This window comes from Manacus candei, unplaced genomic scaffold (assembly GCF_025592945.1).
Source record: "Manacus candei isolate 608988 ecotype Guabito, Panama unplaced genomic scaffold, ASM2559294v1 h1tg000034l, whole genome shotgun sequence".
NCBI classification, from domain to species: Eukaryota; Metazoa; Chordata; class Aves; order Passeriformes; family Pipridae; genus Manacus; species Manacus candei.
Window position 1 is genome coordinate 3,876,388 of NW_026138082.1, and position 72,030 is coordinate 3,948,417.

The following is a 72,030-nucleotide window of genomic DNA, read 5'->3' on the forward strand; positions in this document are numbered from 1 at the left end:
TCTAACAGTGGGAATTATTTTTTTTACACATTTATCCAAGTCCTTTGGGCCAAAACAGCTTTTGATTATTGGCTTTTTCTCTTTTAAGTAGTCATGTGATTTTCACAACTGATAGACCTATTCCACCCAACTCCCAAAGCACTACCCATTTTTTGATGTCCTTTCAGTAATAGAATATTTGCACTTTTGCTGAAATATTTACAGCTCTGTAATTTTTGTGGACTCTGATATTAAGCTCCACATAACTTTTTCTTTTAGGTAGGGGTTTTTTTGTAATAATTTGGGTTCACCATCATGTATTTGATAACAAATACATGTTCATCTTTCAAAAGCTTTATTCTAGAATGGATGATTTTTTGGCAAATTGTCATCGTGAAGGATTCAGTGTGGATGTTGCGGGAATCTCCACACTTCCTATATTCAAGGAGCTACAGGTCAAGAAGCTACATGAAACCAACTGCTGAATCTGAGCAGATGTCATCAACTGTTCTCCCAGAGCTACAGCTCTACTTTCTTCCTCAAGGTGTTTTCTGATCTTCCCAAGTTTGAACTCTTCTCTACTCCATGTGAACAGCATATCAAAGTCCTGCTCTCCGAAACTTGAGATCTGCAGCTAATTTTGTTGACTTAATGAAAACAGTCTTTACCACCCAACCTATTAGCTGACTTTCCCCTGAAGTCATAAACATTCATTGTCATAATACCAATCCACCTCTCCCATTTCCCATTTGTATCAGGCTATTTTGGCTGCACTGTGTTCTGATCTTGCAGCATATGGGAGCAGGGACTCCAGAGTCATGCTTTTATTGTTTGTTTGTTTGTTTGTTTGTTTTGTTTTTTTTTAAGAAAGCTATGGACAACCAGGTTTATATTAAGTAAGCTCCAAGATTACATCCATTTCTGCAAGACATCCCAAGAACAATTGTTTTCCCCAGTGATTGCGGTTGATACAGAATCATACTGCATTTCATACTGCATTTCTGCTCTGCTGAAGCCAGCAGTGGAAGTTAGCAATGCGCATTTTACGTGAGTTTAGATCACTTGCATAAGAAAGTGCTAACATCTGTAGTGTAATTAGTTCTACTGGCATGTTTGATACAAAGGATATACAGAATTTATATGAAAAAATTCCTCAGTGATAGAAAGTCATAGCATAATGTTCTTTTGCAGCATTTTGATTCATTGCACCTCATTAATTCAGGCTTCTCCATGATCTCATCTCTAAAATTTGTACTGGGTTAGCTAATTACAAGAGTGGGAAGTACTTCATAAAAAGCCTAGGAAAGCCCATTATTTTTCATGTGGTTTACCTGGATTTCTACTGTCCTGGGGACATATTTCATTAGAAAATGTACACTGAGCAAGAGATCGTTAACCAGTTATCCCAGATCAGGCCAGAAGAGGGCCAGATATCACCAGCAAATGCAGTTGTGTTCACTATTTTTTCAAAGTAAAATGTATCCATACATGATTATCAAACTGCATTTCCATAAGCAATTTTTTTTGAACGGGAGAAGCAAGTGTACATCATTCCTTTCTCTGGTGTAAAAAGGCTAAGTGCAATTTTAGACCTAGTTACAGCACTGTAACAAAGAGCATTAATTTTTTATAGTGGGCTGTGCCATCTTCTGCAGCCAGAAGGCGCAAGATTTAAAAATTAATTCATCGTCCTTAAGAAGCACGCTTTTTGCCACATAGAAATTCTAAGCTCTGGCACAGATGCAGGATGGCAAACTTAAGGTATCCAGCACAGGGATTTGAAGAGACTTAAACAAATTCTCTGTCAAGGCGCAGAGAGACTGGTGCTGAAGTGCAGTTTTGCCAGGGTGCCCTAAACGCAGAGACTCCTACCAACTAGATTGGAAGTTAGCAAATGCGACACATGTCTACAAGAAGGGCTGGAAGGAGGATCCAGGGATCGACATGCCTGCCAGCCTGACCCTGGTGCCATGGAAGGTCATGGACCACATCATCTGAGTGATGATGGCACATACAGAATATCCAGAGGATCAGGTCCAGTTAGCATGGGTTTATGAAAGGCAGATCCTTCCTGACCAACTTGGCCTTTTATGACAAGGGGACCTGCCCAGTGGAGGAGGGAAATATTGTGGATGTATTCTACCTAAACTTTAGTAAAACTTTTGACATCATTTTCCACAGCATTCTCTTGGAGAAATTGGCTGCTCCTGGCTTGGGTGAAAAACTGGCTGGACAGCTGAGCCCAGAGAGTAGCAGTGAATGGAATTACACCCAGCTGGCAGCCAGTCATGAGTAGGGTTTCCCCGGGCTCGGTACTGGGACCAGTCCAGTTTAACATCTTCATTGGTGACTTGCATGAGGGGACTCAGAGTCAGTTCACAGATGACACCAGGCTGAGCAGGAGTGTTGATCTGCTGAGTGCAGGAAGGCTCTACAGAGGGATTTGGACAGGCTGGATTTGATAGGTCAAGGCCAATTGTATGAGGTTTAATAAAGTGAAGTGCTGGGTCCTGCACTTAGGTCACAACAACCCCATGTAATCCTCCAGTCTTAGGACAGAGTGGCTGGAAAGCTACCTGATGGAAAAGGACGTGGAGGTGCTGATCAACAGTGGCTGAACATGAGCCAGCAGTGCATCCAGGTGGCCAAGAAGGCCAAGGGCATCCTGGCCTGTATCAGCAGTAGTGTGGCCAGCAGGACTAGGGCAGTGATCGTTCCCCTGTACTCAGCACTGGTGAGGAGGTGTCTTGAATCCTGTGTCCAATTCTGGGCTCCTCACTACAAGACACGCACTGAGTTGCTGAAGTGTGTCCAGAGAAGGGCAATGAAGCTGGTGATGAGTATGAAGCACAAGTCTTATGATGAGCATGTGAAGGAGCTGGAGTTGTTTAGCCTGGAGAAAAGAAGGTTCAGAGGTGACCTTATTGCTCTCTACAACTACCTGAAAGGAGGTTGTAGCCAAGTGGGTGTTGGTCTCTTCTCCCAAGTAACAAGTGACAGGATGAGAGGAAAACAGCCTCAAACTGAATCGGGGGAAGTTTAGTTTGGATATTGGAAAAATTTCTTCACCGAAAGGGCTGTCAATCACCAGAACAGGCTGCCCAGGGAAGTGGTTGGATCACCATCCTTGGAGCTATTTAGAAGACATGGATGTGGCACTTAGTGACATGGTTTCATAGTGGACTTGGCAGTGTTGGGTTACTGGTCTTAGATCTTAGAGATCTTTTCCAACTTGAAAAATTCTATAATTCTATGACTTTCAGCCATGCATATGTGTCTTATGGACATGACCAAATGGCAATTCTGCTGTCTTCTGATCAGGGGGAGATCAGTGCAGAGGTTTGGGGTGACTCAAAATACTTCCATTCCCCTGTATTTGTTTTACTTCAGTAAACTAAAAATAGGAAGGACTAAACCTGCAATAACTGGCAACACGAATATAACACATGTTGTGGCTGAGGAGAAATACAATAATTTGCAATGGTATCCTCCAAAATCTGTTACCAGGCTTCCATAATTATTCCAAGTTTGTCCATGGTCTCCATAGCAGCCTTTCCTGAGGCTTGAGGCCGGTGTGATGACTCACAGTGGTTCACTGAAGGACTCAGCTTATTTCCAAAGGAGTCTGAGTCACAGGATGCCAAACCTGGATTGGTTTCCTGTAATATAGAGGTTCCCAAGCTATGGTAGACATACCACTCATGGTACACAAGCCACCTCAGCGTGGTGCTCCAAAACCTCCCAGACAGTGCCACAGGGTATACAAGAGTAAGTAGGAGATGTTGCTGCTGCTGGCAAACAAACAAAATTCTTTGGAAACTTCTGCTTTAGTAAGTTGCTGAACTCATACTGACTCTGTCCCTCTACTCCTCAGAAGGGTAAAAACAGTTTACCACAGCACAGTAGTAAAAGCACTGAATATAGACCTTGTTGTGAGCACTGGGCTGGTTTCCTGAACTCATTAGTGGTGCCACTGTGGGCACAGTGTTACAGCAGCTGCCCTGCAACCTGCAGCAGAAGTTTCTCACGGAGTTCTCACTCCTGAGCATCCACTCTGGAGTAGTACAATGGGCAACTCATCCTGGCACACACACCTCCTCAGCAACAGGCTTGAGCTTTGCAGCAGATTTTGGAAGAAGGGAAGTCAGAAATGCAATCTTTCCTCCTAGATGACCATCCTAACCACAGGCACAGATTTAGGCTTTCCTTTATATTCCTTTTTGTCTTCTGGTCCCCATGAATCTTATTTTCCTGGAAAAGTGGGTGTTCTCCCATGCAGCAGAGAGCTAGCTCCTCCCAGCTTGCCAAGTACAGTTTATAACCTTATATTTAAAGGGATAATTTTGTACTTTGAATCTCCTCAGACTAAGGAAAGGCAGGAGCCCAGGCCACCCACTCGCTGGATGACACAGGGCAGCCTCTGGAAGGTGCTCTTAGCAGATGCCTGTTGTGTACTAGGCTGGACACTGTGGTTTAGTGGATGCTGGCTGTGTCAAGAAGAGATGTACCAGAACAGGCCTATCTGAAACACAGGCAGTTAGATATTGCTTCATTTTATTAAAACACATTGGATCCTGAGGCAAATAAGAGTAAGAAACCCATAACATATTAGTAAAGCAAATTACCTCACAATTACTGATGGCAGCAACCAGTGATATAAATCTGTGCTACCTGAATACCGCCGAAGGCACAACTCCACATACATTTTTTTCAGCAGCAAAACCATCCCAAGGTGTCCTCCACTGCTCATTCCTACCTCACCATCCCAGAGCTATCAGCTTCTCAGGTACATTAAGGCTTGCTTGCCTGCATTTCATGACTTATTTCATTCCCTAACCATTCCACTCCACTGGTCAACTCATCCCATAGTTAGACAGCCCATACCTACAATGGATGTTCCTTATTGTAACTTCAAGCCATCTATCTTTTCTCCCTGAGCATAATGTCACAAGGACCAGATTAGCTCTGTCTACCCTGGAACAATCTTTAACATCTGTGAAGGCTCCTACCACCTGTCTCCTCAGACATCCTTTCCTTTTCCTAAGAAAACACCATTGCTTAGGAGATGGAGACAGACCAGCACCTTCCCTGCTATTGGTGGGCATCAGTTGCAGCCTACAGCAGCTCCTGGTGCCATCCCTGAGAAGGTCTGGTGACACATGACACTGCTAGGCACATCCAGACCCATGACCTGTGTTCTGCCCCTCCCTTGTCTTTTTTTACCTGAAAGAAGGCCAGGCTACACAACAAAGAAGCAGTTACATTGAATAACACTGACAGAATCAAGTCACAACACTGTTGCTATGACACCTTCCAGCTTCACCTACTGAGAAGGCTCTGATACAATATATCAGCTGAAACAGGAAACATTTTACATCCAAATGGACAAAGTTGTAGGCTTTTTTTCAGAACTGAGTTTGATGGTGGCTGCAGCATTGCTCCTTAAGGTCCCCTGGCCTTCCAGAACACAACCGAGTATCTGCCATCCTGGGGTATCACCAGCCACTGGATATCAGGATTAGCACTAGTATTTATTCATATGCTCTGATACCATCCTTATAAATGTTCTTAAAAATCAAAGATGAAGGAATTAAATGAGCAAAACTACTGACACTGAGATTAAATCAGGGTAACTCTCTCCCTTGTCAAGTTGACTTGTCAATTTCTGACAAAGCCATATCCCAAACCTCTCTTGATGACCATAGTGGCTTTCACAACTGCTTTTCCTTCCAAAATCCTCCCTGCGTCAAACTAGCAGTCATCTGCTTGAAGTCTATTCTCTTCCCTTTTTACCCAGGAGCTGGGCTAGCCCTGCCTTTTAATTGAAACTGGCATCACTTCACTTTCTCAAGATGTCAACATCTCTTCTATTTGCATTCAAGAGACAATATCAGTTCTAGAAAAAAAAAGAGATTAGTCTTTGATAATCTTTCTCCTACCTTCCCCTTCCAATAATGAATGTAACTAATATTGCAGCTGGAGAAGTTATCTAGAAATCACAGAGCAAGGATTGAAGCAACTCCCTTTCCATACCCAAAAAATAATGTGAAATAGTGCTCTGTATCTGCACCAGTAAATAGCATTTGGTACAGAAAGGGTCATGAACAGCATACTACTTCTGACGGTTTTATTGGTCACAGGCAATGTTACAAAGCAGTTACATTGAATAATGCTGTCACAGTCCTATCATAATGTGAGGTTGCTACAACACATTCGGATTTCACACAGTGAAACTACTTTAGGAAAAAGAAAATCATACTCATAACATAAGATCAAGAAAATATATTTGGTTAAAAGAAAAATGGTCCCAGAATTTCAGCCCACTCAAACTGAAGTTAATGGAAAAGCTTTCTCTGACTTCAGCAGGCTCTGAATCCAGCCTTCAACATGCCCTGACCAAGCTGTAAGGTAAAATGTCTCTCTGCTCAGTCACAGGCTCTTCCTTCTTCTGACATACTTGTGCGTGCTGTGTTTTCTTCTTTTTAAGTGAGAACAACATAAATGTGTAATTGACTATGCCAAATTTCATACATAACAGAGCCAATCTTGGGTCATTTAGAGAGTGGGAGAATTACAAAGGTAATAGCATGCGTACTGGAAAAGCAGGGAATTCCTACACTCCTGAGTGCCTGTAGCAGCTGTTTGTGTAGCCTGAAAGTTTCCAAGAAAGTTCATTACATGGTTCTTCAGAGTTTGCATCTCTGACATCGTCTCTGCATTCAAAAATGGGATTTCAAAACCACAGCTGACAAAATCATGTACCAAACTAAGAAACACAACTTTGCTTCAATAAAGTGAAATCTTTTAATCAAATTCAAGTTCAGTTTGAAATAAGATAATTATTTCTAGGAGCTCAGAAATATCCCTGAATCAATTTCTTTTCATTTACAGGTGACTTGATGCATCCTATACCGCTCGTTCAGAGGATGCATGTACAACATGCAAATTGTGCATCAATTCGCCGCTGGTTTTGGAGCCACCAGAGGGCACCGACACGCCAAGGCTTCCCAGCTCACGGAATTCCTGTAGCCAGGAGTCTTTTCCATGCCGTGGAAGTTTTAGTTAACCAAACTATAGCTTCTTGCACTATAATGCTGCATTATTTTGTGAGACCCAAAACTCAGAATGTAATTCAGGCTTCAAGGAAAACTGCAATGAGAAGTGCTGTTGTTCAGATTTCAACGGTCACAAAGAATGTAGTTCTTTACCAGAACTGTATTTGCTAATTATCTGTATTTTTAAAGTAGCACATTGATCATAACCCATGCTTTATGAATTTCTCCCTCTCCAGTGCATATCAAAGATAACATTTGTGTTCATGTCTCAGACTACGATGACCAAACGCTGTTAGCATAATAATGGATAAGGCTCTACCACATCCAAGTGGGAATGACAGGAGCTGCCATCCTATGTCACAAGCATAGTCCATCAGGAGTCCCTGAGATACAAATATGGCACCCACTCTCCTCCCTACTGGCATTTTGGTCAAGAGTTCTCGATAAATGTTCCAGCTTATTTAAAAAAAATGTTTTCATTAATTAAAAACAGTCTATTTACAAATAGTTGTGAAATGGATACTAACATTCCATAGGAAAAATCAGACTGACTCAAAAGTTGGTAAATATGTTTTTAACTGTAAAATCTCAGATACTGGCTGGTTTCTGTCTTGATAGAAGCTGAGTCCCGTAATTAATTCTATATCTCTGATCCGAGCTGTATGAAATTTCATTCTCTCTTCAACCCACATGGACTCAGACTTGCCATCCTATTGGGACAGAGGAGGAAAAAAAAAAAGGGTTGTAAAAATTTTTCCTGATATACATTTAAACTATTAACAAAGGAAATTTTGATGTTTTATAAAGACAGAAAGCAGTAACTGTTGGCAAACATCTAACAAACAGAGTGTGCAGGATTATAAAAATTTAGAAGCTTGTCTGAATTCAGTACTTGCTGTTACTTCCTCAAGTATACAAAACTTGTAGCTACACCAGATCTATCCATCATCTCTTTGATAAAACTATTTCTGAGAGCTGTGCCTGACTCGAGTAGTGACTTCTGTAACCCCTTGCTGCAGGATAGGTCTATACACTTTCCACACTTCTTTTCTCATGTATATGGAGGGGAGCTATGCGCATTCCAATCACAATACCAAGATACCTGAACTAGAAGCAACCAGTACTCTTCAGGAACATCTGTGTTTTCTTCCGGGAATGCATATGCCTTCGTATTGACCTTTCATTGTGGGTGACTCCCCCTAGAAGCTCTTTATCCTTCTCAGTTGTTGACTAGATAGTTGCATTACAGAAATCTATGTATATATCACATTGATGGTCTTGGTATACTCTGACTTCACTCTGCTAGCAAAGTTTTGCTCGTTGACCAGGGAACTTTTATTTTCACATCTGATCATACATAGAGACTTTAACATCATTCTGTCTACAAAAATGTTGTCTTCTCTCTCAAGATGATCATGATAGGCTGTACCATTCTTACAGGCTTTAAGTAGTTAATCACCATATCCAAGCAAAACAAGCTCAAGCTTGACTTCAGATGTTCATGGGGACTGAAGAAACTACTTACTGCACAGCTTTCACTGTTGTCTTCTCTGTGAGGTACAATGAAAGACAAGGCATCTAGAGACCCTTCACACTCTAGAGGAGTTTCAGAAGTATTTTTACAGCTAGTCAGTACAATGAAGAAGTGGGATGGAACTAGAACTTCTGAATTACCAGGGTATCTGAAATACAAAAGATCTTTCTGTAAATCCACCAAATCATACTTGCACAAAGAACAAATGACAGTAATCAGTTGTATTCTGGCATATCAATTTTAGCAATTCACCTATTTTTCCCAAAGAAAGATTAGATTTGGAAGGAAAACTCCATATTACCATTCTGCAAATCAAGTTTGTCTTGTAGGCTGATTTAAGTAACAAGTTTGATGAGGTATGACAAACTGATTTGTCATAAAAATGTGTAAAACTGAAGAGTTGATGAAGAGTTCAGCTCAAGCCCATCCGCCTGCTGGCTTGAACCAATTTTGCTAATTAGCATAACTCACAACTTGTAGTGGAACACTGCCAGCTCAGGAAGTGTCAATCATGCCACTAGGGATAAGTCCTTGCCTCATCCTCTCCTAGAGGCAATGTCCTAAGTTTTCAGGCTAGCAGACATTCTTGCACATGAAACAGCTTCTCTTACATTTCACCTTCAGGTTTTAAGATAACACATTTTGGAGGTGCATTTTCTTTTTGTATTTGTTGCTTCTTTCTTAACTTTACTTTTCTGCATCTGCTTAGAGCCATTTGTCTGTCTCTCTGAACTGATTTAACCTGACAAGGGCCCATCTCCACAAGATTTCTTTCAAAAGAGGGATACTTGTTAGACCACTTTTGATACTTTTAGACCACTAATGGAAGGAAGAAACATAAGATTAGAATGGGAAGGGTTCTCACCTTTTCAACTTTTCTGGGGTATCATAGAGCCCATCAGAATCATAATCAAACACAGGACCACTGACTACATTGACACCATTCCTGGCTGCAGCATGTTCAGGTAGCAGGTATTGATGGAAGTAGTTCCATAACACTGAAACACAGTAATAGAAGAGTGAAATAATCTCCAAGATAGAAGCTGCTAATACAACTCTACAGAGTATTCAGTGGAGTATAAACTGACATATAAGCTAGGAAAATAATAAATTCTATAGGTGTTTAGTTTTTCAAGGTTGCATCTAACTGGGCAGCAGCATGGACTGCAGTATCTCCTGGTATTGTGGTTTCACAGTCACCCTACCCACAAACCTGACTGAGGCATAGTGGTGCTGCTCCCTTGCGGCCTTGGTTTTTTCCTTGGAAACCAAATCATGGAGAGACTAGAGGAGGAAAGGTCAGAGAAGATCATGCCCGCCTGTGTCTTGCCTCACTATCAAGTTGGCCTGGTTAGCTTGTACACCCACGCCTATAAGCTGGTAAGTATCTAACCTATATAATATTTTTAATTAAAACTAACAATTGAACAATATTCCATTACAAAACAGGATATCTCTTTTGTCCAAGAAGTGCCTTCTTTTTCACCCCAGGAATATGCTTAATCTCTCTCAGCCAGCCATCTCATGTTCCTTCTCTCCCAGGAAAGTCCAGGTCTTCATAACTTTTCTACTAGAAACATGAATATTTTCCTGTTTCCTTAGTGACTGAAAGCATAAAATGCAACTTAATATAACTCCCATAACTATATATGGTATCTGGATTCTCTAGAACAAATTTGATATAAACCCCTGCTTAGGTGCATAGGAAAACGCAAAAAAATGTTAAAGATCAAATGAAGACACACTGTGCTCTCATGTAATGAGGCAGTTGATTAGGAATCATTAGCTCACGACAGTGGGCCTTTTTCACAAGGATGATAATCCTACTTCAAGGAACTTTTCACTGAGGTATACAGTTGCAAGAAGTCTTATTTAACAGGGGCAGCTTAACCAGAGAACATTTGCATGGTTTGAAAGCAATCAAAAAAATCAGCAGTCTTTCTTACATTCAACTGTGCACATAAAATGTGCATACAAATAAAATACCTTTAAATGCAGGATACATTGGCACAATGTTGCTGGTAAGCAAAGCATCATAGTGAGGGCTCTCTGCATCTGTCATAAAATCTGAAGCAAAAAAAGGCAATTATTACTTGGATTTGTTACTTGAAACTTGCATTCTCCTAACATTAAGATGGAGCTGACCTAACTTCACTTTCCAAACCTGATGTGGGTCTAAAGGCTAACTTCAGTACATACTGGATTCCACCTAAAATAAATTATCTTAGTAGCAGCAGCAATTTCACTTCTGAGATATACAGTTGGTGAATTTTTGTGGGATTTAAAAATATCAGAATAGGCTTCTGAATTGGGGGGGAAGGGAATAAAATTCACAACCACTAGACCAACCACCCTGACTGCAGAATCTATGCCTAAAGATAGGAGCTCTACTGGAACTCTGCAAATTACATTTGACGCAGATGTTTAAATAACCTACTAATTGGTACTCTACGCAGTAAAGAGAAAAGGCTTCCAAATCACATCAGTGACAGTTCACAAACCATTTATCCACTTCTAAAGACCTAAGTATTTTGTAATATATTTGAGAATCAGAACTATGTTCCTCAGACCAATGCTGAATTTCTACACTAATGACCACATATGGTACATAACAGTATATTTCAAATAGAAAATAAACTTATCAAGGCAGTTTTTTACTTTATGAAACATCCCTAAATTTTACTTTGGGTAGTTCTAACTAACACCTGTCATACTAAGTGAATTTGCAATTTACTAGCTTGCTAGACTTTACTCGATCTTTACATGTTCCTTCCAATTTCTTCTATGAGATGCCAGTTTAGAAACCTGATAAGTTTCAAAACTTCTGGGAAGTACTAAGTGACCTTGGACAATCCATTGGATGCTTAAGTGCTTAAAACGTTTTTCTTTCTCATATGCTGAAGTGAACTGCAACAATTCAGCAACTACTGCTTCATACTCTGATTCGTTATCAAGAACATCTACAAAACACTATATCTGTTACATTACAAATTATTTAAACGAGATAAGCTATATAATGAAGGCAACCTACTTACTTGGAGGAGTAAGAAAACTGTAAGTGAGGTGAGGATGATTGTTGTAAAACAAACATGTCTGGTTATGGTTCTGTGAAATACGAACATCTTTGTGTAAACAGCTGGAGGTATTTTCTGCAGCAGAAACCCATTTGTCCTATTGAACAAGAAGAAAGAATCATTGTTAAAAGATGACTTACAATAATTCTCTTGTTATGAGTGACTGCAGAACTCTAAATATTTAGCTGCAACTGCCTTTAATGGTGTGAAGGGACTTAAGGAAGACACAAGAATTTTTCCTCTTCCATCAGTGGAAAACAAGCCCTTCCACCCACTTCATATATCTTGGAATTGAAGTGAACAGAACTGCAGGATTTTAGCCAAATTGAGAATAACATCTTCCAAAAGAGAATCTAGAGGTGTCCATTAGACACCTGATTTACAGCAAATGTACTTGTTCATTCAGGCTAGAAATCAGAGACACAAACAGATGTGTGAGCCACTTGTTACAGTAACTGGTTGCTTCATGACACTAACCTCAAAATATTTAGGATCAAGCAAACCGTGACAGAGTTTAGCTAAATTTAATTATAACAGTCATTATTTAAAACCTATAATCAAATTTAAAAGCAACCCCTACTATCCTAATTCCTTCTAAGCATAATATGGTTTCTAATTTTCCTCTGAATAGGAAAGGTCAACTTGAAAAAACTTCCATTCACCAGATCAGTGCTCTGCATGAACAGGTGTATCTTAGCATAGGTTTCAGGACAGCAAAGACCTGATTTATTTCCACCTCTTTTTTTCCCCAAGCAGGATTATATTGTGAGAGAAGGATCATATCAGGGCATGAACAGTTCAAGACAGTCCAGAGATTACTTTTTCAAAAGGATCTGGTCACATTACAAACACTAAGACCAGCAAACCTATGTTGAGACCACAGTTTCAGGATACCACTGACAGACTGCTATAGCAGATGTATACTGCCAAGTCAGTGCAGACTCACAGGGATTCTATATCAGTGCCAATGGACTCCTCACTTCGTGGTGGATCTGCTCACTCTGGAGGCAAAACTGTTACACTCTGAGAAATGGAAAAGAGTCAAAGCCAATCCTTATCAGCAGAGTGAAGAAAAACTCTCTTGAAGTTCCTCTTTACATCTCATGTGGTTTGACTTAGTTCCCTGGGAGGTAATAGTACAGAATCATTGAGGAAAACACCTCTAGAATCATCAAGTCCAACTTTTGACCAATCACCACCTTGTCAACCACACCATGGCACTAAGTGTCACATTCAGTTATTTCTTGACCACCTCCAGGGATGGTGACTCCACCACCATGGTGACTCAATAGCACACACGGATCTAAGGAGCATTCAGGAATAACTGACATTCAAGTATTTTACTTCTCAAGGTTGCTACAAATCTTTCTTCAAATACTTACATCTTTGCTAACAGTGTAAGCACTCCACAGAGACATCCTGTAGTCCTTGCTGTATCCACTCACATAGCGGGAATGGTAAAGGAGGCAGTAATTATGTCTTTTCTGCAGAACCCTGGGCCGCCCATAGGGTAAAGTAAGTTTCTCTGTTTTCTTAACTGCAACAGAAATAGTGCTTATTACTTTTCAATTAATACTGGTTGTTAAGTATCTTCATCTTTTATACACCTTTAATTTTAAATTGCCAAACAAACAGAGAAATCACAGTAATGAAACAAAAAAATTTCATTCTTATATCAAAGGTACAGTTCCTGTGCTAAGGCAAAGGTGACAAAGCCAGTATAAAGCTTATATTTATAAACCAAAACATTTTGCCATCTAAAATAGGAGGTTAATCTAAGTTGCAAAGTTAAAGTCTTTGTTGACTTTCTGTTTCAATTTAAATAGATAATGTGAGATCTGCTTCTATGTAACATTTAGATGAGAGAGAAACCAATTCTGGTGATTTGAAATTACTACTTTAGTAGAAACCATAAAGTCGTACGTAAAAGTGACATTTAAAGGACTAAGAAATACAGTGATCTAAACAAATAATACAGTGAAGCTGGCTGGATTTTCAAATGTATTTTCATTAAAACTATGCTGCCACTATGATATCAGTATTTGCATTGATTTCTTATCAGGTATTTCCACTTACACCACTTTAGCTTCCCATTCTGGAATGCTCATTACTTCAATGCTGGAAAAGTCAAAAGTATCAGATTATACATATGCCATAAAGACACATGTATAAGGACACACATTTATTTGAGAACAAGTTGTTCAGTAGGACTGTATTCAAAAACATTGGAACCATAGAATGCTTTGGGTTGGAAGAGACCATAAAGATCATCTAGTTCCAACCCTGCTGTCAAGGGTGGGGACACCCTTCACTAGACCAAGTTGTTCAAAGCCTCATCCAGCCTGGCCTTGAACACTTCCAGGGATGGGGCATCCACAAATTCTCCAGACAGGACTATAGATCCAATGGTTATTTCAAAGAATTTTTACATCATTTACATAAGAGTTCCTCAGAAGTTTAAAAATACAAAATATTTGATGGCTAATAAACTTTTTTGTTAAATTTTTAACTTATATTATTATCATCTAAAGTTCTTACCTTCTGCTTCAGTGAGATTCAAACGCTGATTAAAATCCCTTATTGGCAAGCCCTATAATTATAAAGCAAAAGCGGTGAGATTCTACAAAGTATTCTACAAAGCATACCTTGAGTTGGTATTACCCTTAAAGTACTGCATGTAACTTCTGTCTTGCAAGTCACACGTACACAGAACTCACTGACAAGTACTGCAGAGGAGCAACAGGGAATTTGCAGAAACAAATGGGGTTTGCATTTGTTTACATCTACAGACTTGAAAACCACAGGCCAAACACAGAACAGAAATTTCAACATAACTAAGTGAAGTGAGCAAGAACTGAATGCTTTCCCCATCAAGCTTCTGTGACATTTTTCCATGCTCTTCAGAGGTGAATGTGACTTTATATAAGCAAACTGCAAAAATTAATACACAAATACAGGCTAGCACCCGCTAACCCCAAGCAAGATTTGATTTTGAAATGAATAGTAAAGGACTGTGAAACATATCTGGAGAATGCAGAGCTTCATTCTTTGAATACAACACAGACTTCTGCCTCCATGACTTTCACTATTTCAGTACTTACTGCTGTCCTGCAGGAGCAGCCAAGGCTCACTGAAAAGGCTCTTTGTCCCACCACAGAGCATTCAGAAGGATGGTTTGTTTCTTTGGGATGGTGGGGGGTATAAACAGGGTTCCTTAATAGATGGTTTAGGCGCCCATGAGTTCCATTGTTTGGGGCTGGTTTCAAATCAAGCAAATCTATGAAAGAATTCAAGTGATATTAGCAGAAGGAGAAAGATTGTAATTGTTGATTGTATTGTGCTTAGAAGTATGGATGAGTCAATAAAGCTGCACTTCTTGCTGCTCACAACACCCAACAAGGAAAGCAATGTAAACTCTTTAAAAGGGACCATGCATGTTTTTAATTAGGGTTCAGGACAGTATTAGTCTGCTTATAAGGTTAAGTTCCCTCAATTAATTTTATATCAGAAAGTTTACATGCTGCCTTTTATACATCCTATTCTTCTAATGCTTTCTGTACAGAATAGAGGAAATCTAAACATCAGTGAGTGCACTTAAAAAAAAATGATCTGTCACTGAACTCACTTCAGTGTAAGCATTTTACCCCTTCCATATAGCATACACAGAACAGCTCAGGGGGACACAAGATGGTATTTCAATATCAACCATGATACGAGAAGACAGAAAAGCATACAAGGCTGAGAGAGACATGCTTGTTTCCTATTCCAGCAAACAACTTAAACACACAGTTTAAATACAGTATACTTGAATATTGCCACTGATCTCAAGCATTTGCCATGCTCCCATTAAGTGTTTTCTGGATCAAACCCTTTGGTAATACTTTGTCTCTCATAGATGCAGTACAGGTTCTAACAAGAGAGGGAAGTAGACAGGAAATAGTAGAAAACAGGCGAAGACCTCAAGGGGAATAAACAAACAGAAAGTGGTAGATCTAGTGACAGACTTTTGGAGAAATGTAATGAAGAAGGGACAAAGCAACAAGGAATAACAGTAACATTGTTACTGTTAGAGGGAGGAAAAGGGGGCCACAACACATCTAATTTTCAGAAAAACACACCACTTCTCTGGCGCAGTGTGGTCTGCATGGTGTTAGAAAATAAAGTGAAGAACATCTGCATATGGAGCGGACAGTCTGAGATCCTCAGATACAGAAACAGACTGCATAGAACAGCACCGAGTCATGAATTCTAGAGGGACACCGTAGAGAGGGGAGAAACTGGAAACCTGAGTATTGCAGAGACAACTAGCTCTAGAGCAAGATTCCAAGGCGATGGGACTACAGACTAACAAAACACTTGCAGTCCATCAGAACACCAAAAAATTCACATGTTTGAAACACCTGTTGTATTAGACAATGAGAATGAGCAGGAAAACATTCAAAGTTAGTATTAAAAGATACAATACAGAAATTAAACAAGTGACACATAAATGAGGAATTTGAGAGGCGTTTTTTACATGAAACAAGTAAAAAGAAAGAAAAAAATCTAAATTTTATCTGAATTAAAAACCTGTTTAAATTAAGGAACTAAAATTAAAAATATGGTAAAGTGAAAAAGAAGAAAACACATGACAATATACAAGGAACCCACATAAAAAGAAGGTGTGACTGATGTAGGCTTTCTGGAAACGGGTTGCCTGGCTGCTGCACCCATACCCATTACTCTGCTTGTTCTGCCTGAATAAAGTCACCTGAGTGATTAATCTGATAAAGCCTCTAGTTAGACATGAGAGAGAAATATCCCTTCTTCTTGATGGTAGAGAGATTGTGAAGCAGCCAGTTTTAGTAGTGGTGAGTCAAAGTGTCAGCTCTGGAGCAGCCAGAGGAATACACAGATCAATGGAAAAGAGACATACAAGGTGGCCCGACCAGGAGATCCTAAACTGCTGTTAGTCATTTAGAGATAGACCTTTCTCAGAAAAACAACAGCTTTTTATTTGTGAAAATCTGCAGCAAGTCTTAAGGACGAGTTTCTAAGGACACTTAAAAATCTGTTACTAAAAGATTTACAATGCCCAAAAGATATCACATTTTACTGAACAAAAATGACCCTCATCCATTGTACTTACCACACAATAAATTATATACTTCAATGTTTTCAAATGGATCAACTTGAGTACGAAACTTGAATCCTGGTCCAAAACCAATAAAGATAGCCTAGGATTTACAGAGAAAAGTATAGTGGAATTCTGTTTAAGACAAGTTGAAATGGAAAGTATCTTCATACTCACAGAGCATTTTCTTCCAAGAACTTAATCTTTACTTTACCAACATAGGTCAAATCAAGTCAAAAGCATAAGTTTTTCTTTTAAAAAAGTAGATGTATAAGAATAACTTTTTAAAGTAGTAAAAGAGTATTAGGAAACCCAATTCTGTTTCATTGCCTTTAGCCATTTATGAAGACTCTTGCTCTTCTCTGCTTTTGAAGAAGTTAGTAATTTTCTTAAATGCTTTAAGAGATTTAATGGAAATGTTGATCCAAAATAACCATCACATTTCATGTCCTGTAAACAATTTGGAAGCTTTTAACTTAAGGCTATAAAAACATCTGTTGGTAGCAATGTTTTAAGTGGTTTAAGCAATGAAAAGGTCATAGGCTTCTACGCCTGGTTTGCAGCTGTTCTTTCTTCTTGCACCATTTCCTGAGTTGTTCTGGACCTGATCCAGGAACACAGCCAGCTCAAAAACTTTCCTGTTTTTTTTCCTGCTGGCTCTTTTCCTTCTGGTTCAATTCGCCAACCTACTTGACACTGCAGCCATGCAAAGCTTAGGCTAGCATACAGTAGGGTTTGCTGCGTGAATAAGAACAAGGAGAGAAGGGCAACAAATGCTTAAACTCAACTGCTGCCAAAAATATTGTTTTAAAACTTATCCTGAGATATTCAGTTTATTTTTTAATGAAATGAAACAGATTATACCCATCTGTGGCATCAAGATACTGAATGAGTGATAGATGCTTTACTCTCTATAGCATCTCCCTGGGTAAGATCTCCAAGCTTTTTGCAAAAAATGCAATTGTCTCAGATTTCACGGAAGTTAAAAACTCAACTCTACCAGCTTTTTTCGAGATTAAAGCATAATGCAGGGTGTCATTCTGCAACTATTGATACTAAAATCTGTAGGTTAATAATTTACTCAACAAGCCTAATTTGAACTAGTTTAGGTAGGGACTTGCTACCTCCTTTCTCTTGATTTTGGTAATTACAGAGTATAAAATCTGTGCTGTTATAATGTTAGCTACAATAAGGACAAATTATATCTGTTTTAAGACCTGTTAGGGATGCTATGAACTGACAATCCCAAGTGTCAGCAAAACATTTGAATAAACATATTGAAAAAATTTACACAGTTAAACTGTATCAGAGAGAAACAATATGCTAAACTGTCATTTGGCATCACATGGTCTTGCTGATTACTAGATACACTATCAACAGGTTTTCCATTGTTAAATCAGGGAAGAAGAACAGGCCTGGAAGGGTAAACCGATACAAAATTAACACACATTTTGGCTAACATGTTTTATGGCTGTTTTCTAAAAACAGTTTGATGCCAACACCATATAATTCTACAACACAGGAAAAAAAGGTTTTTAAGAGAAATCTCTGTGTTACATGGACTATGTAGGTCTTTTCATAAAACCTGTTTTCAACAATTTTCTCTCTTTATAGATGTTTTTACACATATTCACTGTAATAATTCCAAGTACGTCACAACTGTTTGTGAATTCTATCCTGAAAATAGCTTTCTGAAATCAAGAGTATTGCCTTTCACTTTATTGATAGCAGAAACTAAAGCAGGGATAGGTTAAGTGACTTCCCCAAATTAGATGAAACTGACTAAGAATCTGATTTCACATTTTCCTATGATCTCTTCCCATTTGTCATTAAAGAGAAGAATTTCAGGACTTTCCTTATTTTATGACTAACATGCTTTCTCCTCAACAGACTACCTCAAAACAGTGATACATAATCTATCCTGACAGAGTAGAATTACAGAGCTGGAAGATAATTTAGTCAACTTTTTAAAAGCCGAAATCAAAAGTAATTATGTTATTTCTGAAAGATGCTTGTCTGACCAGTTTTTAGGTAGTGCCTGTCATAAAAGTTCCACAGACTTCCAGGGCAAACTAATGTACTCATTAATGGTTTAAAAGAAAGTTTTCTAATAACCAAATGAGCTCTTCTTTATTGCAGTTTAAGCCTGTTACTTCTGTTCTTAGGCAACCCAGAAATCAAATGAACTCTAGGTTTACAGACCAGGAAACTGACTGGCTAAGCAACAACTTCCCTTGCAAGGGCCTGGGTGACACAGTGGACAACAAGGCAAATCTGAGCCAGCAGCACACCTTGGCAGCAGAGCATGCTGCACTGTACAAACAGAAGCTCAGCCAGTAGACTGAGGGAAGGGATTATCCCTTTCTACTCAGCATTTCTTTAGACTACATCAGGATACTGCACCTTCAACATAAGAATGACATCAATAAACAATCATCGTAAATTCAGGGGAGGACCCCCAAGGTGGTTGGTGGCTGAAGTCCTTGTCTTGCAAAGAGGAACAGGGCTTGTTCAGCACAGAGAAGAGACTGCTTCAGGCAGACTCAGAAGCAGTCCTCCAGTACATACAACAAGGTCATCGAGGAGAAAGAGTCGTGCTCTTCAGTGCTACTGAGCAAGGGGCAGAGAGAGAACAGGCAAACTGAAAGAAGAAGGGTTCTAGATGGTTATAACTAAACACATTTATATCAGGAGGATAGTGTTGGTTAGAAGCTGTGGAGCCTCTGCTCTTGGTAGTTTCAAAGACACAGCTTCATAAAGCCCTGAGTAACGTGGTCTGATCTGAGACCTGACTCTGTTTTGAGTTGGATGTGAGACTAGACACCTCCTGAGCTCCCTTAGAATCTGAGTTCTCTTAAGATCTACAATTATTTTATTTGATGATTTGATAAGTTCTCTTTTCCTGTTTTTAATGCTACAACAAAACAACTAGTCATACCTTTATACTCTTACTGGCAGAGCAAGATCTCTGGGGTAAATCCTGTTGGGTTTTGACCAATTCTTACAACAATGGAATCCCACCCTCTGTAGGTTACCTAGCAACATTAATCCTATAATTGCTTGATTTCTTTAATTACAGATGGAATAATTTCACAGATCTTTGAAAAAATAATCCCAACACCCAGCAAACACAACATTTAGAAACAGGAGCCAAAAAATAAGAGCTAACACAAATTTAAATCTCACCTGCATATTGGGGAAGCGATTGTCTGAGCCATGGAATCCACCTGTGCAGCTTTTAATCTCAAGTGGTTTTCTATTAAAAATACACAGTTTATATAACTCACACTTTATAAATCATATTGGTCTAAAACACATTCAGTGATGCCTTGTTTACTTCTCTATTTAAAGATTTTTAGAGGATCATCCATAGGGAATAAGAAGTCTTAAAGCTCTGGAAGACAATACCCTTAAAATCAGAATGGTAGTTTTCTCCGCAAATATTATCCCTTTGGAATTCTCATGTGCCCATCAGAGTCATCTGAAGTCAAATAGCACATGACATACGAACAAAATATTTGAATATTTGTTCTCAGGATAATAGATTTTCACTGTCATTTGGGTAACAGAACTTTACACTACTTTATATGAGTGATTCTTAATAGTTTTTTCTTATAAAATCTCTAATGTAATTTAGACCATTCAGTCTAATAAAAAACAAACCTCCAACCTATGCTAGGTCCGTATATATTATTTAAACACATACAGTTCTAGTAACCCAAACCTCATTTGCACAACTTGCACACATCTACAGTGCTACACAACAGGACTTACTAAAGACATGGACTGAAAAATTCTTCCATGATGAAAGCCCTGAATCATCACAGAGGTGTTCAAAATTATATTATTATAGGAGATACCACTATTCTGGGAGTTGTAAATTCTTTCATCAAAACATGTAAGGTAATTAACAGTAGTGGAGTCAGTAAGTTCAAAGACTGACAAGATTGATTCAACCAAGTAATTAATTACATGCTTTGATTTCATGGACTCACTTCGGAAATTCCTAAAGCATAGCAAGATGTGCTCAAGTATCTGACAATGAGGACCTTAGTTTCTAACCTGCCACTATCTCGATACCCAGCAGGGAGAATATCTATAGCTGCCAGTTTAGAATTAAGCCTCCCCAGGCCAGCAAAACCTGTAGAGACAAGCATGCACTGTTTCTGTGCAACATCCCTTTGCTGTGACAAACAAGAATACCACGCTCCAATAGATATCATTGAACTCTCAGCATCTGGAAGAACAAAGCTTTGAGAAAACAAGAAGTTATTTGTTGTATAATGAAGTACTGCAAACTCCAACTTACCGAGCAAGCTGCCATTGGGAGTCTAAATAGAAGTGCAGCGGTTCAATCCGGTCATTATAGGAATAATGGAAACGCTTGGGTAGCAGCTTTTTCATATAAGCTTTGAAAGGCTGGTTTGGTTCTCTGCACTGAAATGTTGAAATTAAAACATAAAATGTACATTTCACCAAAATTTACTTATGTCATGCATAGCTCTCATACAGCACATCAATTGCAAAGGGTCTGCAATAACTTGCACTAAGAACAGTATGATCCCATAAGGCTTGGAGTCATCCAGTCTCCAACATAAATATGAATGAATACTTAAATACTGACTGGTTTTGGATTCAATGGTTTTTAGAAGAATATTTAATACTGGATTATGGACATAATTTACTTTTTTTTTTCTTACAGCCTACAATTGTACAGAACCAAACAGTAGTGTTTAGAATTAATAATGAATTATATTAAGACAAATATCATGATACTTTCACAAGTAGTAGGAGACTATCCAGTGCAATAACTCTATACCTCTGTACTAGAGAAGGTAATAAACATTCAAATGGTTTTTAGATTCAAAGAATCACAGAATATGCTGAGTTAGAAGGGACCCACAAGGATCATAGAGTCCAAGTCTTAGCCCTGCACAGGATAAGTCACTCAGGGACAAAAAGATTTTTCCAAAAACTAAGATGCATTAATGATTAAAAAAATAAAATAAAAACAAAACCACACACAACACAAAATCAAAACAAAACCTCTACTGTAATAATGGAATTTTTGAACAGTGAAGTCATCCATACAAATAGCATAGCTCTCAACAACAGCAGGGACAGAGTGGAAAAACAAATTCACTAAGGTGTAAGTGACAAAAAATTCAATATCCTGTCTCAAAGCTGTTTATCAAAAAAGTGTGAGCAAGAAAATCTTATGCGTGTCCTAACAACAGAGCTGAACTTTATCCTGACTTGGTCCTCAGGTAGTATGGTCCAGATACACAATTTCTCCAGTTTGAAGAGCAACAGGAAACAGTTAGTGAAAAGAAATGAACACAAAGCCTTAGTTAATGCACAACCCAAGAGCAATGCCACCACCTTAGTCAATTTTGATCTTTCCACGTATGGAACTACTTTTGCTGTTGTTATGGAAGGTCGCACACACAGAACTGCACACAGAATCAATTAGGTTGGAAAGGACCTCTGAGATCATTGAGTCCAACCCACCATGTCAACTAGACCATGGCACTAAGTGCCATGTCCAGTCTTTCCTTAAACACCTCCAAGGACAGTGACTTCCCTGGAGTGACTTCCACCTCCCTGTGGAGTCCATCCCATGTTAAATCATCCTTTCTGTGAAGAAATTCTTCCAAATGTTCAAATGAAACTTCCCCTGGTGCAGCTTAAGACTATGTCCTCTCATCCTGTCATTGAATCAAAGTCCAGATGCTATGTAAGTCCAGAAAACAGCTGACACTATAAAATACCTGTAAATGTCAGTAGACATTAAGCTAGAACAACAGATAAGACAATACCTACCGTGAGGTTTCTGACAATGCCTTCATAATTAACTGGAAGAATCACAGGTAAGTATTAGTCACCTAAGTCAAAAAAAATCAGATGTAAAATGAAAGCATTCCCACCACATAATATAATTGGCTTAGTTTCAAAAAATTCCTGGGCATAAGAAACTTTTTTTCCAGAATGAAAACCATATAGAGCAAAATAATCACTAAACTGTCAAAGTATTGCTTTCATGAAATTTTAGTTCAGCCTCTCTTCTCTTTGATTACTTATTTACAGCTTCAAATGTTAAACTATATTAGTTAAACTTTAGTTAATACTATCAGTTACATGTTAAACTATATGTAAATGTTAAACTATATTAGTCACAGAATATTAGAAGAATAATCTAAGAAGTAAGTTTGTACAAAAGAGGCAATTAAATGCTGTATTAATCAAGATGGATTTTTCCTATTTGCTAATAAACTTATAAAAAAAAGGAAACAAATGCAACTATCAGGACAGCAGTTTCATCTGGCAAGCATCCTTAGAAAGACAGCCAAGTGCAAGCTGGCTAAGATTCAGATGCTTACACTCTAGCCAAAAGAGACCATTCCATCATGTAGTTCGACATTTTGTATAACACAGGCCCACTACATTTCACACAGTTAGTCTGTCCCGAGTCTGATACCCAATACTTGACTAAAATACATAAAGTATTACCCTGGCAAGAGAACCATTCATAATTCCTGCAGAGATATATGCAGTGCTACAAAGATAGCTACGCTACTTCATTAAAACAGTGCACATGTCAAAAGCAGGAAATAAGTATTTGATTCCCACATTCTGTGATTAAACATTTAAAGCAGTTTAGAACAGCATTAAGCAATGAAGTAAACAGGACTTAAAAACACTGCGGTTGAGACCTACAAGTTCTAAAGAGGACAGGGAACAATAATCTAGACAGAAAAAAAAGAAACACTCAAACAACATAAAGGAAACTTGCATTCAAAATTCATAAGTACCAAACATTGCAGGCATTAAACAATCATCTAAAATGAGTCTGCTTAACTAATCAAAGTTTAAAATTTGTAAGCATTCATTGATTTTCACTCAGTTTTATTATCTCATTTATGTTTATTTGCAGTTTACTCAACTGCTGTCAGGACATTGGGTCATTTTTTTAATAACTACGAAACATATTATAATATTCAAAATAATATGCAAGTTATGGTAACAATCTAACATTCCTTTATGACAGAAATATTGCAAATTTATACACACACTAGCAAATCAGGAAATGAGGTGAGACATGAGGAGAGGATTTTTGGACTGTCTTGAGCACCAATGATCTTATTCAAAGGAATGGCATTCACAAGGCAGGAGGTATTTGCAGTTGGTCACTCTGAGGCAGCTCATAAAAGCAACCTGTAGGATTCAAATACACTTTCAGACTTAAAAAGTCAAATGGTCTTTAAAAGCACAGGTGCACTACCCAGTATTTCCTCTTCATCGTTACTCAGGTTGACCCTAGCTGGCACTCACTCAAGTTTACTCATGGAATATGTGGAGCTTAAGTTTGTATTTATAAAGTACAAAAAACAAATAACCAAATAACAAAAGTTAGTTTAGCAACTACATACAAGAGAAATACTCATCTGGAACATTATTAGGTCTTAGGCGAGCTGCAGGACCAGGTACAACTATGAAATCTTGAACATTGTCCAGATAGCTGTTCAGATATGCTGTTTTTCTGCAACTCCCTGCTTCCATCCCTGTAAAAGGAAATAAATTTTATTTTAAAGTGGCAATACTGATGTAGAGCAGCCTTGCTATGGAGACAGGTAACTTCAGCTGTAAAAGTGAGAAACGTAATTTCTCTGCACTCTTTATCAGAATCCCAAGACAGCTGATCCAAGATGCACGTAGAAGAAAAAAAACTACACACAGACAAACACAATCAATTCTTTCCTCAGCTGAGAAAGACTCTCCAATTGAATAAACGTACAATTTTTCTTCTCTGAAGAGAAACCTTACAAGCCTAACAACAGAAGCAAGGGTCAGACCAAATATTAATTTAGCTGAGTATCCAACCTAATAGCATTCAGTAACATCTAGAGAAACACGCAACAAGTACAGCATTATGGACTGGTCTTTCTCCCAGTGTCCTTTATCAATTTCCAGAAGCCAAAGGGACTTCGAGTTGCATATTGCATTTGAACTCTTACTTTTAATAATTTTTGACAGGTTTACCCTCCATTAATTTCATAAATACTTTTTAAACCTGTACAGATACTTGGTTTGCATCATTCCCTGTGGCAATGAGTTTTGCAAGTCAGTTCTGTGTTGCATGAAAGTGTGCTTATATTTTGTTTGTCAGAAAAAGACATAGAGAAAAAATTGGTAAAATACCTAGTTTATAGAAATAATTCCAGATATACAGAAAAGCTATTACAGAAATAAAGTTTTGTATTCACAGCCTTCTAACAATGGATGAGGGAACTGACAACTGAAAGGAAGACATGGTTTGTATTTTTGGTTCTTCAGCAATCTTCAAACTGTAGCTGTGTAGTGTAGTTAAAAGACAGAATAAAATGAAATCTACTTTTAACAGTTCAATTTTTTTATTCTATTTCTTTTATCGTCTGGTAATGGTCACAAAAAGAAATAAAATATGAAAACTTTTTCATCCCCCCCATATTCTCCACTTCTTCACCTCCTCATAAAATAATCAGATTCTCACTTACATTGGTTCTCTCTTATATCATCTTGTTAATATAAAACATATTTTATAGGTATTAGTTGCTTTGTTAATCAGAAACATGCAAGTATAAACTCAGAATATTACTTTATAAAAACAGTTCTTCAAAAGTTCTGATATATTTCATAAAATCAAATTTACCATGATCTGATACAAAAATAATATTCAGGCATTTATGCAAGTTCATTTGCTTTAGACCATCCATCAGCATCCCTACTATGTTGTCCACTCTCTGTAATGCTGTAATGACCTGCAGAACAAAAATAGGAATGTAAAATAAGTGTTAAAAATACTGTTAAATATAGCTAAATAAAAATGAGAGCCTGAAGACTGCCTATCACCTGCACTGTTCAGAGTTGCCTCCATCTACAGAAGACTGGTTATATCTACACTATACAGGTCTTAATCCAATTTTTTGTGCACCCCACACTATACTATGACACAGCTACATATTTTTATGTGTTATTTCAGTTGCAGATGCTTAAAAAAAAAAGAAAAAACAAAAAACAAAACAAATTAACAAAAACCCCCAAAAACCAACCAACCAACCAACCAAAAAACCAACCAAAGAAAACCAAACCAACCAGTGACAGGGGTTTTAAAGCATGAAATTGAGGATGCTTGTTGCATAATAAGGAGTACAACCAAGGCCAACAGGGAATGCACAAGGGTGCAGATACTGATGTGCTGAATAGAATAGAGGAAGCCAAACCTGTAGCACTCTTCCTCAAAATGTCTGTTGGGAGAGACCTTGGAGTAAACTGTCCTTGAAATTGTGCTCCAAGACTAATCTTTTCAAACTAGTTTAAAAAAACTGAAAAAGTCAAAGAATGAGCTACCATTGTAGTACTGTTTGTGACCAGGTTCTGGTGTCCAAGCTCACTTGCATAGATACAGCACTGGAGCTACTTTTGAATACTTGCTAAGTACAAAAAAAAATATTTTAAAATGAGGTAGATGTTACCTCATTGAACTACTCGTATAAACTGTCTTGCTTTGTGCAAACAAAGATGAGATGCTCTTGTAGAGACTATATATAAATCCTCAGGATCTTGTTCTCCAGGGCATTCCTGACATACAGAACTTTAAATGCCCTCATTAACCAAAGAAAAAATTGCCAATTTAAATGTGTCCCCTATACTACAATTCCAGTTGTGTCTGCTGCTTCCTTACATGAAGAGTAACCACTCACAGCTCAAGAGAAACTGGCAAGAGCTTCTTACTGTTGTCACCACTGAAGTTAAATACCCAGTTATAATGCCCAAACTTCCTGACCATTCAAGATGGGAGAATTCTACAAAGTTCCTGAATTTCCAAGAACTTTTTTCTTTGCATTTTTTCACTTTGGTCTGTTAAAAAGTAAAGCTATTTAGTACTTTTGAAAACAGTAGCAGTCCCAAAAACTTCTTATTTATACAATAAATCACAGACTGTGATGGGGTGAATGTTCCTTTTATCTGCCTCTTTCAGAAAAGGCATAAAGTATAACTGCAGGGAGATAAGACCAATATTCATCTAACCTTGGCACAGGGACTGAGTGGAAATGAATGACAATTATAATATGAATACTGAACCATCAAAACACATTGCTATGAAAACCTCTGTTCTTGCTAAGTTGAAAGTATACAAATTTTATGTCCCTATTACTCCCTTCCACCAAAAATCAACACAAACCATTAGTAGGAGCAGATAAGACAACATACAAGACATACTCAAACATGTTTTGGTAATTTAAAAGTTATCAAAATAAAGAAAATAAAAACTAGACTTACTAAACAGGCTGTTTATTATACACTTTATATCAATGTTAATTATGGATGGGCTGCCTATTCATCATTTTTTTTCCTAATAAACATTCTTCATATAATCTTGGTTAATATAACATGAAGTATGGAAATTATAGAGTCAGAGCAAAGCTTCAAATTAAGAAAAAATTAAACTACAAAACTACTTACTCCACTGCTTACTGGTCCAAACTTATGGCCCGAGGAATCTGGTTCTTCTAAATACAGAGTGTAAAAGTGTGGTCTATATCAAACAGTACCAAAAATGTAATATTTTACATACATGTTGAGACAGTTTGAAGAGATTATATTTAAACAATGGAGATAATATATTGGAAAGAACGCTGTCATTCAGAGGAAAAACACATTAAAGGGAAATAGAGAAATGCAATTTCATAGAAAAAGCTTTCAGTTATTATATTTAAACAATGGAGATAATATATTGGAAAGAACGCTGTCATTCAGAGGAAAAACACATTAAAGGGAAATAGAGAAATGCAATTTCATAGAAAAAGCTTTCAGTTATAGAAACGGGTATTAAATAATATTTTAACATTATTAGAATCATGGATAAGATATTCCACTCTAACAGGAACTTACACTTGCCATTGTATACCTACCTTTCATCTTCAGGTAACTGCAGCCAGCGAAGGACAGTTACCACTCTTTCTTCAAAAGGGATTGAGCTGTATCAGAATAATACAATATCAACCAACCATGTATTTCCAAGAGCTAAAAACTTTTAGCCATACATTACAAAAAGTCAGTGCATTTTAGCAGAAAAAAAAGTGAATTCATTAAGGGCTATTTAGCAGGATGCAAATTTATCTATGCTAATTGCCTGTGACTCTACAGGAGTTTATGGCCTGATCTAAAGCTCAACTGAATATAGTCCCCATTGATTGCAATCCAATTAGAGTAAAGCTCTCAGTACTGCTTTCGTTTATTATACAAAGTGGATAATTGGCTTCAAGAAGCAAAGTCACATGCAGGTTTTCATTCCTGTATCATGTTATGAAAAAGCTTTGGTTTAAGGGTGGGGTTAGAGGGTTTTTTATGTTTAAACAGTTTGAATACAAGTTCTCATACTATGTCACAAAGTAGATCCTCTACATCAATTACTAAAGCAGACCAAAAATAAGCACATTGACCTTTTAACAATGTGAGGCATCCATAAAATTAGTATTCAGCTACATAACACAAATTCAAGTAACAATGTAGCAGTTCCTAGTGAAAAAATGTAGGTAACAAGACAAGGACCAAAATTTCCATCCTATATGAAGGATGTAGGAAGAGAAAATGGTCCTAGGAAGATAGAAATAAAAAGTCTGATTTCTTGGGCAAGATTTGAGATTATTAAATAACTGGTGATAAATCATTTCATTAAGCAGAAAATGTTCAACTGTAGTGAAGAGCAATCACTGACTAACATATGACTGCCTTAATGTGCAATATTTTCAAAAATTGTAATTAAAATAATTTTAAATTGGAATAGTTTATCACAGTCAATAGTAAAACTTCAGTGTTCATGGACAGTCACATCAAGATCTGATCCATTCACTGTATGAAGAGTTTGGATTGAAATACTCTACACACTCAAAAAAGGTTTTTATAAATACCTTTAAAACATTTGCTGAGGAATGAAAAGATTATTAGACAAAGACTCTGTGTTATACTGAAACAAAGTTAATTGGATTCTAGCTTTTTTTTTTCCATGTTGCACACAACTGTTTAGAAAGTAGGAAAAAAAAATTATGCTTTCTCTGGCATCTGTCCCATTATAATAGTTAAAATCAAATATTCACCCGAGACACAGGCATACATACCCATTGTATTTTTCATACAGACTTGGAAACGTTCCATTAACTGCTACGTCTGACCCAGGCCAAAAGAATGTACCTGCTTTCAGACCCTGGTACACAGCCGTCAGCCAAATCTGCAGCAGAACATTTGCTGTCATTAGTGCAGGTCACTGAATTAGCTGAGTAGCTGACAGACCCCACTGCCACCCTCACTAACTCTGCACCCTTTAGCAAGACCAAAATAAGTGGAACACTCCAGTCAATCTTGCAGGTCACCACTATCTGCAGCCCAGATACACTTTGTAGCCTGATTCCTTATTGCAGGCACTCACATCCCTTCTGCTGCTGCACCAAGGGGAACCAGGGCAGGAATAGGAACCATTAGTAGAATGCAATGGTAGACCCATGGCTGAACACCAGGAAGGTGTTCTTGTGTCTCAAGAAGAGTGACACAAGAAGGAGTAGGAATATTCCAAAGACCTACATCCCACATACTCTTGACATATGGAAGCAACACTGTGGTCAGTTCCTCTGGTTTTACTGCTGATCACATGATTTACAGATTTATGCCTTCCGCGTATTTTCTGCCTGACTCACATCACTCTCTTCTCAGTAGCCTGCAAAGTCTACAACAGTGTGTTCTTTCCTCAAGAATCAAAAAAAAAAAAAAAAAAAAAACAAACCCAAAACCCACAAACAACCTAGTCTTCCCCGCACTAGTAAATAGCTGCATCTGGTCCCTTGCTATTCTTCAGGCTAGTGCTCACCCAAACTTTTCCATGCCACTTCATTTTGATGGCAGTCTCAGCAGTTTTGCGTAGGTGGATGATTGAACCGAGACAATTTCTTTTAAAACCACATCTTTAGACTTAGCAGTAATTTATTCAGAGCATAAACCTTTGGTAATGATTCTTAATACTAAAACTAACTGGTCTGTCAATTTTCTCAGAGAAGTTAAGTGCAAGCCCACTCATATTAAAAACAGAACAAGATCTGGTATCTCTATTAGTTACTTTAAGCCTTCATTCTCCTTTGGGAAAATTCCATTTAAGTTCAACAAAATCTGTTACATTTTGTTTCATTTGTTATTTTGCAGCTCTAGTATGGCAATCCTAATCATGCTGAGTAACACTTCTTGGCTGACTTAGAAGTACCCTCTGTACTCTTTCAACATCACTATGCATTCAAGTGATATTAAGTAACATAGCAGGCTGATGTACAGTCTCAGAAGAGTATTAATACTTACAGGCTGCCCTTGGTACCACTGTGGATTAAACTTCTCCTTACTTTTAAGGGTGAAGGATGCATTTCTTTTGGGGTCATACATCTTGTTATCAATTATACCATGAGATTCAGGATACAGCCCCTGTAATTGAGAGTATACCTTGTTGCAATGTTATAAAGAAAAAGAACCTTCTGACTGCACAAACATGTCTTTTAGACAAGTATATCCATGGAATACTCTATATGTGACTTTTACTCCACCAGTACCTCAAGACCCAAATTTTACAGCATCATGTGCCATGGTTTACAAGCCCTACCTTCCAATTCTTAATTGTTTCTCAGTGAGACAAAAAGAAAAATAAGCCAGCAATTTCTTCTGGGATCAAACTGAAAGATATCTTATGAGTTCACACATTTGTTGTATCTTTAGTACCAAAGACAAAGCAACTACCTATGCTAGACCTCCATCCCATGAGCAAAAGCTCTAGCTGGGATATCTGTTGCAGGGAAGGAAGTGCTCGGGGGCATCAGTTCCTGGGTAGCACAAGGAAACCTTGTGCTCTGCCTTTAAGCAGACTAGCTCCTTTTTACATTTATAAAGGATAAAACATCACCACCATTAGAACCCTGCTACTTTTCACAAGAATAGGAAGTTGAGACAAAGCTCTGTACTGTATACCTCACATGGCTGCAGGGCATGCTTAATGCCTCTTAGTTGCATATTCAGTCATGGAGATTTTCAAGGACTGCACAATTAAGCATCTCATTCCTGAACCTGTTCTCCTCACTTAGCGAGTGTCCTGGTAAACTAGAGAGATAAGACAGGAGGTGCAGATCCTAGTATTTGATTGAATTTTAGTTCTGGCATGACAAAATCAATAAGGAGCTCCTTATTACTCCAACCCTCTGTTTGGTGTTAAAAACCTCCATTTTAGTTTTTCTTTCCATATGCAGGAGGTGATAAATTTGCAAGATCAGTTCTGTTGCATTTCTATGCAGTCTTGGGTACAGCCCATCACAGAGAGAGTCAACAGCAGTATGATGCTCAAATCTCTCATTTCATACTCTACTTCACATCATGCTACCTTAAAGAAGTGGAATAAGGCTGGCAAGATAAAGGAGTCAGGCTGCTCCCACTCCAAGAGAGTGAGCTGCAATTTAGTGGAAATATTTACACAAATAAGGAGTTATAAAGTCATGTGATGTTCCACTGTATGGGAATTCTCACAGTTACCCTTGGAAGGATTGGATTTACTTACATTAGATCTGGCCACTTAGCTGTAGTGTTATATGACTTAATCTAAATTACATAAAGAATATAATATATACACTTTCCTATTCTGAAGGGAAATACTATTATTTTAATAATCCATCAAAAATATACTACTCCCTTGGAGACAACTTGATAGTGAACCATCTATTCAGTGTGGAAACATATAATATACAGGAATTCTTACTGTGACAATGGAGTAATGGTTGGGAAAGGTTTTAGAAGGGTACACTGGTCTCATACTGGAAGTGTATGTTCCACATTTCTCTAGAGGAAGGAAGAAAGAAAATCAGCAACATTACAGAAATAAAAATCTTGCAAGTTTCTCTCATGAAGACATAGTCCTATTAAAAAAAAAAAAAAAAAAAAAAACAAAACAAAACACATGTTTCCAGAAAGTTTTTGTTCTTCAAAATCGTGAGCTTAATTTTTCTTCCCACCTTCATTTACAAGCTGACTAAACAGCTATAAACAAGAATTTTATGTATTCCTAATCACTGACTGCAATGGTCACATGAGCAAAACCTACAGTCTTTGTGAAAAGCATGCATAGATAAGAATGAATAATCAAAGAAATCAAACCCTTCCATGTTGCCCTGGTATGCAGTAAGTTCAGTCTACAGCTTGAGACCAACTTCACCCTGGATGCTCCCAGAGATTAAGTGGCCATTGGCACAGTGGTGCCCTAGCTTTCTCAGTCATCTGTCAAATCACAGCTTACAAAATTATTTTGTAGTCTCATTTTTTGTTTGCGGGGTTTTTAAAATATAAAAATAAGCTCATATTTTAGAATGAAATTCAAAGCTTTCTTTATCTTGATATAAAATCATATGGTTTAAAAGAGATTAGTGTACTGTATTTGTCGGTATGAGGAGCCAGGCCAAAGCAATTGAGAAAACCTTATTTAAGGGGCCTAAATTTCCACTGGCAAATGTATGGGCCCCAGTTTTCAGAAAGAAAAGAAAAAGAAAAAGCCTTCATTAACAACTTAAAAAATGCTATGTGATAACCCAAACTGCTTCAACAGAAGCTAAAGAAACAAAAGTAATGAGCCTATAGAAAGAACACCACTGGGCCATCATCTTCACTATGACTATAGGTAATTATATATAATATAAATAAAATAGAAATGAAAGGCTTAATAACATAAAATGTGTTGCATCAAGGCACTTTGAACTCATTGAATTGAGGTTTTGATTACTTTTCAGTTGAAATAATCAATTTGAGCTAATCAAGAGAGAAAGAAGCCAGAAAAATAAATGTTCTCAAGTCCTATAGACATTCTCTCCCACATTTGCATTCTGTATAACAAATCATAACTTGTATCTTTTTTATTACTGCAACACACTTAGCACATTTCAACCATTTCCAAGTCTGTTCTTGAGGTTGTTTTCCAAAACTGTAGTTTTTTGGTGGAGGTGGGTGGAGAGGTTGATTTTTTTTTGTCTTTTTTAAAAGTAAAAGAAAAATACACTTAGAAAATTTTTGTCAAAAATCCTAGGGGTTTTTTTGCTGGGATTTTCCATCTTTTTGGCTTGTTGCCTTAGTTAAAGACAATTTAATACAAAAGGATGATTTATCTTAAACTTGCAATATCATAGCATAGAAGCATGTGAAAATGTCTTCTCTAAACACCATATGACACAGTAAGGCTTTGCCTGGGTTCACACCTCAGTGACACCAGTTTTCATTCATGAAACTATTTTTCTCGTACCGAAGAATATCTGCCTTATCTGAGTATTTCACCCATCACTTTATGATGAGGGGGAAAAGGAGAAAGCTGAAAATCCTGTAGTATACTCTGTTGTAAAAGTCTTCTAGCACATTGCCAAAAAATGCTGCAGAGTAATTTAGAAATGTTAACATAACGCAGAAATATTTCCTCCCAGATTATTTCTAATTTTGTTGTGTCTAAAACATGTATTACTAGACATTCTGATATTAAAATCCTTTAAAAATCATCACAAACTCTATAGTTCTGGAGAAGTGAAGTGACTTTGATGAAGATCGTAAGATATTTGTATTTCTTAGTGGTCAGAATTTATCATAGATTCAGTACAAAGAAAAATACAAGATTATTATAGAAGTCAATGAGAGAAGTCGCACTGTAGCCTATCCAGACCAAAGAATGAAGAAACTTTACACACAGAAGTGGATATCACAGACTAGAAGTCCCACAGATGCTTTGTGGCACTGCTATCTTTTATCTCGGGCAGAGCTATGATAATTTGTAATAGCCAGCTTCTCCTAGCACTGCCCAAGAAGACTTCTCCAGTTTAATTTTTTTATAACTGCATCTAATGAAAACTTTTCAAATGCCTTATTTTATGCTAACAGGGAATGAAATAAGGAAAAAAAAAAACCATCCTCAAATACATCTGTGAATTGTTATCCTCTGGAACATATCAAGTGGTGACAACCACTGCATAAAAAAGCAAGTATTTTTACTCACTTATTTTTAGTCAAACTGAAACCAGGCACCCCAGGTAGTAATTTATGAAGTCAAGAAAATTGGCATATTTTTCAGACAAGAAATACCATCAGTTCTTTACAGACCACAGCCAAAACAGAAACAGGAAAAGTAACTAAAGTTACTTAGGCCTACATAACTAAGACACTACAAAAGTTAGGGAATAAACATGTACTGGTGAGGTTCTCATTTCTTCTGGAAATGTTTGTTAAATGAAGTTTTCCTTGGATTCATCACATTTCTACTAGCCCTTCTATATCATCTGCTCTTAATCTCTTTTTTCTCTGTCTTCTTTTTCAAATATAATCAAATGCTTTCTACCTTACTTTCTATTTTCCAAACCATTCCACCTAAATATGAGATTATATACATTATAGAGTAAAAAGGGTCTATTTCTATTTTGAAGAAATAAAGTAAGCTCACAGCAAAAAACATCCACCTCCGAAATATAACAGGGCTACCTAATAATTTAGAAGATTTCACCAAAAATCCAAAGGGTCCTTTCCTCATGCCCTCTCTCTTTCTGCCCTTACACTCTCCCACACCTCAAGTCCTGTGTGTGGTTGTTATTTAGGACAACTACTTCCATATTCATGGGAGAAAAGTGAGGATTTTAAAGAGTAAGCATAGCTGCATCTATGGATTTTTCAGGTAAGACATCATAATATTTCTTAGACAAATAAACTACTCACGTAATTTGCTAATAACAGGGAGAAGTCCACCCCAAGTCTGCAAATATTCTGCTCTGAAGCCATCCAATGAAAATAATAACACTGGAGACTTGGTAAATCTGAACAAACAGAAATTAAATATTAAAAGACAGACTCTGAGAAATAATTTCCTATCACTTATTTCAAGAAAGTTTCCCCCAAATAGTTGGAATGTTCATTATGGGGCTATAAACCAGGCCAAGGAAGTAAATTGTCCTAAGCAGGAAGGTTTGCAGGCTGGCACAGTGGTGACCAGACAAGCTGTCTGGTCTCTCTGCTTGCAAGCTGGCATAAGAGTCCTACCCAAAGACATTGAGGAATGCAGTAGGGTATGTACAGAGAAGTCATGACAAGGTTTGATTTCAAACACACCCATAACATGAGATGCTCAGGTAATCCATCTGGTGGGTTTGATACTCCTTATCTTGAAATCAGTCCCACTGGAGCAATGCTCAGCCCCTTCAACCCCACTTTCCCACCCCAAGGTAAGAGCAGGGAAAGAAATAAGGCAGTGGGAAGCCTTATTTTAAAATAAAATTTCCTTTATTCACTTTACTCCTGAACAACTTGTAATCCAGCTGAAAAAAAAAAGAGGATTTATATATATATATATATATATAACACAAAACTGTAAGCAAGTCTAATGTACAGGGTATTTAAAATCAGCAATTATAAACACACATTTTTCCTTTCATCTTATAAAGATTATTCAACCAAGAAGAATTTGCTTACTGTACCAGAAGTACTACCCATCTCCAAACTCAATGTGGCCCTGTGACTGGAAACACTGTAACAGTATTTCTGTCTGGAACTTGACAGATAAATTCAGAAACTTATTTCACTGGAACAAGCTAAAATAAAATCTGCCTTTCCAGTTTCCACAGGACCTATGTTTTCCAGTCTTAACTTGTTCCCAGCTTCAGCCCTGTTCAAACAATTTCTCTCCAACTGTAAGTACTTAAAACATTGCCTCACAGACAGGAATAGTCATCAGTAACTTCTTCCTTGAAGAAAACATACCCTAGGTTTGACCTATAGATATGAGGACACGAGGCAAAAAAAAACCAAACCAAAACCAAAAAAACCCCACAGCAGTGCAACAATAACTACTGAAAATATAGATTCCCATAAAAGAAGTTAATATATTTTACATGTCAATGTTTCCTTTTTATGTTTGCAAATGGTAAAATGAATATTTTAACTTTGTTGCACTTTAGTTTCCCAAAATAAAACAGTGATGATAGAAGACAAATATTATTTATAAAGTGTTAACAATTTCTTCCGTGTGGTACTCCACAAAAAATCCAAGCAGTCATTTACAAGGGAAACATCTATAAGCCTTATGTCCATTAAACAAATGTGACTATATTAAGCTAAAGATTAGTCAGGCAATCAAAACATGTCTATCTTAAGAAAATTTTAATCGACAACTTTTAATCAACAGTTCAGTCAAAAGGATTTCGTTACTCAGAACCATTACATAGCCTGCCCTACACTCCAGACAGAACAAAACATTTAGTTGCATTTCTAAGATGCATGTTTGTATCCTGGTTTTTAATTTATATGGCATATTTAGCATCATCTTCTGAAAATCTAGTAGGGGCAACTAGTTGGGAACAAGAAATGAATGATTTGCAGACCAAGACTAAAGCCCTTTGGCAGAACAGAGTAGGGAAACATTATGTATTATATTTGCCCAATATTACAAGTATTTTTTGCACAAAAGTTTCTGATGTCTGCACCTTTTGCAAACACCTTCTCCATGCCCCCTCTTGCCCAATAAATTGATTCACTCAAATGCAGAGGTCTAAAAATCTTCACTACAAAGTTCCCTGAAATAGAAGATGAACTTTGAGGCAAAGATTGTTCAATATTACTTACCAACAAGTCTAACTTAAAAAAAAAAAAAAAAAAAAGAAAAAGCCCAAACAGAAAACCCCACCAAATTTAAAACAACTCCTTAGAAAGGGACTTTACGCAACTGTTTCTGGTTTGGCATTTAAAGGAAACCAACTGTTAAATACATGTTTTGGTTGTCTGCAAATCTAGCTACTGACCCCTTAGCACATGTAAAATTAAATTTGGCAAAATAGACCATTGCCACAACGAGGCGGTTGGCCATTTCACTTCTTGTATACTCTACACATGCCAAAACTCATAGAGTTAGTGACCTCCCTGGTGCTCAGGGAAGCAAAGCGTGACATACCATGATAAACTGCACTCTTTGGAACAGCTCCAGTAAAATGCCCAGACAAACTGACATGAGCTCAATTCCAAGGTATATCAGCAATCTCCATGACTTTTTCCTGTCAGTAGCCAAGACTGCACTTGCTGCTTCAGAAATGCACTGCCATGGGCAAGCAGATCTGGGAGGCTCAAGTTTTGGTCCTGCCAGTGATTCATTCTGGCTATGTCCAAATGGTATGACAAGCATGTTTAACAGCTCCTGGATAAATAGGTACACCACAGTCACATCCTGACTCCAAACTGAAGGAAATGCAGTAGCAATTATCCCCTCCTATAAACCTGCTTCTATGGAAACACAATGCAGGCAACACAGGCTTACTGTGGTCTAGTAAGCTGGATGATCAAGAGCCCAGAACCACGGAACACTTTGCCAAGCTGACCTGCCTCATTGCAGGCAGGTTAGGCCATAATTAAAAGAAAGAAAAAAAAAGAAAACAGAAAAATAAAGGAAAGAAAGTCCCCTTGAAAATCTTAACATACTACACAGAAAACTTCCTATCCCACACATACTCATACATTACAGCCTATATACAGCCATAAAACATAGAAAGAAAAGCTTTCTTTTTCACTAAATGTAGACAAAGCCTCAACAGGAGGCACAATAGCATCTTAAAATATAAAGAGAGATCAGCAAAGAGGAAAGGAACCAGCTGTTCTTCCAGCTCAGTGAAGACAGAACAAACAGTAATAAGCTTAAAGTACAGCAAAAGACACAAGGACAAAAAGACAGGAAAAACTTATCAGTAAAGCCACCTACCTAAGCATTAGGGTAAACTGCTTAAATAGGTTTGAATTCTCAGAGTATTATTTTACTCCTAGAACAGTGGGAAGGACTAGATCACTCCTGAGATCTCACAGCTCATTAATTTTATAACCCTACTTAATAACATAGAACCTACTCTTGGAAAGACTTAGGTGTGTACTTAATTTTAAGCAGTAGATCACTCCTGAGATCTCACAGCTCATTAACTTTATAACTCTATTAAATAACATAGAACCTCATCTTGGAAAGACTTAGGTGTGTACTTAATTTTAAGCAGTTGACAAACTTCATTGAAGTCAGTGGGACTTCTCAGATTAAGCACCTCATTGAACGCTGCATCATATTTTGTCTATTCTGCACTACAAGAACAAACCCAGCTAAAATGAAAGCAGAATAAAACCAGCCATTTGAACCCACAAAACATGCCTTATTAATATGCACAGAATTGTAACTGATATCCTGAGGTCTCAAAATGAGCACTGCACTAAAGTCACCTGCCTTCCTGCCTACTGCACCATAGGAAGAAGTGGATTGTTTACAGAGCTGTTAGTTTTGGGAGAGGTTTGTGTGCTAATAGTTCGAGATGAGCCTTCAGTCAACACTTTGACCACACATCACCCTTTCCTGGGCTGGGTCTTATTGCAACATTTTGGGTTTGCCAGGATTAAAACAATTTTAGTAGAGTAACTATGTAACTCTTTCATACACTGAACAGAAGAAAAAAAAAAACCAAGTTAACCAACAGGAGCTGCTCTATTACATTTGCGTCATTAACTTTGACTGTTGATCTGTAGAAGGCTCTTGCTTGTTTATCAACCTTTCAGGGGCAAGACTTCCTAACCTTGTATTAGGGAAATCAGCATCCTAGAGTCAGTTCCCAGCATGCAGTCCCAAATGGTTCCTGAGCTCAGAACAAGAGTTAATGACAAAAACTTCAAGAATCACCTGGCTATCACCTTTCTACATAAGGGGTTGCTGGGGACTTGGACTACAAACTGGACAGAAGCTCCATTTTCTGTCCTGGTGAAGATTGTGAAGTGTTAGCATTTGTTTACTGCTCTGAATCAGAATGAAGAGTACTCAACTGGTATAAAATATTTCAAAAGGAAATGTACTTTGACAGTATTATAACTCCAGTGAATAAATACAGTATTATTTAAATATCTTAAGTCAAAAAAAAGTAGTGATATAACAAAATTAGATGTTTTTACTTCACTAGAAATATCCCCAGCACAGCATAATTTCAAAATGAAAATAGGTCTGATTTTTTGATACTTGTCAGTCAAGAAAACAATTTAATTCAACTTATCCCACAACATATCTACCAGCTATTTAACAGTAGAGCACATTTCAAGCAAGAACATTTAAGTCACTTCTATAAATAGCTTAGACATACAACCATAGTTTGTAGTTAACTTTAGCTATTGAGTTAAAGATCCTACAGCAAAAGCAGTACAAGAAATACCAGCTTTTTTTTCCTGCCTGGGAGTTTTGCTGTATTATTTGAGCCTGAGTGCTGATGCCATAAACCACAAGTCATTCCTCACACGGTTTATACATAAATTGCAGGAGCAGGAGTAGGCCCACTGTGGAGCTGAGCCAGAGAATACAAGGATCCCATGGCATTTTACACCTTTTAAAGAAAGTAGTTCAGACAGCTTGCAAGTAATGCTGTCCCACTGCTGGTGAAACTGGAACAGCAACCTGTGCACATTTGGCAGCTCCAAGGCTGTAAAATGCAAGCTAGTGAAGAGGTCTTTCGAAGTGACCAGGGAGGGAGGCAGTCTTAGGAGCCTGAGATTGCTGGATGGGTCCCAAAATATTTGGGATAGTGGGTACTGGAGCACATGTAAGTCAACAATAAGGCTGGCAGCACAGCAAAGTTGCCCAGACCACACATATGTGTGAGAGACAGGAGCGCTGAGGAACAGGCATGTCTTACAAGTCAAGCAAGTGCTGGGATACATGAGTGTTGCTGGAATAGAGCAATTTGATCTGTTAGTAAGCACACCAAATGCTGGCTGAACAGGTGTCCTTCTGTCTGGCAGCTGCTCTTACTGTACGTATGAAAGGCAAGTAGATCCCAGGAAGGCACAGCAGCGAAAATAATCACAAAAATGAAATGCAAGCAAAGAGCAGAGCTATGCAAATATACAATTTCCTCACCCTTTTGGACACTGAGGTTCAGTAATGTCCTCACACTCTTCTTCAACCCAGCTTGCCTCTCCTTAAAACAAATGAGTGCAATTTATTTTTTAAGACAGTACATTCTTACTGATAAATGTAAGATTTTTTTCGTTTTACTGGGTGCTTTTAAAGTCCTTACTCCTTTCATACAACTACGGGTACATATGAAAGATATAGGAATTTGTTGGGAATATTTACCCTTACAAACAGCTTGATAATTGACACAGCAATCTTTGTTTTCCACACAGTCATCTGAACAGGAACAATGATATTCTGGTCGCCTCTTTTCTCCACACCTGAATTTATTACAGGTCCATATGTGGGCTAAAAAACAGATGAGAGAGAAGGACAGCACAATGACTTACACAATGTTGTAAGTGCAGAACTAATAAACCAAGTGTAAAGTTAGGTCTCAAATGTCTACTCACTGAAAAATAGCCTTGAGTTCTCATTCATGCATAGTGTTGCAAACTTTGGCACTTTGGAAAATAGAAACACCCTGTCTGAGTTCAAGAAGCATTTGGACAGTGCTTTCAGGCACGTAACGTGATTCTTAGAGTGTCCTGTGCAGGGCCAGAAGTTGGACTCGATGATCCTGACGGGTCCCTTCCAATTCAGCATATTCTATGATACTATGATTTTGTTATCAGTTGTAAACACAAGTAGATCCTTTACAATCAATGAGGGTAGGCATGAATGAATTTATCAGTTGAGTGAATATTTACGTGAAGCTCTTAACAGAGACATGGAAGCCAAATCTAAATGTTTGAACAGAGGACATTCAATGTTTTTTCATACATGACTAGCAATTAGAAATCCCTAAAAGCACTGTCAGAGGTTAATCTCACTTTCAGGATACTGAACTTAAGTAACTCCACTAATATCAATAGATCTTTACTTCTGTGAGAGAGGGAGAAGAGTCTATTATGGTTCTAGTTACAGGATACTACTGGGAAATAAGAATTTGATTCTCCACTGATGTTAAGGCTAATTGTAAAAAAACCAACATAAATCAATTCATTCCCATTCTTAGAGCTAAGATAGACTCTCCAGTTTGTTTTTAAAGAATTTTTTAATGGAGGGAAAATGACGTAATTAAACAGACAGCAGAGTAAACTCTATGCAACTATATATACATACAAATATATATACATATATCTCAACTATATATGCAACTTTATATATATAAACAAAAAGCTTTAGGCAAATGAGATGACCTTTCAATAGCAGTCAGTTGAAGCAGGGATTTGTGCCTAGTTTAATCATTTCGTTTTCAAAGTATACATTGGAATTCTAAATTTATCACTGTTGTCTCACCCAGAAATTAATGAAATACATGTAAAGAGGAGCAAGAAGAAAAATAGTTACCTGAAAAGAATGTTGCATTTGAAGCATCAAGGCAAAATCAAAGTAGAGAAAACAGTCAAGTTTTGCCCTTAATGTTCTACCTGCACTAACAACTTCCCCTGTAAAATTTCTCTGAGATATTTTCAAACCTTTGCCTATCTGACCTTTTCTTTCTGGCAAATTATGACAACTGCTACTCATTTTGCAATCCTTCTCCACCAGTGCAATCTGTTTTGTCATTCTGCCTTGCTTCATGCTCATGACCCTTGCTTCACACTCAAGCTGGGAAGTAACACGGCAAAGGGCCTGAATAGCTGGGTAAGGAGAGATGGCAGCTTTTACAGAGCTGCTCTGTCCTTTCCCTTTTTCACACAGGCAATGACAGAAAAATACAATATGCGGAATGCACTTCTATTCTGGGCTTGCCTGAGAATGTAGGAGTTGTCCCTGATGTCAGGGACAATGCAGGTCACTGTTCTCTTACCACCAGACAAAGAACAAAAAGCTGGCTGAGATCTCGAGTTGCAGTTATTCCTCCTCTTTCCAAGGGGGAAGGCAGTAGCACAGTCTGTTGTAGCCTCTCTCCTCACAGGAGAGCTATGGGAAAGCCATTATAGTAGCTATGTCAGTTCCTATGTAGTCCAGCTGGCTGAAATACAAGCTTTGTTTCTGTAAAACAGCAGCTGTACAAAGCCCTGATGTTTCCACAGGAGTCCCCAGTAACCCCATCACCACTGTAACTCCACTCAGGAATGCAATGGAAGGAGCACAAAGAGAGGGAGATCACTGGCATCAAAACCACTCTGCTGTTCAGTAGCCCCTCCTTTGCATTCACAGCCCACCTGAAAGAAATCCTGACCACAGCAGTATTCACATACGCTGAGCTGTCTCTTGTCACATAACAGGAGAGATTGCTCCCACAATCATAACCTGGACTACCTTTTCATCCTTACCTGGTTGTATACATGTTTCCTGGTAATCTAAGCAGCAGTTTCCAAGCTTGACACAGTCTTTATCACAACGGCAGCTTCCAAAGGTCCTTTCAAAGCAACGACCTTTGCAGGTTTTCACTGTAATATTGGATAGTGTTAGATGTCAGTGGCTGAGCCCAAATCAGTCAACATGCAAAAGAAATTAATACAGTCAGTTTGTGAGATGACACAGTTGGTCATTCCAAACCTACAGGATGGCTGCAAAAACAGTGACAGCCAAAGGAAAGTCTTGACCCAACTGAATATTTTCTCTTACTGAACAAAAATATTTTTCATCGTATTGAACAAAGGGGTTTGTTCTGTTTTAGCAAGAACATGGTGTTTCATTACTGGTAGAAACAAGTGAAACAAAAGACTACAATTTCCATTGTAACTGCCCTTGCCTGTCTGTCTCACTGGAATATTTGACTACAGTCATTCAGAATATGGAAGATCTGTTGAAGAACGTTTTCACTGTGGGTGCCCTGGGCAATGAAATGCTTCTGCAGAGAACACTAATCTTCATTTTCATGTCTGATAGTTATAAATAATCAAACATTAATTAGAATCTAAACTGAATTGCCTATGCTTGCAACTCTCCCATGCCCATGCCCTGGGGAGGAGGAACTGAAGAAGCCTCACTTCTGCAACCCACTGTACCATGAAGGTGCTATCTCAAGACACAAAAAGGGCTGTTCCAAAGCAGATACAAGAGATACAAACTTGAGTTGTATTGCTCACTAGTTTATTTCTTCTCCCGTTTTAATGTGAAAAAAAGACATAGCATTCTTCCACTAGACTAGAGTTGCTGGGAGTAGGGGAATTAAAAAAAAAAAAAAACCAGACCAGAAACTTGTCATGTGAAGCATTAACAAAACTTAAGCAGTTGGTCAGTCTGTCTAATCCTGTGCAATCACCAGAAAGGAGCGAGGTAAATTCTTCATCATCTGGCTCCTCAAGAATCTTAAGGTGTGTGATATTAGGAAAAGGAGATACTAATCAGCCAATGCTACAAAGCTGTAGTAAAATGAGAAAAATACTATATATATTCTAGTGGAAAATTAATAATCTGAATTTTAGTTAAAAATCATTGTTCAACAGATCAACTTTGAAATTATTCTTGATAGTTGTTCACAAAGCGAAGCTTGATTTCTTAAAAAAAAAAAAAAGAAATCTTTCATAACCTTCTACCTGAAGAAACTTCACCGTCAAAAAAACTCACATATTTTTCAGGACAGAAAATAGACAGAGGAATTCCACAAGGAATGTTTTCAGGCTACAATTCTAACCAGTAAAAAAAATAACTTTTTTTCCCCCCCCATAATTGTCTGGAAAAGATGAAAAACAAATGTTCCAGGACAACATGAAATACAAGTTGTTGGTTGGGGGTTTTTTTATGGTGAACTGAGAAAAGCCAGCCATGTGACGCCACCACAGTGACAGCTGGGATACGTGGAAGCTGCCAGATCAGACACTGAGTACCAGGATCAGTTTACTGCTCAAGTGAGTACACACAAGTGTTGAGTACACACAAGTGTTGAGTACACCTGAGGTTTATTTTCTGATATTTTCAGTACCCTCTAACTGATACTGCTTCAAGCAATGCATCCAATCCTCTTCTGCAGCAAGAAAGGGTGGCATTCTGGTAATACAAAAATTAATTTACAAAAAGAAAAAAAAAGCAAATATTAGTAAATAAAAGGCATATTAGTTACCATCTTTTGAACAGCTAGGTTTCAGGCCAAATATACATCCTAAGATTGTTGTTAACATGCAGACACAGAGTACCTGTGGGACAGGAAGGAAAAGAAAGTAATCTTAAATTACCACTGAATGGTTTTGAAATCCCTCATTTTCTCTATAATGTTAGACAATTGTACACAAATTTATAAACATGCAGATTAGGAGGCTGATTTCACTGTTTTCACCAGCAGTATTCACTCCCACAAGTAGTTGTTATTTGCCATTAATTACTAGTGCATGAACGTGAATATTGTCACAACTGGGCCTATGTATATAATTTCTTATCAAACCATTTAACACAGATATGATGACATAGTTCTTTCTCATTTCTTTCTTGATTTCTTTTATATTATGCTCTCATGTTGATATATTTCTTTCTATATTTCTTACACATATACCCATATCGAAAACTTTTCTTGCTCCACTCTTTCCTTTCTCCTTGTTTGTTCTAACAAGGTAAAGCAAAGTTTTGCCATTAACCACAGATTACAAACAGAAGGCATGGTCCTTAAGTGACATCTATAATAAAGGGAAACCTTTTCGCACTTCCCAGTATCCAGTTCATACTAGATGTGGGTCCACACCATGGTAAGCAACTGTGGCATGTCACATTAAGGCTGACCACAGTGTCTTGCACTGTCCACAAAATATGGTTGTGTTTATTTTGGATTCTGGATTCATTAAAGTTATCAAACAAGCACCATATTATCCTTGTCCAGCATTTCAGGGCAAGATTTAACACCTACTCAAATACAAAGATTTCTTTTAACCTCATTAAGTATTTGATTTGGTCCATAAACTCTTTAGAAAAAGTGTATTTACTATCAGTGCATATACAGTAATTAAAGAGAAGTCAACAATGCAGTAATGAGGGCTATTGCATTCAAGTGCAGAATGCATTAAGGTAGCTTGCCCAAAGTCATGAAACAGAAGGCACTATAATAATGCAGACTTTCTTATACAAAAGTATTTGGGGAGCTTTGGGTAGAGGAGAATGTACATGTCACTTCTCCAGTCACTTTTTTCTGTGGAAAAATTGCTTTGAAGCAATACTTCAGTAACTTTACTTGCATGTCTACATGAAGTCTCTCCCTTTTTTCCTTCTTTCCCATCAGTAAAAGCTGCTGAGTCAAGTCTCTTGAGTAGGATGCCTGAATCATGTTGTGATGTGGCAAAAATTAATTCCATTTTAAAATGCCCTTAATTATTTATCAAGCTTAATTTTTTCAAAGACTGTGAGCACTTTAGTACCTAAAAACTATTTGTGTTGTTTTTAACAACTATACAGTTCGCTGTGCAATTTTGTTCACTAAGAAGTTAATAAAGACAGTAAGAAAGCATGGAATATGCAGCATTGAAATTCAGATATTATTCTGGATTTCTGAACTACAAATTATCATTAAACAAATTATCAATATAAACAATATTACACATATAGCATTCATGAAAAAAATGGAATGACAGACTGGACCTGATGAAGCTTTGGCCTAGGATTCTGAACCAGGCAAGTTTGGAATCTTATTCAACACCATGTATAGCAGAGAAACAAACACTTCGAGTTCAAATCTGTCTTTGAACTGACAGGGAAAGAAGGAAAATCATAAAAGAATAAGGTGGAAAAAATCTAGCATTATCAGTGCAGCCGGATATGCAAAAACTTACAGAAAGATGCAAGTCTCCATTAACTCAGCTGTCAAGAACAAACACAACTGCAGAGTTCTGTACTTGCCTTTTTTTTTTTTTTTAAGTCAGCATACTAACACATGCGGTATCAACAACATTTTCTGTTAAGTCAATATCAGCAACATTATCTTTAATGTAAATTGTTCTGGACCTTTGAAGTCTTCCATACAAATCATCACCTAGATAAGAGCAGGTGCACAGGCAGGTATGTAACATGTCAAATGCAAGTTGTCAAAGCCCAGCAAAATCAGAGTAGAGAGCAAAGTCTGTTATTGTCCTTTTAACTTCTATTATATATTATTATTGTGGTTGTTGTTATTTGGAAATTACAAATTGATTAATTTGTTTTTAAAAAGCCAAGTTGAGCACATTTTATTTCAGGGTAATGATATATTGCTTGTCTGCTCCCACCAGGACCTGGTACTATAATCAGGGGGTAGAATGTCCTCTGATGTGTAAGCACAGACGTACTTTAAAACAAAAAAACCCCACAGCTACACTGTCTGCAACAGCTTTATTCTCATATCTTCAAATAGCTGCATGACCTATGGGACTTAAGCCACCCAAGGCATCCTTGAATGGTAAACACATTGCAGTGCCATTAAATGGACAATTAATATTCCCTTATGGAATTTCAGTGTAGTTAATGCAGGAATTGATTAATGATACCAAGTTAATGTAAAAATAAAATCTAAATAAAACCCATTCCAAAGTGATAGCATTAATACTTCTCAACATATAACTGGTAAAACCTCACAAAATTTCTCACAAACAATTTCCGAGATTTTGGCATCAAATGTTACAAAATCAGTTTTGTGTTGTATTCCAGATTTTCAGTTTTACACTTCTATGAACATAATTCTAATAGGCCAAAACAAAAGGATTATGTTCACTGAGGCACATGAGTACTGTTTTGGGTAGGAAATACTACAAAATGCAATACTAAATGCAATAATAAATGAAGATTTTGAAACTCTATTGACTCACTACATTAAAACCTTTGTTTTCTTAACATTAGTCCCAATCGCTTAAATTTTAGTCTTAAAGATATCTTACTGCAAAATACTAAAGCTTCCCCTTCTTTTTTCTTTCTCTCTTCAATGCTTAATGAGGAAGTTTTACGCAAATGGGAAGCTTAGAGGTAAAGCATTTGACAATGTTCTAGGACAGCCAACTCTAATCCAGTGGACTATACCATGCAATTGCAGTTTGGTGTTTAAGGCCTTGAATTGAAGCTTTATCTTGAGCCTGAATGACTTCGGTCACATGGATATTATCCACACAAATGACAAATGTTCTGCTGGAACAATGAGGAGCAGCTAACACTGGTCAACAGCAGCAGTAGTCCTAACTAGGTGCAGTAAGAGGCACCAGTAGTTGACCTATTGTCAGCTCTGCAGATGATGAGGAATATTCAAAACAATTGTAAAGGTTGCCTAGATACAGAAAAACATCTCACTGCTGCAGCCCAAACTAATTTACTTTATTTCTTTCTGTGTTGCAACATATCTCTGTTGCCTAGAGAATTGTGGATGTCCCATCCCTGGAAGTGCTCTAGGCCAAGCTGGATGGGGCTTTGAGCAACCTGGTCTAGTGGAAGGAGTCCCTGTCCACAGCAGAGGAGTTGGAACTAGATGATCTTTGAGGTCACTTCCAACTCAAATCATTCTATGATTCTATATGGGACCTCACTGCAGCAGGTAGGTTACCAGCATTACCTGAACTATTTTACATACAGGTAACTCAGGTTTGGGATGCTGCAGTCTGCTGCATAAAGATCACATATTTTTTCAAAACCCAGAAAGAGAACTAGCTGCATGCATTCTTGTTTACCAGAACTTTCTTTAGCATTCTGCTGCAAGCACCAAAATCAAATCTCTAGCTACTACCACATTGTCATCCTAGCACCTGCCTTGAAGGTTTAATCTGTCTTTTTTAAACAAAAGGAGAAAATCTTACCTGTTCTTTCTCTCTCATCCATATTCTTCCACTCAAAAGAGAAAGCAAGAAAAAGGTGCAATTAAGAAGGAATATGGGAATCCAACATTAAGTAGGAAAGCAAATAAAATTAAAGAATCTGGCACTGTAATACACAAAAGTAGAAAATGAACATTTTATGATCTGTGTCTTGAGAGATTGCTAGGACAAAATGTCATATTCAGTTTTAATATAGTATCTGAGAAAAGGTTTTAAAACAACACAGTAACAACTGCAGAGAAGAACGTGTCCTTTTTTGTTTTAAAAATAATTTTTAGAAAGTTTGTTTTGGAATCACAAAAAGATTGTCATCTAGGGATAAATCTCTGTCCCATCACTGCTTCCTTTATGTGGGAGGAAGCAATAAAAGCTTTGCTTTGTAAACATTATAGCGGTTGGGAATAGGTGGTTGAGCATCTGGAAAACTGCAATCCTGAAAACATTTTAAAAGTCTTTTATTTTGAGCTGGGTAGATGGAAATATGATAACATGGTTAGAGAGGAGAATCATTTCCATCACTCATCTCTAGAACTGCAGCTGAATAGAATTTCTCAGCAGTGATTTCAGGGGGCAAGTGGAAGGGCCAGCAAGCATGCAGGCTGCATACACCACATCCCAAAGAGCCCCATCAACTGTACAGGTCTTAGTGACCTACCAAGAAATCTCTCACCAGCCTTAGCTACCCTTTCCTTTGCTACTGTATTTTACTCTTCTTTACACAGTTAATAATACTGTCCCTTTCTCTTTGCTCTTCCTTAGCTGAGTCCATCTCCCCCACTCCCTTCTTCTATTCTGTATTTTCTCTGGCAAAGAATACATTGATACTTCTTTTAAGGAATATTCATTATGAATTAAGTTTCTTTCTATGTTGATTTTTCTCACTCTGCCTGCCATGTACTCAGTTGCTTCCCATCTCCCTTTCTTCATCCTTGGTATTCCATGGCCAACAAAACTTTTCACTCCAAAATTTAAGACACATCCATTAAAAACTATGCAATTATGAAAGAAACAATGCAAAGTAATGGTTTTCCAGTCTAATCTTCATGATTGGCTCTCACAGTTGTGTCACAGTTATCCATGAAGGGAGGATGTCTAGACTGGATCTGTAATGCCAGTAATTACAAAACCCCATGGAATTTTCCAAAACCACTGGGGGATCAGTGAAAGGCATACTATGTTTTCACTGTTTTGTGCCCCTAGAATAAATGACTAATGACCTGGACCTTAAAACTGAAATATCTTTGAGAAAGAATTTCAGCTTCAAAAGTGTAAAGAATGCAGTAACAAGTAATGAATTTCAAGCAAAAAAGGGTCACCTTCTGTCTCTAAAAGAACACTGTTAAAAATGCAGAAAGCTTACTGTATAAAGAAAAAAAACCCTTATCTACACTTGCCAGGGACAGTGGAACACTGGTTTGTAAAAATGATATTTAAACAAGCTCGGTTTCATTCAAAAGCTGCAGATACTTAATGAAGTTCACCAAACCGAAAGAAGGTGAATACTTTACTCAACCAGCACTACTACATACTTAAGTAAATCACCTAAAAAAAAGTTACCAGCACTGAACCAAGTGGATCACCTCCTCACCTCCTTCTTGCACCACTCATATTTCTTTCCACATTTGTAAATATTTTTATGATCTTCAAAGACTTGTTTCTGTTTATCCACATTCCACACCTAGAGGCCTGCAGGAGGAGAACCACTGAGACTCTGAGGTCCTGGCTGTCCTAAAACACTAAAAGTGACTAAACTACTCTGAAGTCAGTGGATAAAAAAGCTGGAGCTTACACCCAAAACCTTTTCAGAGCTAAAAAGGTTTATTCTAAAAATATATAGGCATTATTGTTTTCCCTCTCAAAGCAGCACACAGAAGGTCTACTCTCATTCTTTCTATTTAATGTTTTCAAAACTATTATTATATATTACTGCAACCTAAGGTCATTCAAAAGACAAGAATGTTTTAAAGGTAGATCAAGCCACTGTAAGATATTATAAAAAGCCTTCACTGAGCTTACCAAAGAGTGATAACTCTTCATTCAGCAGAGAATTATCAGCAGAAGACATCACATACTATAGTTCTCTAAATACCTTCCAACACTATTCAAGCATCTGGTTTGGGGCGGGATGGGGGAAGGGGAAGATACAAAAAGAACAGAGTTAGCATCTGTCAGCTGGAATCTAAAATATTTTTTTTACTTGGTGCTTGCTCAACTGTATGGGTACATATTCTCCTGAAAGTCATTAGCACATGAGTTGCTATCAAAGCACACACATTTTACCGTATCTGTTATGTTTTTCAGTGCACTTTACATCATGGGAGAATTTAGAGAGAAAGTAAAGTGCAATTGTATGCTAGCCAAAAACAAGGGAAAATACAACTTTGAACTGAATTCCCAGAAACCAGAGAGCGGCTGACTCTGCTATTTAATCACCAGGCAGATTTTTGTAAAAATGCTAAGGATAAACAGGACTGAAAATTGATCTTACGAGAAAAAAGTAAATATTGCACTTTCAAATATGATTCGTTTATTCAGCACAGCAGAATAAGAACACCAATCAAAGACCACCACGTGTCATCCAGATGTGATATGAATTGCGTATTGGCAACCAGATATGAATGCATGGTTGCACAGAAAGAGAAAAAACTGCCAGTAATTATGCCAAAAAAAACCTGTTTTCCAAACAAGATGCACTTGACCCGTGAATAAAAGCAAAACTGAATATGAAAATATGGCCTTGAGCCATCTTCATGCCCTTCCTATTCCAAAAATCCCTTTTCAAGAATAAAGCTAAAGTTGCTTCAGTTTAGAGTACTGTCATGAGAGTTGTAATAAGAACAGTGTAAAAAGGGAGCTGCTTCTACTGGGTATGGATAATAACACTAAATATACCAAGCAAACCTATATTCAACTCCATTTTTCCAAGACATATGCTGTTGTTACTGTTATAATGACAGCAACATTAATCTCCACATGAAGACACAGCGGCCTCAAAGAGCAAGCGAAGAAATTCTGTAAAACACTGCAAGAATATAAGGAGTGTCAAAAAATTGCACAACCACAAAGCAGTATGGGAAGAAGTTGAGACAAATTAGGTTTAATAGAATCATTTGGGTTGGAAAAAACCTTTAAGATCATCAAGTTCGACTGTTTCAGTTATTCACGATAGGTTTTTACTAAGCACACTGATATCAATCACAAACACATCTTCAGCCTTGAGTCCTTTGGCAATTTTCCCAAAATGAAGAGCAGGGCTGACAAAGAAGCCATTATTTATCTCTGCACCCTTTGAATACAGCCCCTCAAAAAACAAAAATTTTGATGCTTCACAACACAGAAACATATTTGAGCCAGAAGAGGATTCAAGAACTGGCCCACTTACCAGAGATAAACAGCACAACGAAACATGCATGGCCACGCTTGATTATTGACTTTTGTTGAAGAAGCTTATAACAACATTATAGTTTTTGTTATTCTATGAACAACAAACAATCTTTAACACAAACTTGTACCCCAATACTACCACATATTAGAAAGAATTTATATACATAGATTTGCCTATATGCCATTGAACAGCAGAACTGGATCAAGATTCACGCTCACCTGAGTTTCTTCAGAAATGCAAATATTTCATTATTTTTCTTAATAATTTCTAATACTGTCTCCAACATGAAAAACTCCTTATACCTTTCATGTTTTCAAAGCCTTTATTTTGCTCTGCTCCTTCTTTCAGCTGGAAGCAACAGAAACATAGCTTCCACAGCAAGTTGACTCAGAACAATTCACTCTGTGTAATTCTACTGATATTTGTGGAAGGATGCAAAGGAAAATTTTTGAAGAGCAGGAGTTGAAAGGAAGCTTTGCATAATTCTTGTATCTTTGGTCTTGCTTGAAATCTAAGTTTTAGCACAGTAACTAAGTTGTTCTGAGTTTAAGTTAATAATTAAACCTAGAGAAAGCCTATCCACTTGAATTAACATGTTCCTTATTATTTCAGTATCCAAGAGCCTTGTAGAAGTACATGGAAGTGTGTTCAGAACAGGAGCACACTCCCTTCTCCCAGAATTTTGGCTGTGTGTGCTTGGGGCCAGTTCTCCAATACTGGTTGAGCAATTGACAGAACTGTTTGGGAAACCCCAACCAGCCTTGAAGACAGTTCAACAAAAAGCTAGAGGAAGCCTCAGAAGAGTCATTCACCCTTGTTTTAGCCTGTTGCACCTCTGCCCCTGTCTGAACTGTGTTACAGCCATACAGCAGTCAAGGCCATCCTGGTCAAGCATTCTATTGACCGTAATTCACAGGCCTTCCTTTCTTTACTTTGATCTGTCTCATCACTATATACTCATCTGGCAATTTAGACTATTGGTTGAACCTGGTTAGCATCCTCAAACTTGCTGTGCTCACCTTGCTCACGTACAGTGAGGCTGCCCCTTTACAATGAGGCCACAATGTGTCTGCCTTGTTGTCACTACTGGATACAGTTTTTCCTTCTCTTCCAGTGGGACCTGCCCTCAATCTGATGCCTGACAGGTAGACGAAGATTATTACTGCAAAATTAAAGAACAGTAACAGAAACCCTAAGGTGTGAATTGAGTAAGAGCTCTGAATGCTGGAGCAGGAAGTCTGAGCACGACACCAATCATGACCCCAGTCACTTCACTTGTTTTGCCTGAATGGACCAAAGGGCTGATCCTAGCACACTACAGGTTGACCTATCAGCAGGTATTCCACATTAAATTCCTAGGCACAACGTGGTTGTTTTCAGGCAGGCAACCAGCCAACAGCATTGACAGAACCAGTCACCCATCTGGGTGTACTTCAGCCTGTTGCAAGCTTTACACTCCAGCTGGAGTCCAGGCAGCCAAAGGCATTCACAAACACAGTGCACTCCAAGAGGAGGTTTACCTAACCTGCACACTGTTTAGTCTATGCAGAAAACCATACCTAAATTTAAAGTGAGCTGAGGTGTGCTTAGTCAATTCACAATCACCCCTTTGACTGTGCACCCAAATTCAACCTAGTTTGGCAATAAAATTTAAACTGAGTTCTGAGTAAAGGCATAAACAAAGGTGGTCTCTATTCTCCTTTGTGAAGATTTTTATAGAATTGGAATTTGGGGGAGATGTGGAGGTTTTGTTGTTGTTCGGTTGGGCTTGGTGTTTGGTTGGTTGGTTGGGTCTGCTGTTGTTTTAGTTTGGGGGTTTTTTCCATACTTAAAAAAAAAAAAAAAACAAACAAAAAAACAGACAGAAAGGCTCAATTTTTGCAAGTGTTTCTTTGGACAAGATTTTTTACTTCATATCAGCTTCTATCATCTAGGATATGATACACCAAGTAGTTCTGTGAAGTAAAGTGTAAATAAAGCAAGAATACAAATTAACCCTGGAACCCCTTCAGAGTTAAATGTCTAAATATTTGTTTATTTTTTACTGTCCAAGCAAGCAGCAGAGCAAGGTTATGATTTTTGTCTTCAATACCCAGAATGAAGGTACCCAGTTGAAGAACAATAAAGAAATTGTGGGTTTACAGTTATCTTTGTATAATGAGAATTATTTACAAAGTCTTCCTTGAAAAATTCATTGACTGAAGAGAAACATTAAAAGTTACAATGATTTTAAAATTCACCAAACCCCAAACTTTCTTTTGATGGTTTAAATTGAATAACAATGTCTTTTTGTTTTATAGCTACAACTGCATTCTAATTAATGCATTTAAGCAATATTAACAGCAAGTGCAATAAAAAATGTTTTGTTAAATGTCAGTTTTTACTGTGTCTTCAGACTTAAAACCAAGTCACCACTGGAGCCAGAGAGCTGTAACATTGACAGAAGACAGCTGTAAGATACTCTTGTTTCCAAACATTGGAATACTTTCCTACAAAATTTTAAAATATTGGAGATTGGCCAAGAACTGTTTTAATATTTCTAAACTGAAAGCGCCTCAAAGTCTATTTAAAATATGGCCATCCTGTCACTGTCATTTTTTACTTCATATTTCACCAAAGGATGTTTGATGACAAAAAAATTAAGTCACCTAACAGTCAGTCACTTTAATACTACTTCTAAGATGTGTGGTGTTTCTTGGAACACACAAATCCCATTTAAGCTCAATCCAGCACTCTCATAGGAGCAAGTAAATTTCAGCAAGGACCACTTTTCCCTACTGAAAAATAAAATAAAAAAACAAACAAGTCACATAAAGTAAAACAATACAAAAAAGGCTGAAATTGAATGATTTGCTGAGGGCCAAAAAAAGATTAGAGGAAAGACTGAACATGTCACCCAGGTCTCCCGAACTTAGACAACAATCAGTCCTTCAATCCAGTGCTTAAGAACTGACTGATACCCATAAAAGTACCCACACTAAAGTTGGCTGAAGTGAATAGCCGTGTTCCAAATCACAAAGTTTCGGCAAGAACACTTTCCTGTCACTCTTTCCCCTCCTCACATAAATTACATTAATTCCTTAGTCTGTATAAGCAAAAAAGGAAAATCTGTGAGACTGGAACCAACTTTCTATACAGTCCTTCCACCAGAAAACAAGACCACATTGCAGCAATGGCAATAGTTCATCTAGTAATCACACTCTTCTCAGGAGCCTGAACCTGAGAGCAGAACAGCCTTTTGAAGGGTCTGGGCCAATGCACTACTTCTCAACAAATCCAGGTAATTTCCCACCTGCTCTAATTGTTCTCCATCTTTCCTTCTCCAATAGCATGTGCAGAAGCGAAAGTAAGATAAATTTGTCAAGTATATCAAATAATACATACTTTGCATTTTTTTTTTCCTGGAGAAAGAATACAGAAATGCATTATTTAAAAAAAAAAAAAGTACTAACCTATACAAAAGTTTGGGCATCTTCAAACATATTTAGGAGAAAAACCATCAATATGAAAACAATCAAAGAGGCATGCAATCTTCCAGATACCTATGTAAGAAAAGGTTGTTTCCACACCATCTCTACGGAGGAATTAAAAACAAATCAAACAAACCTACAGTTGTCTACAAAGTCCTGACCCATCTTTCCCTGCATGAGCAGAAAGTCAGCAGATATGGGTTATTTTAGAAGAAAGTGGTGAAAAACTTTCAGGACTCACATAGAATATCTTGACATCCAACAGATCTCTTTTCTATAGTTAAGACTCTCCTGACTGCAGCCATGGTAGATATCGACTAAGACAGCAGAAACTGTCTCATTTATGATAAATGACGTTTATGATTCAGATCTTACACATTAGGCTTAACATAGCAACCGACAACTGAAAACAGATTTACAGAATCATGAAGCAGATACTTCTTGAAACTATGCTAAGGTACATGGAAAATACAGAGGTGATAAGTGACAGCCAACATGGCTTCACTAAGGGCAAATCATGCTTGACAAATATGGTGGCCTTCTACCATGTGGTCACAGTGCTGGTAGATGAGGGAACAGCAACTTATATCATCTACCAGGACTTGTGCAAAGCATTTGGCACTGTTCTACATGACGTCCTTGTCTCTAAACTGGAGAGACATGGATTTGACAGCAGGACCAGTCAGTGGATAAGGAATTGGTTGGATGGTCACACTCATGAGTTATGCTCTGGGGTTTGATGTCCAAGTGGAGATCAGTGAGAAGTGGCCTTCTGCAGGGTCTATATTGGGACTAGTGTTAACATCTTTGTCAGTGACATGGACAAGTGGGTCTGAGTGCACTCTCAGTAAGTTCGTCAAGGACACCATGCTGTGTGATGAGGTCAACACATTGAAGAGAAGGGATGCCATCCAGAGGGACCTGGACAGTCTTGAGGTAGGCCCATACAAAGGCCAACTGTGAGGTCCTGCACATGGGTCAGGACAATCCCAGAACCAGTACAAGCTGGGCAGAGACTAGATGAAGAGAAACCCTGACAAGAAAGACTTGGGGGCATTAATGGATGAGAAGCTCAAAGTGACCTGGCACCCTCAGCTAGTCTGCAGATGACATGTAGCTGAGTTGGTGCAGTTGACACAACAGAAGGAAGGGTTGCCATCCAAAGAGACCTGGACAAGCTCAAGAAGGGGGTTGATGAGAACCTAATGAAGTTCAACAAGTGCAAGTTGCTACACCTGGGTAAGGACAATCTCAGAGATGAGTACATACTTGGAGAAGGACTCATTAAGAGCAGCCTGCAAATAAGGACTTGGGGGTTTTCATAGATGAAAAGCTGGACGTGAGCCATCAACGTGCGCCTGCAGCCCAGAAGGCAAACTGCTGTATCAACAGAAGCATGACCAGCAGGTCAAGGGAGGCAGTTCTGTCCCTCTACTCTACTCTTGTGAGATCCCACCTGAAGCACTGCATGCAGTTCTGAGGTCCTCAACATAAGAAGGGCATTGACCTGCTGTAGCAGGTTCAGAGGAGAGCCACAAAAATAATCAGAGAATTGGATCACCTCTTCTATGCAGACAGGTGGAGAGAGCTGGAGTTGTTCACTCTAGAGGAGAAAAGGTTCTTACAGCAGCCTTCCAGTACCTAAAGGGGCCTGCAAGAAAGATGCCTTTCTTACAAGGTCACATAGTGATAGAATGACTTTAAACTGAAAGAGGGCATGTTTAGATTAGATAGTAAGAAGAAATTCTTTATTGTGAGGATGGGAAGACAAACAGATTGTCCAGAGAAATTGTGGATGCCCTACCCCTGACAGTGTTCAAGGCCAGGTTGGATGGGGCTTTGAGCAACCTAGTCTAGTAAAGGTGTCCCTGCCCATGATAGAAGGGTTGAAACCAGATGATCTTTAAGGTTCCTTCAGACCCAAACCATTCTATGATATGATAAGGGACCTTAGGAGGTTTTCAATTCAATATCCTGCTCAAAGTTGAGTCAAAACTGAATTCAGACCTGGGTGCTCAGGGCTTTATGCTGTTGAGCATTCAAAACTTCCATGGACAAAGACAACATAACCCCTCTGTGCAATACGTTCCAACGGTTAATTACCCACATAGTGATTTTTGCCCTCCTCCCCCATATCCTGCAGGAAACTCTCATTTCAATTTATAGATATCATCTCATACTCCCACTGTGCATATCAGCATAGAGCCTGGTTCCATCTTCTTGATCATATCCTCAGAGGTATAATGAAACTGCAGTTAGATGTCCTTACCCAAATCACCTCCTCCCCAGGCTGAACAAGCCCTGATCTATCAGCCCCTCCTCCTCACATGACATGAGCTCCAACCCCAGACCACCTTGGTGGCAATCCACTGAATGTCCTCCAGTTGAATTGATCTTTCCTGTATTTCCTGTGTGGAGGGCCCCAGGCTGGACACAGTATTTGATGTGGTATCTAACAAGTGCTAGTATAGGGAAAGAAAAATTTTCTTGGTTTACCAGTCCTCAGATATTGCCCAGCACACTTAACTGAAATCAGTGCAGAGCCTCCTAAGGATGTCATCTGTATCATGGTATCCTTCACTGGTTTCACTTTGCAGATGATTACAAGACCTTGTCCTACCCACTGCTTTAGTCTGATTTTCAGGTTGATAAAGGATTCACTAGCTGCCCAAACAAAAAAGTAACTAAATCCACAGGAGTGCAGCCACATATCCTGGATTGCTTCTCACTGCATCTGCAACCAGCAATAAAACATAGCAGCTTTCTGGGAGTAGGCACCAAGAGTTGCTCTGTCAATCTGTTAAATAAAACCATATTAATTCACAGGTATTATATGAAGTTTAGCTATCCTCTCATGGAATTGCAGAAAGCAATTCAACAAAAGACTTCAGAAGACTATTTAGTGTTCGAGATGCACATAAAACACTTGCCTTAGGAAAAAGAAAAAAAACTGGACTGCCTTAATGAGAAAAGTACAAAGAAAAAATTTACAGACTTACAAACTATTTTAAGTGTATTCCCACAGCATTTTTTAAAACTTCACATTTTATTATCTTTAAGCACTCTGAAATGCTTGAGTTACTCTTTAGAGTAACTATCTATGTCTCAGTTTGGACCTTACTTCAACTTTTTTTGGTAATTTTTTTTTCCTCAGGAACTCTCAAGTTGCAAAAACTCCTTAAAAATTTTTCTAACCACAGTGCTGGTTTAAATGAGCTTTCCAGTTCTGACAAAGGAAGTCTGAAACTGTAAAAAAGAAATGTTCCCTATGTTATTACTTTTCTTTCCTCTCAACATCTCAGCTGTTATACAGGCATGGAAAATTTTATTTTAATGGAATGAATGAATCAGACCAAAATGCAATGCCTGAGAGTTACTGGCAAGTGGGGATAAAAAGCCCTCAAACCTAAGCAAAGGCTACACTGCTCTTGGGCAGCAACACACTGCTCAGTCACACAACAGCAGTGAGTGAGCCTGGAGAGACTACAGACAGCTCACTGGACTTTGATGGAAAAAGGTTTGAGCTCAAAAATCGGCAAGATAGTAAATGAAAAGGTGTGCTTCAGGTGCTTAGGGAAGCACCGTGGATTAGTAAATCCCTCCAGGCCTGTCCCACCATTCACAAAATCCTCCCTATGCAGCAGCAACAGAAGAGTGACCTGCATGGTATGAAAACCTGCCACTGAACTTAAAGTTATGCCTGCCACCACAAACACTGCCAGAAGTGAGGGTGATTCTATACCACCTCCTTACCTACCTACACCCTCCCTCAACCAACGTCCATTCAGTTAACAACTAAGCACTGCCATGTAACACAGGCTTCTGGAGCAACCAACAAAACATACCCGTAGAGTGCAAAGGGGACTATAACCTTTTGCACATGGGAACTCTGCAGTTGCTCTGTAATAGGGTAGGAGTGGCTTATAGACAGATGCTGGGAACATTGAGGTGGTGTTCACAAATTGCACAGACATCTACAGGTGACAGGTACAAGTAAAGGTAGAGCAGAATGTAGGCCAGTCTGTGCTTTCCAGAAAAATGGAAAGAGTAATTCAAGTATTCCCTAATGAACAAAAATACATTCATCAGTTTTTACAAATATTTCAACATAAACTTACCTGAAACCAGATTTTTTTTATCTACCCAAATAAAGGAAGCAATGGTGCATACAACTAGGGTACATGCAAGCAAAGGGGGTTTACCTACACCTAGACACTTTAATAGTTCCACATTACCATGCAAAACTATAAACAGCAAGTAGATAAGGCTACTGACTTGTTTCTTACCTTGGAATATCATCACTGTTTTCTAAATGCATTGGCTTGTGAGAAAGAGCAAACTTGTATTTCCAGCTCCTGTTTTCTGCTTTCTAACACATTTAGGTTAAATATATTCCTGTCTTACTCAATCCAATATTCCCTGCAGTATTTAGAAAGGTTTTCAACTTCTCTCTGAATAGTCTACATTATCTCAGTGTTTACATTTACAAGTTTTAAATTATTTCTTATTAGGTGACACTTTAATCAGCATAGGATGAATCTTTTGCCAGTTCTCAGGCAATGGCTACAATTTGGAAAATAAGAACTTAACTCAGAAAAGTACCTGCAAACATTTTAACTTGTGCTCAACTCCAGTCTTTTAGTGGCTGTGTATCTCTAGTCATTTTGTTGTATTAGAGCCTAAAATGCTCAGAGCAACAACATTTTGAATAGTATATCATTATTTTGAATAGTATATCATTATTTTCCACTATTAGTATCTATTTCTAAGCCTGAAAAAAGCTGAGCTGTTTTTACCATCCAACCACAATGGCTTTTATGGCACAACCTTAACCTGCCCAGAAGACAACAAAGTAATGAAACAAGCTACAAACCACAAGCTTTATTAAAAACTTCTGCATAGAAACTACCATAGACTTTTACATGAATTCTCATATTTCTCTTATGACATTCTGAGTTATCACCCACTACATCAGGAAGTATGACCAACATGTAATCACTATGATATGGGTGGATGGTTCATTTGAAACTGTAACCAGACTACAAAGCTATAGGTAAATCTGGAAAGGCGCCTTGATCGTTATGCTTTAATGTATTGAAAGCAGACTACTTATGGGTGTATATATACATATATATATATGGGTAATAGTCTGCTGCAGTTCCACTAAAGCTTCCTTCCAAGAACACTACAGTTCCTTCACCTTGATAATGATTTTAGCCTCATAATGATCAGTCCAGGCAGTCTGGAAGGTCTTATTTTCTCAGCTCTACAGGGAAGATAATTATAATACAGCAGTGTGGCTAAAATGGGAAAGTGACCTACCTGCTAACAAAGGCTTTGGCCATTGGGGCCTCCAAACAAGGGCCAGAAGTGTCTTCAAGCAGTATTTGGATACAAACTTTCAACTCATGGTACCTCAAATTCAGTGAAAGGCAAGTTTTTACACTTCCTCCATCCTTTAGGCTCTTCAACTCTTTTTAGTTTTTCTAGCCATGTTTTCCTATTTTAACCTGGTTTTGTCTTCCCTGGCGTCCCCCCTACAGTGAAAACCACGTGATGGAAGACAGGACAACCATTAACAGCACAAAAGAACTGGAAATATTCGAACGCTGAGTCAAAAGAGTAAAACATATCAAGTGAAGAGTTACGAATCCCTCTTTCAGGTCGCTGTATACGCAAGTGCCACGCTCCTGCCCGAGGCTTACTCCCGAAGCGGGAGGAAAGGAACCGTCCCGCAGCGCTGCTGCCCGGGGCATCCCGAGGAGCCCGTGCTGCCGAAGGCGGTCTCCCTCTTCCGACACCGCCTGAAGGCCCCGACATCTCCTGAAGCTCGGAGCGGGACGAAACACCTGTCCCAGCCGCGCCGCTCTTCACGCACCCGCCGGCGTGGTCAGACCGGGCACAGCCGCCCGCCCGCCCGGCCCCGCGGCGCCCCGGCCCCTACCAGAGAGAGCACTTTGTAGGTGTTGGGGTCCTTGCTCTTGCCGCCCGGAGCTCTGTCCGGCTCCTCGGCCACCTCCATGGCCGGTAGCATGGGCACAGCCGCAGCCTGCAGCCCGCCGTCAGCCGCCGCGTTCCCGCCCGGGTGGTCTTCGTGGCTCTTCCCCACCTGCTGCCCGTTCCCCTGCATGGTCCCCGCAGCTCTGCCCTCCGCCCGCCCGGACACGGCTATTAATAGCGGCTCGGTCCCGCCCCACCCCGCCTGGGAGCGCGGCCGTCGGCGGCCCCCGCTCCTCCGCCGGCCGCAGCGCAGAGGGAGCGGGATGCTCCCCTACTTCCTTCCCTGCCTTCCCGCCCCGCTCGGTCACTCCCGCTCGGCCTTTCCGCCCCCTCCCTGCAGGTGAGGGCGGGCCGCGGCCGCCCCTCCCTGCGGGCAGGGCAAGGAGGCGGTGCGGGGCCGGAGGACATCACGCTGCTTCGAAATAGCGTCCGGGGGAGGGCGCTGGGCCGTGTTTACGAGGGAGCGCGGAGCAAGTTTCCGCTGCCCGACCCCCGGCGCGGGAAGCGGGTGGAGGCGGTGGCGGAGCTTTCCCCGCAGCCGCCCAGTGGTGGTGGCACAGGTGTGCGCGGGGGCGGATATACCGCTCCCGGCGCTGCTCCCGATCCCGGTGCTGCCGGAGGCACGCAGCCAGCCCCCGGTGCGCCTTTGCACCCAGAGCGCTGCCAGGTTCTGGTCCTCTTCGCAGGCTGACGGTGCTTTCCTCCCTGCAGTTATCGCCCTTTCCCGAGGAGGTTTTCCCCTCCCGTCCACAAGTGCCGTCGGGGCGCCCACGGAAATCCCCCACGCAGGGCATCGGGCCAGCTGGGTGCCCGCACCCGGGGCACAGCTCGGCAGGCGGCTTCATCGCCCGCCCAGGGTACATTGCTTCGCCTTTGGGGTGACTTGGGCGTAACGCCCCCAGGCCGGGCCGTGCTCGGAGAGGCAGCGTTGTCGGGGTGAAATTCGTGTTTGGGTGCCCTTCAAGCACCACCTGGTTCCAGGGAGTTACTTCCCACTCACTCCCACTAAATTCAGCCCTACTTGTTTGGCAAGAGAAAGATGCGCCACGGGCGTTTGTACCCATGCTGACTGCCCGTGGGGAAAGACCGTTCACCCTACGTGTGTAGGTACTGACTGCAGGGGCTGGCTCCAGGGGTGGGTTATTTTTCTTTCCTCTAAAAAATGTAGTAGTGTTCAGTAGCATCAAGACTTGCAAAGTATGCTTAAGCTTGACATTGCTAAAAGTATCTCATTTTTCAATATACTATGTTATTATATGCAGGTATGTATATTGACATTAGGCTTTCTCTTTCACTTCCAGTGTGATGGTGGTTTTGATTGCCTAGGGCTTGAGGAGCCTGTGTGAGATTTAACTGTTAGTGTCCTCAGAAGAGAGTGGCACTTGCATAGTTTCTGACAAAAATCTATATTTTCTCAATAGTAGCTAAGCGAAATGAAAATTTCCTTTGGAAATTACTTTGATCCCTGTCACAGTATTGTTGCTCCGTTTTCTGTTTCACTTGAGTTTCAAGATCAAGCTGTCACTACAACTTTCCTTTAAAAATAATTTCAAAGGTACAGCATTTACATAACTGCAGGTCTGGAGTGCTACTGCAGCTCACAGCATGTTGAAGATTACTGCTCAGCTGCCTCCATATGCCTGTTGACATCTTAGGAGGTTCCATAGGTGCAGTCTTGAGAATTTCTACACTAATAGTTCACTTGGTTGCAGAGGAAAGAAAAACGCAACAGAAACTGTGAGAATTGAGCTCGAGTCTGTATTAAGAAGCTCTTTTAGTCTGTCAGTGTGGCATTTCGAACAACTGTCCAACTAAGCAGCTGACTTACTATGTCTTCAAGGCCTTTGAAATATGAACTCTTAAAAATTGTAAATTGAATACTGATTGCTTGAGAATTTTAAAACTCTCATGAAAACTGAGATAGCCGAATTGTTTGGGTTTGGAGTTTTTTGGTGAATGGGGCTTTAAGAATTAGCCCAAGTGACAATAAGAGCCTCACTATTTTTTTCTTCATAAAAATGAAAAGATACTGTAATCACATGGTTTTAAGTTAAAATATTAAAAATATAAATTCTTTATAAAAATAAAAAAATGCCTTCCCCTTCCAAAAAAAAAAAGTCTGATAAAATTAGAAGTTTAGAGGTATTTTTATACACCTTTATAACGAAAACTTCATTTTTCATTTTCATGTTTTTGTATGTAGAAAGATATTTTCTGATTAATTTTAAGACTAAGTCAAATGTAAATCTTCCTTGTCCTGTGTAACTCATCCACTCAAAAATTTGAATAGTATAGGTTGCATACTGATGATCCAATGGAAATTATGTATAACTACATTGCAGACAAATATGTATGGGTTTTTTCTATAGAAAGAAAGGATATTCTGCAGCTGGAGCTGACTTCTAGTTGTTCTTTCATCAAGTTACTCTTTTGTGTACAAATGTTCATGAGACACCCTCGATTTTATAATTTCTTTCTATGACAGTACAAATAGTTAAGGTGCTTCAGGATTATAATAATTAACCAGCATGGAAAATAATTAACCTACTGGTGAGAAGTAAGCTCATTTCAACTGACTGACAGGGTGTCAAAGTGCTTTAGACAAGAAGAGAATGGAAAATTAAAAAGGAATAATTGATGCTGAATATATCAGATCAATCTGAAGAAATCTGTTGAATACTGGGGGAAGAGACAAAACATTTCCAATGTTAAACCTTCAGAAATCCACAGCTGCTTTGGGGTGAAGTTGTTAAATAGCAGTCCAATACCATTTGAAGAAATCCGTGACAAAAGCCATCATTGTGCAATAAATTAACTGCAGGGATTACTGAGGTTGCAAATCCAAATTCCAAAGAATTGGCTGTGGCCATTTCAACAGAGACCGAGGAAGCTTTTGAGGAAGCCAGGGCTGCTGCCAGCACAACTGCCAGCTTCAGCTGTGACTGAATCAAGCTACCTAACCAAATGTCAAAGGAGAACAGAAGTAACACCAACTTCATGTTTCCAGGTCTTATCTGTAAAGGGGGTCATAAGAGATTATCAATTTTAATTTGCTGTTCAGTTGTTAGTGGCTACAGTGAAGACGAGTGTAAATGAGGTAGTAGGAGAAAAAGGTAAACATAGGAAATTTTCCACGCTGCTGCATGTCAGAGCTTGTAATGCTTTCTACTTGCATTTTTTACCTTGACAGAATCGCCACCAAATATCTGTTTCTTCTGGAGCAAATACCAAGTACTCTCATCTGGCCCCAGTTTGTGAAGTGGCTATGGCCCAAATGGGAACTATGGGCTAGTGACAGGGCTTGTAAATTGTACCAGGTTGCATGAGTGGACTATCCACTCACTCCAGACCGAGTGGGGAGACCTTTGCTGCTGTCACAGCAGGGGCACAGACTGAGCTTGTAGGCAGAGGAGTACCATCCTGCGAGGTTGCCTGTGATAACTCCAGGCTGGCTGAGTCTTGACCCTTAAACTGCAATATTAACCTTCTCCCAGTAGTTGTGGGAACTATTTCATGTTGCATTATCTGTAATCCTCAGTAAAATTTCTGTAGCCATAAAAAAGACAAGGAGCCCCAGAAAAGCCTGAAGCTGCTTGTTAAAGACCATTGCTGCCTAGTGTTAACACTGGACTCTTTACCTACTTGAAGCTCTGTTTCTCAGCTCCTGCTATGAGGACTTCTCTGGCATTGTTGCATAAGATCTGCATTGTAAACTACTCTAAAAATCACTGAAAAACTGGTAATTATCTTAGTTTCTGAAATATCCTTATGGGGAGTTCTATTTAACACTCAAAGTATGTCTCAAACTTTAAAAAATGCAAGGAATCGTTAGTGAAAGAAACAAATGAAGCTGGAGGTATATCTCAAAACTGTTATGTCTGGGAGTAATGCCTAAGATGAAGTCAGAAATCCCGTGGCATTTATGGCCATATTAAACTGTGTGGACTGAACTGTGTTTTTCAGATTTGCATCTATAAAACCAGCATCAAGGGATGATACACAACTGAGCAAAGATCCAAGATATAAGGGCAAGCAAGTTAGAGTTTCAACACACATGTTGCAAGTGTCAGGTTCTGAACTTTCCATGACGATGTCTTTTTGTGAGGAAAAACTACTTTGTGCTTTATAACTACTTGTTTCAGAATCTGTTTATTTTGCTCCTCAACATGCCCCTTTTAATAAGTACGCAAAGAAAATTGTTTTTGCAAAGAATTACCCATTTTTAGGCTGTTTTACTGGTCTCCAAAAGAAAAAAAAAATAAGGGTAATAAACCTATCACCTAGTATTTTTCCTGTCATTGAAAAATGGCATACTTGTGCCTGCTTTCAGTCTTACTTTGGCATATATTATTGCAAGTTTAATAACTGTTAACCTAACAGTTGTTAGATTGCTGGCAACAGTACAAGCAAAATATGAAAAGTCTTTTAGCAACAGGAAATAATTGCTTGACAGTGATTGCCTGTCTCCCTAGCTTATATTAAAATGCCTTTATTTGATTTTCAAAAAAATGCCTGTGCACCTTTGAACTTTAAATCCTGACATGATAACATATTAGTAGTATTTGTTGGGACGCACATTATAACATGTTTGGATACTTTAGTGCTACCCAAGCAGAAATTCATTATGCTGTTATCAGTGTAATCTCTCTAGCAAACACAATTTTAATAGCTGTGCTGGTTTAAAGGTAAACCAGCGGGGGAAATGAACCCAATTCAAAAGAGAGATTATAAGTCAGAAGAACAATTTAATAAAATAATACAATAAGTACGATTATACAGACAAACAATTGGTTTTAACCCACAAACCCCAAATGTATAACCCAGCACCCTGGGGCATGAACAGAGTGGTGGTCATTGGACCCCCTGAGTCCAAAGTAAAAGGAGAGGGGAAAACCTGTTGGTGAGAGTGCTGTTGCAGCCTGGTCAAGAGTGGTGGTTGCGGTCCAGTCGAGAGCGGTGATCTGCAGTCTTCCTCTGGATCCCCTGAGTGCTTAAAAAAGTCCCAAGACCCCAAGATTATATATCTTCCAGTTCAGGCAGAAATGCCCAGTACCTCCCTCAGGGTGTGGAGTTCAAATATGGGTGTGAGGAGCATCCTCTTATCTCACAGGCCTCTTAACACCCAGTTTATAGCCTGAGGAGTCAGGCCTGCCCTGGGCAGATGGTGTAAATAATCTATTGATAACAGTTTCTGGGAAATGGCATGAAAGGCTATAGAATACACAGGTTTGAGTTACACCCATACAGTGATGAACTGGTCCCAGCTCTTCTAACTAGGACAATAGTTAATCTGCCAACCATTTCTGAGAGGTCTGCATAAGCAAGACTATTATCAGGAAGAATACTTTTGTACATGTTGGAAGAATTGTATGGTCTTCACCAACAAAAAAAACAAGGGGGGGGGGGGGGGAAATACTGTATTTGAGTAACTACTCCAGTGGTTTCTTGAAGATTTGAAAGGTAAATTCCATGGTACCTGTAGTGAGATTAAAAGCAGTATTTATCAATCTCAGGGGAGTCCAGAAAAAAGCAATAGTGTAGGTACTGTAACATGCACTGCAGCTAGATGGTGATTTAAAGAAGATAAAACATTCTTTCACAAGTTAAATGTGTTATGATTTAAACTAGATATTCCCTTACATCTCATTGATTTTTGACAACTCAAAGTAAACAAGATTAGACAAAAAACAGCATGGGGAAAAAAAGGCTTTCAAAATAGGTAGTGAGTTGAAGGCAGAGATTTGAAAAAAATGCATAAGGAATGTAGGAATGCACATACTGCAGCTCCATACAAATTTATATTCCTAAATCATATAAACAGTTTTGAAATCCACTTTTATTTCACCCCTAGAAGTACAACAACTGCTGTATTAAATTAGGATAAACAGCAGTCAGAGGTCTGCATCTAGAAGATTTTTGAGCCAAAGGGAAGGTCTCCTGCTAAGTACCGTTTGAGATAATTTTTCATCCTGTCTAACCACTTTTTGAACACATGCACACTTTTAGGATCTACTTCATTGTGCAGTAGAAAATTTTGCGTTTTAATTTTTGGTGCCTGAAGAAATACCTCTTTAAATTTTAGTATTTTTTGTCCTCGTGTAAAATATGTAAGTCAATGTAATTTGAGGAAGTCCTATGTCCTGTTTAGTAGCATTAGCATGTCTCCTTTCCAACAGCTACAGGCATTGACATTCACCACTTTTTTACTTGACTTGGAAACAAGTGCATGGAATACCAAGTTTGTATTTCACTGCTGAAACAACACCTATTTCAAATGAACATACTAAAACGTCATCAAGACAAGATTCTGGAAGAAATCTTTACTTTAGAAAAGTACCTGGAATGATGCTTTAGGTTGGGCTGCACTGAATTATCAAGGAAAAAAAAGTTTGTGATTTTCACAATGCAAGCTGTTTCTTCCGGTGTTTCAACGAACAATAAACGATCCAGGAACTTGCTTCACATTTAAGGAAACATCTGGTATTGTAAAATATGAAATTACTCCATAAAATGCACACAAAATTAGAATACTGTGTTCAGAGATAATGAGAGAAGAAACATGTGTTCTTTTCAGGAAAACAAACAAACAAACAAAAGACCTAATGAAGGTATAAGACAGGATTTTAACTATTAACATTATTATTAACATTAATATTCAAATTATTAACATTAATGTTATACTTGACAAGTATAATGTTAAGGCCCGCTGGAAAACTCAAGAGATAAAACTCAAAGATCTCCAGGGGTGAGGGAGGAAGGGACAGATGGAGAGCAGCACCTGGAAGGAAGGAGAGGGAAAGTTTTATCTTTGTTTTTTAATGGTACAGATGCTGTTTCTCATTCATCTGAATTTTAATGCCCTGTATGCAAGCATTGTAAGTTTAAGAGGTGATCTGATTAAATAGAACAAAACACCTAACGAAAACATTTTGTTGTTTGAATCAAATTGGCCCTCCACAGAAAGGACATCCATAAAGCCTTCGAGTAATTTGAATAGTTTGTGGTATTTCTGTGCTTCAGAGTAAAGACAACAATAAATACTTCATGTTTCTGAAATCTTGACCATCACAGCCTTCACTGGACATCTGGTTTTGCAATCCTGAGGTCTCTGCATGAGCACTTTTGAAAGCTTAAACACTGTTTAAGAAGAACATCTATCTATAAATTTTAAATCAACCATGAATTTTAGAGCTAATAATAGCTAAGTGAGCTGACTAGAATCATGTTTTCTCGGGGAGACTAACTTTTCCAGTGGAAACTACCATCTAAATTAGAGTCTTACATGTTGTCACTTAGAAGTAAATGCCTGTCCTTGCACTGCCATGTCAGCCTATGCCTGAGTTCTTTGTTGGCACACATCTCTTGCTCATCTGTTCTGCTTCTGTTCTTCTTCTGGCTTGATGCACATAAATAAAAAATCACCAAGCAGGGGAACACGGTCTCCTGGTAGGAAATGTTCACACTCTCATCTCCAAACAGTCTGAGTGAGTGTGGCCAGCACTTGAGCTCATCAGTCCTTGCTCAAAGCTGGAGTCTTCAACTCTGCCTTGTCATCCAGCTAACCTGTGCCGTTTCCTCTCAGACTCTCACAACAGAAAACTACCCAGAGAAATTCTGGGAGATTATTTTAGTATTACTCTTTTGGGCTCCATTATTTGCCTCCTCTGCATTTATGAAAATAGATATTTAGAAATATTTATGAAAATACAAGAGGATGCACAATTGCTTCTAGCAAAGCTGTTCCAGAGTGATAAAATTAAACCATTTTCTGGGATGTGGCCCAGGCAAGAAGCCCACCAAGAAAGGGAAACAATGCGCACTTCAATAAATATACTTGGAGGACCAGTATGGAGTCTCTAGCAGGGTGCCTACTGCTGAATCCCTGCTATTGTATGGCCTGGGCATATTATGCCTGACCTGGGCATCATCAAAAGACTGTCTAGAGAGTCACCAGAGCTAGATGCAAGGAAGAACAGCTGTTTCTGACTGTGGAGCACACCAGGAAGTACATTCTTCCAAGTCTGAAGCAAGGTCTACTCAACAGACCATGGACGTGATCTTCAGAAGCCCAGAAGATCACAAGGAAGGAGAGGGGTAAGGCAACCCCTTCCTTAAGATGAAGTAACAATGTGCTTCAACTAAGAGTCAGAAGTCAATGCCCATGTTCTTCTTGCCATCAAAACTCAATCCACTGCTTTACTTTCAGAGCAGAATTTGAGTATGTTGTTATGAATCATAATATTATTAGTGGACAAAGATATGGTGGACAAAGAGAACTGAAGTCTGCAGGTGAGCCTGACAGACCCCATCTAGGGAACACAGGTTAAACCAGTCCTAAAGGGACACATGATGAGTTAGTCAATACTGACTCCACAATTAGTATAAAGGAATACTAAAACCACAAGGCTTCCAATCTCTACTATTCTCCTTTCATACCTTCCTGTAGCCCATGAGAGAAATGGAAGGCAATACTCTTGCATCTATTGAGGAAGCAGAATAACAAAAGCCAGAATAAACAGAGCAGCCACTCCTCTGCTGACTACAAGCCTGTAATGGGTATTTCAGGCAGTAAGATCTCAGCCCATTCACTACTCAATCCACTCTTTGTTCCAGCTTAATTTGCAAATGAATCTTTTAGAGTTAAGTATCCTTTATAAAATTCCCAAATAATTTATGTCAACTTTGTTAACAAACTTCTTTTTGCAGTTGTCTACATTCAACTAAATCAGCAATTCCTTATGTGGACATGCCACCACCAGATTATCTTCAGGTGTCAGAGACAGATTTGCTCATTCCATATTTGTTTCCCTTGCCAAAACTTGTTTCTCCTCAGTTTCTCAGTAGTCCATCACTTACGAGAGAGCAAATCTTGGCTAAGCGTCACTCACATGTAATGCAGAGTCTGTGCAAGTATTGCCTTCTCATATGAGCTTTTCCTACTAGGACTTAGAAGCTGGAAAAAAGGAAAATATCTCAAAATGCAGGTGTATGAAATTTACCTGACAAAAAACTCCTTGACAGCTAATTTTTATATTATTTTTTCTCTTCATATTTTTGTAAGAAGGTGTGAAGAAAAAAAAACCCAAAGAATTTTGTTATCAGCTCTTTTGTAGGAATGCTTCGTTAGACTAATTAAAAACTAATTTAAAAACTAATATGTTCAACCAAACCAAACTATGTATTTGACTTGAGGGAGGTTGAATTGACTCAACCAGGATGTTGGTGATGTCTAAAAGTCATTTTATCCTTAACCCAGAAAGAAACTTACTGTATTTTTAGTTAATGTTTATTTTTGTCTGGGGTTCCTTTTTCATGGGAAGTTCCAAGAGCTCTATTTACCAGATATTTTGTAAACAAAGTTTACAAGTTATTGGTAAATCAGTTTGTCTCTGAGGAATTGCTTGTCTCCAGAAGGTATCTTTCTATAACTCTTTTGGGGTGTTAACTAACCATGGGGTAGCTGAACTTAGTTACCCTAGTAGTTACTCTTATCTTCTGAATTGCAAGATAATTTGCAGAGGAAGCATATGAACAGTAGTGATAGCTGGCATTTTGAAGATGGCAAAACATTTGTGGTAAGGCACTTCTTTGTTAGTTACCCTTTAGACATGCTTAGTATTGATAATCATGGTAGCATTAATTGACAGCAAGTGTGGTGGTTTGAAAAACCTTTTCTCTGAGGTAGTAATGGTTTGCCCCACTGATAATACTGGACCAATCAATAGTCCACGTGCGCCCTACGGAAATTACATGCCCACAGAAACAGAAGAGAAGGTAGTGAAGATAGGGTAGTAGGTAGGTAGCCATGGTCTGAGCTACGAGGAGCAGGGGGCCAGTGAGCCCCTCTGGGGGCCGAGGGCCCCCAGCCCACAGCTGAGGCTATGGGAGACCCGGTATAGTGTCAAAGCTGGACTGGGTCCCGTAATCAAGAGCTGGAAAAGTTTCCTTACTGTCAGCAGCAGCAGAAGACACTGAAAGCGGCAGCAGAGCAGTCCTGAACAGAGACAGTGATGGCTGAAAGCCAAAAGATAGCCAGTAGCAGCGAGATAACGTGAAGCCGGATGAAAGATGCAGAGATGTTCCTGCAGGAGGGAGAGCTGGCAACAAAACAGAGGAAAACTCAACAGAGCTGCTTTGGGGTAAGACTGTATTATTTTCCCAAAACCAGAGACTCTCTGAAGAGGAGGGGTGGACTTCCAAACCCTTAGGGAGTCCCGAAATGCAGCAGCAGCTAGAGAGAGGGAGAAAGGAGCTGAAAACCCGGAGTTTGTTCTGAGAGCTGAGCCAGGACGGAATGCGGAGGAGGTGTCCTTGCCCTCTGCTGCTGCTGCTGCTGCTTCTATCATGCTACTGAGCTGAGACAGAGCAAAAGAGCTTTGGTAAGACTGAACTGAAAGCTGCCTTCAATGTTCTAATCCAAGAGGACCGAAGATCTACAAGGAAATCCCCCGAAGGCTCGGGCTCAGGGTTTGGAATTTCCACAAAGTAAGAACAAAAAAATCCTGACTGCCATACTCATACTTAAATCTACTGCCTCAGGAAAATGAAGGACACTAACCAGTGCCACAAGAAAACTGAAATGCAGGAACTGTGGCCTGAGAAGTGACAGAAAGACTTTTCTCTTTTTCTTCTTGGACTTTTATTGAAGGAAAATAGGAATTTAATTCAATGTAGATATATATATGTGTGTGTGTATAAATAAACCTTTGTAAATATTTTCCCCTTCCCCCAATAACGAATGGTTGTGTTTTGTCTGAAAACTCTCCACATGGGGCGAAAAAGATATCAAGTCCATACCATCACTAAACCCTCTCACAGGGGCAAACTGTGGGAGGGGGACTTGAACTTAGAAATTAGATTCTTGGGAGTTTCAAACCACCACAGCAAGTTAACTGATAGTGATGCCTTGTGACACACAGTTAGAACCACTAATCAAAGAGCTAGACAAGATCTTATATTTTGAACTTCAAAATATGTTTTTAATCTACCTTATTTAGGGGAAGGTCAAGAGTACACTTTTAATTGCTCTCCATGGAGGAGAGGGGTAAGGCAACCAATTCCTTAAGATGAAGTAATGATGTGCTTTAACTGAGAGTGGAAGTGACTGACTGGTTTTGCAATCCACCATGCCCCATAGGTTTTCAGATCATGTACAAAGAATTATGAAACAGGGAAAACTCTGGGCACAGCTCCATGTTCTTTCTGGCATTCTTAGAGAGCAATGGGAGTGTCTAAGAGGATTCTGTAAACGCAGATTAACTTTTCCATAGTAACAACACGGACTATTTCTCCATGTAGACAAACCATGGTTTCTTTGCCTGATAACCTCACAGAGACATTTCCTCTGGCTTTTTTTACAGCCCTCTTTGCTAGCACAATTTATAATACAGGAGCTGCAACCTTCTCACTTTCCACGTTTCTCATCTTTCTAACATGAGGAAATCCAGCTCAAGAACCCTGAAATCAATCAGGAAGACCAATCTCATAAGGAGGCTGACTTATACATGACCAACTCCTGGAGCTCCCACTGTGACGTGGTCTCTTATACAACTGTGAGTTCCAAAAACAAAAGAACTATTCAACTGGCACCAGTAATAAGGTGGGACGAATCTCAAAACTGATGGTCAGTCCCAGCAGTGCTGCTGCCCTTGTACTCCATCCAGCCTGTACTTTGCTTACCAAAGCCTATATGCC

The 72,030-nt window shown here is 38.8% G+C and overlaps 1 protein-coding gene across 5 annotated transcripts; it reads right to left on the minus strand.

The window, feature by feature from the left end:
* Positions 1-6,092: 6,092 nt before the first annotated feature.
* Positions 6,093-60,617, minus strand: LOC127473180 (ectonucleotide pyrophosphatase/phosphodiesterase family member 1-like). 5 transcript variants are annotated; one of them, XM_051792546.1, is made up of 26 exons: positions 59,659-60,222; positions 47,464-47,494; positions 43,794-43,866; positions 42,061-42,177; positions 39,959-40,084; positions 39,740-39,800; positions 34,546-34,643; positions 31,571-31,650; positions 30,136-30,255; positions 28,914-29,023; positions 27,708-27,773; positions 27,259-27,331; positions 25,445-25,553; positions 24,186-24,317; positions 22,579-22,610; positions 21,065-21,192; positions 19,942-20,011; positions 16,771-16,858; positions 14,744-14,919; positions 14,181-14,232; positions 13,025-13,179; positions 11,604-11,739; positions 10,555-10,635; positions 9,434-9,566; positions 8,560-8,716; positions 6,093-7,744 (listed from the first exon to the last, which is right to left on the minus strand). In XM_051792546.1, exons 1-26 carry the CDS (start codon positions 59,679-59,681, stop codon positions 7,577-7,579), a joined length of 2,595 nt encoding a protein of 864 aa, XP_051648506.1. In that variant the 5' UTR covers positions 59,682-60,222; the 3' UTR covers positions 6,093-7,576. The 5 variants fall into 5 exon arrangements, with proteins under 5 accessions (XP_051648506.1, XP_051648505.1, XP_051648507.1 ...); XM_051792545.1 differs by lacking the exons at positions 47,464-47,494; positions 59,659-60,222 and adding an exon at positions 60,281-60,617; XM_051792547.1 differs by lacking the exons at positions 47,464-47,494; positions 59,659-60,222 and adding an exon at positions 49,498-49,533.
* Positions 60,618-72,030: the final 11,413 nt, after the last annotated feature.

Bases quoted from the DNA above. Each gene is read 5' to 3' on its own strand.
- LOC127473180 (XM_051792545.1), bottom strand. From the start codon at position 60,466: ATGCAGGGGAACGGGCAGCAGGTGGGGAAGAGCCACGAAGACCACCCG. The intron at 34,644-39,739 runs GTGAGGAAATTG...CTGTTTGTTCAG, and splicing joins GAACCTCAGTGTCCAAAAGG to ATTTACCAAGTCTCCAGTGT. The intron at 25,554-27,258 runs GTAAGTAGTTTT...TTTGTTCTGCAG, and splicing joins TTGGACCAGTAAGCAGTGGA to GTCATTACAGCATTACAGAG.